At 37.8% G+C, this 50,928-nt stretch overlaps 2 protein-coding genes across 6 annotated transcripts; one reads left to right on the top strand and one right to left on the bottom strand.

Annotated features, from left to right (window-relative positions):
• Window positions 1–4,196: 4,196 nt before the first annotated feature.
• On the bottom strand, window positions 4,197–12,542 carry SSMEM1 (serine rich single-pass membrane protein 1). Its single transcript, XM_036909027.2, has 3 exons — window positions 10,563–12,542; window positions 6,807–6,855; window positions 4,197–5,214 (listed from the first exon to the last, which is right to left on the bottom strand). The coding sequence occupies exons 1-3, from the start codon at window positions 10,743–10,745 to the stop codon at window positions 4,721–4,723; spliced, it is 726 nt and encodes a 241-aa protein (XP_036764922.2). The 5' UTR covers window positions 10,746–12,542; the 3' UTR covers window positions 4,197–4,720.
• Window positions 12,543–12,778: 236 nt separating this feature from the next.
• Window positions 12,779–40,679, top strand: TMEM209 (transmembrane protein 209). 5 transcript variants are annotated; one of them, XM_036909028.2, is made up of 16 exons: window positions 12,804–12,821; window positions 13,266–13,406; window positions 13,775–13,911; window positions 14,041–14,099; window positions 14,911–15,042; window positions 15,503–15,741; window positions 19,039–19,240; window positions 25,490–25,665; window positions 26,299–26,370; window positions 28,487–28,583; window positions 30,830–30,955; window positions 32,953–33,050; window positions 33,879–33,993; window positions 34,091–34,188; window positions 35,797–35,870; window positions 38,971–40,679. In XM_036909028.2, exons 3-16 carry the CDS (start codon window positions 13,775–13,777, stop codon window positions 39,023–39,025), a joined length of 1,680 nt encoding a protein of 559 aa, XP_036764923.1. In that variant the 5' UTR covers window positions 12,804–12,821; window positions 13,266–13,406; the 3' UTR covers window positions 39,026–40,679. The 5 variants fall into 5 exon arrangements, with proteins under 5 accessions (XP_036764925.1, XP_036764923.1, XP_036764926.1 ...); XM_036909030.2 differs by lacking the exon at window positions 13,266–13,406 and having other exon boundaries at window positions 12,779–12,821; XM_036909031.2 differs by lacking the exons at window positions 12,804–12,821; window positions 13,266–13,406 and adding an exon at window positions 12,835–13,217.
• The last annotated feature ends 10,249 nt before the right edge of the window (window positions 40,680–50,928 follow it).

Below are 50,928 nucleotides of genomic sequence, written 5' to 3'. Positions count from 1 at the left end.
TGTAAAAACAGGAAGGATTCCATCTTGAAAATAAGATTGCATTTTAAAACCCAGTTAGTTAAAAAGTAAGTTTCTTAACATACTTTAACAAACAGAGGATAACTCAGCCCACCTTGGGAGCAAAGCAGGCAGTCAGTCTTAAGTGATATGCTCCCAGACTAGGAAGCTGCTATCCTGGGAGGAAATCAGAGCAGTAAATTTCTTATAAATAAGCAGGAAGACTAATAAGAAACTTAATGTCTCTTCCAAGATAACCATTTTGGGACCATTTACCAGGTGTACAGCTCTAGCCCTTTGTGTCTCAACCACCTATAAAACCCCTACACGATGTACCACCCCAGGACTCTCTTGTACCCTCCTGGCATGAGCCAGGAGCTCTGTCCTCTCACTTTATGCTTTCTCTCTAAATAAAAGCCTCTCACTTGCTCTCTTACCTTGAGTGTTTGCAAAGTTCATTCTTCCACTCCATGAACAAGAAGCCTGGCATCATAGCCACTGCAGCCTCTTGTACTCAACATTCAGAGCAAAGCTCATTCCTACCCTTATCAACCCTTCCTGCTAAGTTTCCATTTCCCCTTTTCTTCAAAAGACCAACCTGAATTTCTACCTGATATACAATAAGCTCACCAGGCTTAACAACTACAGATGAGACAAGCTGATGCTGTAAGGCCTCTCCACTCAGCCAAGTAAATCCTCCTCCTTTTTACTTAAATACTCCCATCTCTGCTGTTTGACTCTTGGCTCCATTTCCCTTAAAGTCCTCGGGTCTCTGGACTCAGTTTGATATTTGGTCTCCCAAGTTCTTACCTAACTGCTCTCCATTAAGAGAATGGATAATGTATTATCATCGTGGTAAAACAAAATCTTTGTGGTCAGACAAAATCCAAGACCCAGCTCCCCCACACTCAGCACCTATATGACCTTGGGCATGTCATTTAATTTCCTTCTGTTTTATCATCCATAAAATTGGGATACCTATTTTTGAAGAGTAAATAAATCATAAAATGCTTACTTTAGTGCCTGGCATATGGCAAGCTATGGGGTAAATGGAAGTTTGCACCCAGAATTTCCCACCCTATTTGCATATCAATGGGCCATGCAGAGCCACAGCCAAGGCAAGGGGTGGAGAGAAAACAGCCATGCTCTCCTCCCCTCTGTTCTCTGTTCCTGATACATAATTGGTCTGGTGCCCACCAGTCACCAGGAACCTGCCTGGGGCATTCCTCCTGGAAGGGGCAGGCAAGGGAAGTGAGTGTACACTGTGGCTGGAGGGATGGACGGAGCTAGCTTGCTAGTTGGGGGCCAGAGAGGAAAGACTTGGGAGTGTGCCAGGGAAAGCTGAACGAGAGACTGAGCTGTGAGCAATAAAACCCTTTAACCCAACCTTACCTTCCCCTTGTTCTCCTTTGGTTTCACTGGATTCATAGGGAACTTGCCCTAGGCAGGGAACTCCCTTACTCCCGGAGCTACGCAAGCACTCTCTAAAAGTGATCTATTTTCAGTATTATTGTTGTTGCTTATTAGATTTAGATTTAACCTACTGCCTCATCTCTCCTCTCACATAAACTATCCCATCCCGTCTTGGAAAGCAGACACTGGTTAAGAGTTTGAGACTGTCTACCCTATAGCCATAGTTCCCAGCTCCCCATCTAAACAGCTCCTATATGTATATTCTCATTCTTGAACATGTCCATCACAGTTAGACCCTTCCCTACACCTCATAGTTCCCTGCATCATAGCTCCTGACAAGAATTATGCTTCATGTAGTTGGACATTGCCACAGAGGTTGGTTCTGATCATTTAGCTGGGTGGTGCACCAAAGATAGAGACAAGCCAAGAATTCCATGCCTCCCCTCAAGCAAGCTACCCAAACATGTTACAGCTTTCTACCTTAAAAACACGCAGCCCAGTTTGTCCCATTCAGCAAAAAGGGACTGGTGTGCAGTACAGGCACCCGCACCCTGACAATTCACACCAGCCTCTGCATACAAACAACATCCAGCCACAGCTGGAGTCTGCAGCCTTGGTTTCATGATCTCCCACTTCATGGGTTCTGTTCCTGGCTCACTGATCCAGTCCCAGTGTGCCTGGTCATATTTTCGTTCCTCCCCCAACCATGTCCTTGCCTTATGCCTTTGCTTCAGTGTGTTTCTCTCCTTGGCTTCGGATGTCCTCCCAGCTGTGTTTAGCCTCTGTTTGTTGTTTAATGTACTCACAGATGTACCCTAGCTAATCTCCTCATATTTATAGCCCCTGGTTTAACTCAACACTGCTTCTTTCTTCCTGTAGGCAGCTATCTCCCACCCCCAATTCTGATCTGTTCTAGCCCCATGGGTGAGACCATGAAAAATAGCAGTCTTTGATATAAATGACTCTTCAGGTAATACCGTCATTGGCTTATTTTTTAGATCCACAAGCAAAACATTTGGAGCACGGGCCCTTCCTCTGTTATCTGGGAAAAAGTCATGATCTTCCTTTTCCTGGTGAGATCATATCTGCTTGGACATCACTTACAGCTGTGTGGGAGGTGGTGATCAGCTTACCTTGAAATCAGGATCTTACACCCTCAGAGAATAATGGATAAAATCATTGTAATTAAGAGCCCAAACTCTGAAGCCAGATAACTTGAGTCTAAATCTGCCTCTGCAACTTACTCCTATATTTTGAGCTTGATGTTTTGGTTTTTCACTTTTGTTTTGGTGCTATTTAGATAACAAACATCATATCAAGTTAGAGATACCAGAATCATTCACTAAGTTTTAGATCTTGGCCACTGCCCTGCTTTCTCTGCCTCTTCTTTCCCCAGCTCTTCTCATTTGCATTCATGAGTCTCTTTGTATATTGAGTCAACCACATTATCTGTCTGGCACTGTGCTGGGTCAGAGAGAAACAAAGATGACAAATCATGGATTCCACCTTTAAAGTCTGGGATATAGATATATAGATATAGATATAGATGGGACAGAGAGACTTACAAACGAACACATTAAGATGTTAAAGATGCTGAACAGAGGGCTTTTCAAGGTACACTGGAGCATGACAGAGGATGTAGTGAGTTCTGCCTGAGGGAACAAAGTGGAGGAGGGGTGTCAAGGAGGAAAGAAAGTCTTCATGGAAAAGGTTTAAGCTTGAATTGTGTATTAAAGTTGTCCTGCTTTTCATTCACAGCCTCAGACCTGTTCCAATCCTAAGGCAATCTCAGTAAGATAGTCTTCACAGATAAGCTCAGAAATGTCATCCCATGTCCTGGATTCTAGTAGCCTAGTTTCAATGGTTGCCCCCTCAGTTTCTTTATTGCCATAAGTTAAGGAAGCTGCTATTATCAGAAGTGACTCCTGAGCCCAAAGTCATAGCTTTGTGTTCTCTCTTCCAGGTCCCTGTGAAAAGCTCAGGCCTTAGTATCAGGTTGCAGTCTTTATCATATATAGACCTACATCCTTCTTTGAACTCTAGCCCAGTGCCCGGAGTCCCTGCTGCATATTTTATCCTTGCCAACACTCTTTTCTGGGATCTGGGCCTCGTTTTATATTCCAGCTGGGGTTCTGCCATCCATCTGGAGAGTGATCTCCAGAATGGCTGCCTATGCCTGCCTGAATTTCCCACTGCTGTGGACCCCAGTTAACTGAAAAAGTCAGCCCCAACTATAGCTGGACTATGGCTAACTTACAATACAGACTCTCTCTCTTTGACCAAACTTCAGTGGGTCTCCTCTGAGTGCTCTTCATAACCAGATCTCAATTTTGGTGCCCATGGTATCTTTGGCCTGCCCAGACCAGTTTTAGCAAGAACCTGATAAGTTTAGTGAGAGTCTCTCACCCTTGATATTTGATCACCCTTGATATATGACCAAGTTCCTCATCCTGCCTTCAGCAAGAATTCTATTAAGTCACATTAGCAGGAACTCCCCTACACTTGATGTCTCCTCTTAGTAATTTTCCATCCACTGACCCTTTTACCCTGCTCCTTGGCTCTAAGTTATCACTTGTCCTTGCTATATTTGGAGTTGAGATTGATTTATTTCCCCTATTGTAATAGAGTTAAACCTTACTACAATAGTCTTGAATAAAGTCTTCCTTATCATTTTAACAAATAGCAGAATAATTTTTTCTCTTAACATTTGCCATGCCCCTTGGACAATAACTGTGAAGGGCCCAGGTGCCCCCCTGGGTCATGCTGCCTTCCCTCCCTGGTCTGCTCTAGGAATCAGCTCTTAGTTCAGGCTCTTGAGCTTCTCCTTCTCACCAACCCCCAGCTGACACATGTACTGCAATACAGCTCAGGTAGAGTCACTGCAAGTATGGACATGAGGAATATGAGTTAATTCTCTTCCAACCATCTTTAACTAAATCATTAGGTCAGTGAGATAATCAAAATATATGAATAAATTTAAATGGTTTATGAAGATAAATATATTTTCTAAGAGCTTCCTTATTTGTATTACAGACATAAACAAAATACATGCACTCAAGGAATAAAATATCTGTCTTGTGTTTTTTAATAAACTCATAGAGGATGCAGATCTTTGATGTCCCACTGGTGCCATAAACAAATTCACTAACAAAGAATTATCTGAAATTTTACTTCTTGGGTTCTAAGTATGTTTTTGTTGTTAGTAGAGAGACTTTATTATAAAAGCCTCCTCACATAGGGCTCTGGTGATATTTTGTCTTTTATTAATCTCTTTCATTTGGCTTCAAGTAAGGTAAGGACTTGATGAAATTCAAAATTTGCTACATTCTATGTTAATTTCAGGTACAGAATTATCCTTTTGAGTATGTCCCTTCACTGGGGTTAGAGAAGTGTTTTGAAGGAAGTGGCGTGTCAGCCATTCATCGGTTCTCACAGCTTTGCAGTGAAGGCAGAGCCTTTCCCTCTTTTGGTAACTTGCTACATTCCTTGGCCTCTGAGTTTTTTTTTTCTTCTTAATACTGGCTGGTGATGGGTCGTGCTCACTTTCACTCTCCTTCCATGAGGAGGCTCCACAGTGAGATTCCTCACTGTCCCAGTCAGTAGTATCACTGTCGGGTTGGTTCTGATTCACTTGGCTGATTAGAGAATGGCACCTGGCTAGTCTTCGTTCAGGACTGGCATTGACCAAAGCCACTTCTGAATCAGTTACAGGGGTAAGTTCGCTCTGCTTTGGTTTTTTCATCATTTGTAAAGAGTCCCAGTTACCATCTTTGCTTTGCCTCTTGCAGGATGTATCTCTGCTTGCTAACAACCAATGAAACAAATCAACATGTTAAGCTTTTTATTGTTTACTATAACTACATATATTACCTAATGAAGCCTTTGGCATGTATGGGCTTGTTCTGAGTTGCCATTAACCAAGCCATGACTTTTCCCCACTCATTTGTAAGTGTTGGCAGCTGACTGCATTTTCTAGTACCATACCAAATCTCCTAAACTAAAGATCGTATAGGTCAAATAGATGCTTGACATATTACTTTTCAAGTCTTGTGGACTCCTGATATCAGAACAAGGGAAAAGGCGCCAAACTTTTCCAGAGAAAGACTTTTTTCTCTTTGCCTGGAAGTCTTAAACATTCAAGTGTGTATATGAATGTGATTTAGGTAGGAAGAAACTAAAAAGGATCTCTTCTTTATACAGCAGTGTGCTGATGTTGGCTCGTACCAGCCAGCTCACAAGAACTGATTGTTAAACTTTCAAGTATTTTTGTGAGATGGTTTTTAAAATAGCCATTAGTAAATTAAGTTATATAAACTTACCATTAAATCAATTTATAAATAAATGTAATCAATACTCAGAACTCATCATTTCCTAATTATTTTACTACATTTTATTATGATATATGGTTTTGAAGCTGTGTCTGTTGTATCTGGATATTGGAAATACTATGTAATGATGTACTACTGTGCATTTCTTCCCAATTCCAAGTTCAGTGACATCATGTTGGTAACTTGATATCAGTTTTTATGGAATAAAAATCAGGTATTGGTTTATGGTTTTACTGGTTGTCTAGGCTTAAAGACAACATGTTAACTAATACAAATTACATTTAAAAGTGTCATGCCTGTATCCACTACATTGTGGATAGCACCCAAAATACTTCCAGAGTATTCTAAAACTATTATCCAGTTCAGCCAAGAAGTAACGCACATCATTAACATCAAAGTTAATCTCCAAAACATGTCTTTCTGTTTCTTTCATCTTATTCCTTAACTTAAAGGATAGTAACATTCATATTGGAAATATACTTGTTCATTGATTGCAGCCAGACATTGGCTAAGGATGCAAGGGTCTGGCAAAATATCAAGGAAATTATTCTGTATTTGTGAGAATCAGCAGTCTATGTGGAATTTACCATAAAGAGTATTATATATTTTATTATTCATAAATTGTGTGATATATATCCTTTATATCAGGGACATTTTTTTAAAACATATATAAAGGCACACGCACACATTTTTGGAAAGCCAATTATTAAACATCTACCAGTTCAACAGTGCTTACAGGTTACCAAAAAAGATGTCATACACAGCTCTTAATCTTGTCATAACACTAACATAAAGGTGTGTGTGAAAGGCAAACTGTATGAAGGGAGAATGCTGAGGAATTAAAAGAAAGCCTGACCTCTACTTACCAGGAATTTATAGCCTTTGGAGCCTCTGCTAATTCAGATAAACTGTCCTTCTGCATTAAAGCAAGGAGCTTTTTCAAGGGGCTGCCACAGGTCTGGGAAGGCCCTATAACATTCTTAGCTGTTTACCTCTATTATTTGCTTTCCACACTTAGCACATATTTCTCTCATCATTGTCCAATACCAAATATGCACTGGCTCTCACCTTTACTTAATGAAGTGCTTGTCCCATTGTCTTTATCCTTGTCAGACATCTGTTTCAGAAATATAAATTAATAAATAGTGATCTTAGTTGTTTTTCACTCATATTTACTTGTTAAGAAACACTATGGCCCCAGGCCCTTTGACAATGTCTAATTTTAAACATTCAGTGCAAACATTCAACAAATACTTACTGTGTGCCTATTCCAGTGTTCCTACTTTGGCTGTCCATTAGAAAGACCGTGCTTTGACAGCAAAATCTATCTATCAAAATGTATTGAACCAAGCGAAATGGAACAAAGACTTGAGAGAAAATAAAACTGGTAAGGAGCTATAGATTACAAAGTTTCCCTGTAATCACTTACATCATAGAGAAATACCCTTAAGAAACAGATTTGATAGTATAGAGATTACTTTTAAGTTATGTTTTAAAGGACAGTTTATCAGGTCGAGTTACTGATAAGCCTTAAGCTCTTTACTGAATTTATAGACTTAATATCTCCTAGATCCTTCAGAAATTTTCCTCCACAATGCAGCCATAATATATTGTCTGTGAATATGGCAATCAGAAGAAATGGATTTCTTTGAACAGTTCCAATTTCAAATATCCTGCCCCAAAACTCCATAAATATATTATCCTATTTTTCAGATCATTGTTCCTCTTTCTGATGCTGAAAATGATTTTGTCAAAAGATGCAAATATAAAGCAACTCTTTCAGAATGTATCAAAGATTTTAGAAATACTCATAATTCTTTTTGACACATAATAATTCTTATTGGGAACCTGTCACCAGGAAATAACCCCCAAAAGAGAGAAAGCTTTGGGACCAGGAATATTCATCACAGTGTAATTAGAATAATATAGAACTCAAAATTCAAAAGTGAGCAATGGTTAAAAAAATTATGGTATGATCGTACAATCATATAACATATAGTTGTAAAAATTATAATAAAAGTATGTCATAACAAGAGGAAATAAATGTTATATTAGGTTAAAAATCAAAATGCAAATTTATATATCCAGTATGATAAAAATATGAAAAGAAAAAATTTAAGCATTAAGCAATGTACACAAGTGTTAGCAATGGTTGACTTTGAGTGGTGAAACAGTAATTTTTTTCCCTTCAGATTTTTCTACTTGTCTACAATTTTTTGTAGAAAGTCAGATTTCCTTTGGGTCAAAAAGTGCCATACTTGGGTATTCACAAATAAGATCCTTGGCCCATTCCTTTTTAAAAATATGATCTCAATATAATGGTATGCAAGTATCTCTAGTAAAGTATCTCTCTGCTTTTTTGGGTTAATTCAAGCATTTTCTGAAAATATTGAGTGGAATCCTCTTTTACCATACCTGTCTTTTAAAAATGCTTTTGTGGGGGTCTTAAATATTTTAAATGTAATAGGTATAGAGATGATTATTAAAAGATTAGAAGTTTGTAAACCTAAAAGTTAATAGTGATTTGTAATTTCTATTAAAGTGGTTTTTATTTCACTTTTCCTACTTTCCTATAATATCTACATTTTCTATAATACATACTTTTATAATGAGGGGGGATAGCATTCAAAAACACTTACTAGGTTTATGTCATTTTCATGGAAAGATCCGTATTTGACTTTTATGTCAAATAAAAATATAATCTCAAAATCAAAAGAAAGATTTTGTATCAAGCTAAGTGGAGTCATATGAACTGTGGTTACCAAAAACATTTTATTAGCTGTGTCTGTGTGTGACTCAGTGAGTGAACACAGAAGCAGTGCCAGCTGTGAGGAGTAGGATAGGTCAGTGGAGAGATCTGGGCTATGGTTCTGCCTTTCCGCCACTAATCAACTCCAATTTACTAAGCCACTTAACACCTCCCTAAACTCAGTTTCCACATATGCAAAATGAAAAGGTCGGACTGGTATTGCTTGGAAAAATACCAGCACTAGCAGTTTGAATAAACACTAAACAAATGTATAAACTAAATATAGTATTTAAAGTCTCTGAAAGCAAAAGGGTAAGTGCATTTTAAAAAGTGACAAATCCAGAGGAAATCAGTGTGCTTCATGTTTAAGCATAATTACCACCACATTTCCAGCACGCTTCTACCATTACTTCAAGGTTTGTAAATAAAAGCTCATAGTTCAGCAGAGGAAATGAAGTTCAAAGTAAAGGAAAAATTCCATCCTCCTTGACTAGCTCTCCTGTAGTTCTTGGATTTCAAATCTGGGACCCTTCTGAAGAAGCAGTTCAGCTGATTACAGCTGCCATAAGGGTACAAAGTGAAAGAAGAAACCTCTAAGATAATTAAGGATTTCATCAGCACTGAATAGACTGAATCCAACATTTCAACTATGCTTTCAAGCAAACAAATGATATGGCAGGAAACCTGGGTCTATTCCCACCTCTGTCACTAACCACTTGTGTGACATTAGACAAGTCACTTAATGTCTTTGGGCCCTATCAATTAAAATTTTAAAAAGGAGAGATACTGATACCTTACTTGCTTACAAGCAGGAGGCTGGACCATATGCATTCTTGAGGTCCTTGAAGCTCAGGGTTCCATGACTCCAAAGAGCTGATGCAAGCAAGGGAGCAGAACAGCTTTGATCTCTAAAGTGGTCTTTAGGATGAAATTGCCAAGATCAACTTCAATTTTTTGTTAATTTTCAAAAGTAGCTTTTCTTGCTAGACCAGACTAATCCAGTATTCTTAGCTAGGGAGTCTGAGATGCGTATAAGCTATCAGTATTCTAAATCTCCTTTTGGCACAAAGTATCTGCTTTTAAGAAGCATTTAGACTTTAGTTAAAACTTCTTCTCAGGGGGAAGAGGTGGTGAGGGGGATGAGTCTTTATTATAATGGAATCCAGCTGGCATAGACATACAAACCTCTTCCTCTCCATCTAGAGCTGATACAGCACTCAGTCTAGTCTGACCATTGCCAGCCCAGAGCTCTGGCTGTAATGCTAAATGATGGTCGTTTGATTCATCATCAACCTGGTATTAACGGCCAGCAAGGATTCCATATCAGCAATTTATAAGAGCTCAGTTATTCATAATGTGTTGGGGCTTCATGTCCTGATAAAGTGGGCTATGTTAATCCTAAAAGGATGGCATTTTCTTCTGCTAGTAGGTGGTCTAGAGTGGTGACCTAGTTCTGTTTAGTTTTAGTTCTGCATCTTATTCTATGGGGAAGAGTACATTAGCTCATTCTAAAAACTCCCGATTCCTACAACATGTATCTTATAAATATGACAACTTTTGTATATCTTTGATTAGAATTACATAGCTATAAAAGGAATTTGGAGGTCATTAACCAGTAGGGAAGTTAATCCCAGCATTATGTAGCATGTGGACAAACTGCAAACCAAAATGCCCCCAAATTGCAGATTTGTTATGGTGCAACCACAAGAGAAAATTATGCAGTCATTAGGAGTGCTGCTGGGTAAATAAAATTTTGGGAAATATCACAATATAATATTAAATTTTAAAAAAGTAGGATATGAAAATATATACAATATCATACCAACCATGAAAGAGAGATATATTGGGAGAGAGAAAAAGAAAAAAACTGGAATATGCTGCAAAATGTTAGCAGTTATTTAAATTTCCTTCTTCATCCTTTTCTATATCCAAAGATTCTCTAGGATGAGGTTGCACTGTGTTTAAAATTAGAAAAACAAACTTTTAAAAAGTGGTTTCATCAAAGTAATCTATTTTATGGAAAATTCCCTAGTATACAGTATGCATATTATTTAAAATGAGAAAGGATATCCTACCCAGAGAGATGCCCGAGAGAAGAACATCACGACCAATATAATGACAAAATACCAAAGCAGGAAGCTCCCTATTGCCCCACAAGGGTCATCCTTCTGGCATTCACAGTCCTGATTTGGAATGGTAAAACTTAAAGGTATGGGGGGAGGATCCGCCTCCCAAAATAAGGAAAAAAGGTCTCCCATGATGGCTTCTTGCTCTGAAAATAAAACATGCTTGAAGCGATGAAGCTGACTGGGAAGAACTTTATTCCGTGTGTATGACAACACCCTTGGCACCCTATTGTGACATACACTTCAGCAATTGTGACAGGAACTAACAAATACTTCTTGGATTTCTAAGTTTGGGTAAGATTTATCTAAATTACTTTTGAAGCATATGGTTATTTCCCCCATACCTCACTATGGTGCACTCTGCCTTAATCTTTTTCTTGAAATTTGTACATCCTGTACCCATGTACTTTTTTCAGCCACTCTATCACTACAAATTAATGTACACAGTTCAAATGTGTTACAGACTAAATTGTATTCCCCCCAAATTCATATGTTGAAGCCCTAACCCCCCAATTTGACTAAAATTGGAGATAGGGGCTTTAAAGAGGTAATTAAGGATAAATGAGGTCATAAGGATGGGGCCATAAGCCAATATGACTGGTGTCCTTATAAGAGGAAGAGACACCCTAGGGATGTGTGGGCACAGGAAAAAAAGACCATGTGAGGACATAAAAGACAGTCATTAAGCCAAGAAAACAGGCCTCAGGAGAAACCAGTCCTGCCAGCACCATGACCTTAGACTTCCAACCTCCAAAACCATGAAAAAATAAAATTTTTGTTGTTTAAGCTACCCAGTCTATGATATTTTGTTATGGCAACCCTAGTAAACTAACAGATGTCAACTATATATCAAATTTGAAAGCAGTAGTGTTCCTTTTTATGCCTCGAATAAATGCACAATTTATAGATTACATTAACAGGAAAAAAAATACATATGTTTGTTGTGAATTACATCAAATGTACACAATTTCTTAGTCAAGAGTCTGATACGGGGTAGGGAGGAACATTTTGACAGTACATTTGAACGCTTTCACTTTGAAAAGTTTTCAAGTTAGTTCATCTCTAAATCTAAAACTATAGCCAAAACGTCATTGCTACTAAGGCAATCAAAACATTATTAAACTCCTACCTTGAAAACACTTGTTAGATCTTTAACAGCATCGCATGCCTGCAGATTTTCATTAACATGCAATACCACAAGAAAACTTCATTTTATTCTATTTGACCGTAGGAGCATTTTATGATATATTTTGGTCTTTGAGACATAATATGACAATCCAATAGCTTATTAGGAGCACACTTTCCACATCCCCAAGGGCGGCTCCCCAGGCAGTGCGCATCCTGGCCCTCTGCCTTACGCCTGAGTGGCCTCCTCTAGGATGCTCTTCTGGGAGCCCGGGCCTCCTCCGGCCTCGCGCAGCCCCACCTTGCCTGCGCCTTGGTGCACCTACCAGCCTCCTCCCAGCTGTGCTCCTCCAGCAGTACCTAGGCAGCTTTACTTTTACATCCCTGTGCATGGCTCAGTGGCACATTGTAGGCGTTTGTATTTGTTAAATAAAACCAAATTGAACTCCCTAATGAAACGTTTCCTCAGGATTAGAAGTTCTTCCAAAGGTGATTCAGAAAAGATTGTTGGTTGTTTAAAACCTCAAAACCACTAACAACTTTAACAACAAAACACCTCTTTTGGTTTTTCGTATTACTATTACACCCTTATTTAAAGGACTTTTAAGAATTTACATCGAAATCAACGCTTGTTTTTAACACAAGTGTGAGAAATGCTTTGTTCTTGCTGACGGTGTCTGGACACATAATCACGCAATCTGTGTCTTACAATTAGACACCCTGTTTGATAAAATCTTTAAAGTGTGAGTAAATAAATGTCCTAAGAAATCTAAAATCATATTAATATATAGAAAGTCAACTTGTTTCAGTTATTACTTTTTACTGCAGGTTCAGAACCTGGTCTGAATTTTTGACGCTCAGCTTTCCCCTACCTCGTCTGCAGCCGACAGGGAGACAAATATCTGAAAGCCGTTTCCCTAGTAACACTGCTAGCTCTTGTCGCTCCCGCACCCTTTTCTCGCGAGAAGTCCCGTTCTTCCGGTAACTGTAGCCCTGCAAGCCTACCACTTTCGCCTTCGCGCGGGTTTCGCGCATGCGCAGTAGGGAGGGACGCGAGCCAGCGGCTTCCGGTCGAAGAGCACGGTGCGTTTTCGGGGTCATCTTTTTGCTTCCTGGACACGGAGTCCACGCGGGCCTAGACGTGGAAGTTCCACGCCCGCTGATCTGCCGAGGGTTCAGCCAAAGGGCGGTTGTAGCCAGGAGTCATACCACCCGGAGTGGAAGGGAGGAAACAAGCCATAGGGCCTGCTAATGTTTGTGCTGGAGGAGCCATGGAGGGAAGCTCTGGGGACTGGGGAGTTTTGACTGGCTGGGTGGCGGGAAGGATACAGCTCTGGACTCTATGGGATCCAACTCCATGAAGCTGGAACAAGGCTTAACATTTGAAAGAGATGAGGCCTAGCAAAACAAAGGCAATGTACATTCCATTGTGGACCAAAACAATGCACACTTACCCACTCGTCGTCATCCCTTTACACCGTGAGTTCTCGCCCGTATTAAATTGAAATCCTTGTACTTCATCATCAGCAACACAAAACGGAGATCTCTGGCGTGCTGTGGTCCGAGTACAGTTAAGATCGCAGGCGGTTAGTGGCTTCTGCGTGGGGATGCAGGAGCAGAGTCTTCAATGGCTTACAGCTTACATGGAATATTTTTTTCTAAAACTTGGTATTTTGAGTATTTTAAATAAGCCCGTGGTTTGGTATTTGTGGCATTCCAAAAACACAATACAGAGTAATTGCACACGTAATTGCCAATCATTAAATTACTGAAGAAAGCATTTTTCTTTACTGGAAGTATTAAATTGTTCTATGAAGCGACCAGCGAGTTCTCTGTTGATTACTATGGTGCCAATGAAATTGTTATTTATGGTTCTCTTTTCATACACTAATATTGAAGTGTAGAAGATTTTGGAAACCACTTTAAAGATAAAAGTACATGCAATTTTTAGTTAACCATTGTAAAGGACGCAAGTTTGATTCCTTAAATGGAGTTGTTTCTTTTGATTAATTCTTGTGCTTTTTGTCTTTTAATAGATGCAAGGGGAGCCAAGCCCTAGTGCTTCCCTTATTGACAGAACCATCAAGATGAGAAAGGAAACAGAAGCTAGGAAAGTGGTTTTAGCTTGGGGACTCCTAAATGTATCCATAGCTGGAATGATATATACTGAAATGTAAGTTAATTAGCTTTAAAAAAGTAAGACTTTTGTAGCCAGTGGTTGATTCCACAGGTTTTTGTGTTTATGTTGATTTTTGTTGTTGTGTTTTTAAGTTATTGAAAAGTCTTAATGATTTTTTTTCAGGACTGGAAAATTGATTAGTTCATATTATAATGTGACATACTGGCCCCTCTGGTATATAGGTAAGTATTTTTTGCTGTGATGTAGATTTACTACCAGTGAAAAACTGCATTCATATTTAATTCAACTTAGTAGCCATTCCTTCATTCAACAAATATTAGAGTGACTACTGTGTTCCAAAAACTGGGAATGTAGCAGGAAGGGAACAAGGTCCCTGCCCTTCTGGAAAGAATATTCTAGTAGAGAAGACAATTAAGTGAATAAACAATACAATTAGAGTTTTGTAAGAAAAATAAAGTTTGGGAGTGGTGAGATTTGTATGTTCTCCTTTATCTACTTGCCTTCCCTACTTCTCTACCTTTTTACCTTTGAAGACCAACTAGATTTTTACTCCATTGATACCTTCCATAGTTTCCTCATTCCTTCCTCTCTTCTGTCTGCTCTTCAGTAGTTCTTGCGTATGAAGAGTCCATATGGTCATTAAAGTAAATTCCTTAGTCAAATATGCCCATTAATCTAAAGTCTGTGTGTCAGGGAGGAGATGTGGCAAGTGGAAGAACAAGAGTTTTGGAGTCTGCATACCTAAGATAGAATCATGGCTTCGATAGCGAGTTGTGTGCTCTTATAAATCACTTGACTTCTCTACAACTGTTGATTGATCTTTAAAGCAAGGGTGAAAGTTGATTGTACAAGGCTGTAAAGATTAGTAATTATTTTTGTATCACGAGTAAATGCCCTATATGTAATAGACATTCATTAAATGTTGACTATTATGAGGAATAAGAAGAGAGTTTTCAATTTTGTTGTTTTGATTTGCTAAGAGTATGAAGAGTTCTGCTCCCCGCTTTAAAAAATTTTTTTGTTCTCTTCCAGAGCTTGCCCTTGCTTCTCTCTTCAGCCTAAATGCCTTATTTGATTTTTGGAGATATTTCAAATATACTGTGGCACCAACAAGTCTAGTTGTTAGCCCTGGACAGCAAACACTTTTAGGGTTGAAAACAGCTGGTAAGTATGTTGCATCTTTTGCAAAGGTAGAGGAAAAGTTGACATTAAATCTTTATTTAATATTCCCCATTTCATAGACTCAGTTGGAAGGGACTTCTAAGGCCATGTGGTTCAACTGTATTAATAAACTTTACAATTAAGTGTCTTAAGACCAATGATTATCATTCCTATTTTATTTAAATTGAGTGGAGCTAACATTTAACACCTCATGTAAGTTTGTTCCATTGTTAATTAAAATTAAAATTAAATGACCAACTCTTGCTGCATTGAAGCCAATGTCATATTTTCAACTTTATGGAAACAGCTAATTTGTGAACTTTGGTAATAATAGCTTATGTATTTTAATAACCAGATCACTCTATTACTTTCACTTTCCTGAAGAAAAAGATTCAGTTCATTAATAAATTTTATTTGTACACATACACATGCTATTTACTTACTATTTATTTATTCCTTCTAGTTGTACAGACTCCTGCACATGATCTGGCAGCAACCCAAATCCCTCCTTCTCCACCTTCTCCTTCAATTCAGGGTCAGAGTGTATTGAGTTACAGCCCATCTCGTTCACCCAGTACCAGCCCCAAGTTCACCACCAGCTGTATAACGGGATACAGCCCTCAGCTGCAAGGTCTGTCGTCAGGTGGCAGTGGTTCATATAGCCCTGGAGTGACCTACTCACCCGTCAGTGGTTATAATAAGGTAATGACTCTTTTCTCTTGGCCAGTCACATTATTTTAGAATTAGGAGGTACGTTGAAAATCATCTAGTGAGTTGAAACTCCTCATTTTATCAATGAGGAAACCATGAAACAGTATATAATTGATTTGCCCAAATCACCATTTAAGAACCAATAGAATCCAGATTTCCTGACACCTAGTGAGAAGTTCTTTATACCACATCTTAAGATGAAAGAAAAAAATTGAGTTTTTACAGATGATGAACTGAGGTCCACCATCAAGGATCTTTCTGCTTGTTCTTAAAAACGAACTTGAAAGTACAATGCTTTTTAGTTTCCTTTACTTATGTTTTCACTCCTTCTTTGCTTCTTGATGTGAAACTTTTGTATATCCTTCTAGAATTGTAGTGCTTTTCATAGTGTTGGAGTATCTTCTAAGCTAAAAACTGGGATTGTCATGTGGTTTGACTCGAGTTTGGACACTGTCCATGAGATGATTAGAAACCTTCATTCCAGTTCGCATAGTAGAGTGGAATTTTGTTCTAATTTTTAGGTTTGGTAGAAGTAAAATTGAGAAATTTGAAATTGTGACTCCTGCCTGAAGCATAAGAGGGGCTTAAAAGAGGGATGGTCATATTTTCCGATGCTCTCACTAACATCTCTGTAGCTGCTCATTAAATGCTGTCTGGAAATGAAATCAACACACTGTCTGCCCTGACGCTTTTACATAATATTTATTTGTAATGAAATTTCCATACTCCTGGTTCACCAGTAGTAGTTTTGGCAAGTAATAGAATTGAGAAAATTTTATACATGTTAACTATTACACAGTATATATAGTGATAATTTATAACCAATCAACAAATATGACTTTTAAAAATAGTTCTGGCTTGTTTTTATGAGAAAAGTACTATATGATCATTATAGAAAGTTAGAAAAGTATAAGAAAAATGACTCATTCTTATTACCCAAACATAATTTCTGTTTAATGGCTACTTAATACTCATCTAGTGGATATCATAGTGTACTCTTGAATCTTTAAGCTACTTTCATTTCTTAAAAACTACTATTAATCTATACTAAATAGCTCTGTACATAAAGTTCATAACATTGCTTAATTATCTTTTTTCTAGTAGATTGTCACCTCCTTGAGCACAAGATTGCACATTTTTATTTATCTTTGTTTCCTTAGCAACAGTGTATGAAACAGAGATTCTATGCTATATATGTGTGTGGTGAGCCAAACTAGTACTTTGGAAAAGTTATTGAAATGAATGATTATTTTTCTGGGGGAAAAAAGTGCCAAAATTGACTAAGAAATAGAAAACCTAAATAAATCAAAGAAGAAAATTTTAAAACTGCTAATCAAATACATACATCCTCAGACTACATTAGGGTCCTGAAGTTTTACCATTGAGTCTTTTTAATTATCAACAGTGAACTTTTTACTCAAAGAAAACAAAACCACTAATCCAAAAAGATACATGCACTCCTGTGTTATTCCCATTATTTACAGTAGCTGAAATATGGGAACAACCTAACTGTCCATTGATAGATGAGTAGATAAAAAAGAGGTGGTACATATATACAATGGAATATTACTCAGCTATAAAAAAGAATGAAATCTTACCATTTACTACAACACAGGTAGACCTAGAAGGTATTATGTTAAGTGAAAAAAGTCAGGTAAAGATGAATATCATATAATTGAACTTATATGTGGAATCTAAAAAAAAAAAATTAACAGACAAAACTGAAATTGACTCATATAAACACAGAATGCAGACTGGCAGTTGCCATGGGGAGGGGAGTGGGGGAATGGGTGAAATACAGGAAACCCCAGTAGAAAAAAATTGTGAACATACCAGAAGAAAAAGTTAATAAACTAGGTAATACCAATAACCAGAAATTCTATTTTTAAAGTGTATAATTTCCTAGGTATAAGTACAAATTCACATTTAAAAAAAATTTCTTATATATCAAATAAACAGTTTTAAATAGTAATGCTGATAGACATATACCAAAATAGGTATTTCTGTGTATTCTGACAAGACTATAACTTAGTATATTTTTGTTTAATAGAATGGAAATATGTATTAAAAATGTTCATATGCTTTGGTCAAATCATTTTAGTCCTAGAAATCTAAAGGAAGGCATCAGAAATTAAGCAAAGATTTATGTACAAAGATGTTATCCTAATACTTACATTAGCCAAAAATTAGGCAATCCAAATCTTAGAATAATAGAATATAAAAATAAATTATGGTATATTGACACAATGAAATATTATATAGACAATAAGATATTTATAAAGGATTTTTATAGAAGAATACCTGATTAACTTTTTAAAGAATGAAGATAAAAGCTAAACAGTATTTTCTCAATTATGTAAAAACAAAAATATATTGACATAGCTATGTACATATTTGAAGATTTGAAAAAACATGAAATGTGAAAAAGGATTATATTATCTCTGTGTGGTAGAGTTATGTGTGACATATTCTTCATACTTTCTAATTTTTAAAACATTCATACATTACTTTTTTAAAAATTGAATTTATTTTTTAGAACAGTTTTAGGTTCAAAGCAAAGTTGAAAGGAAGGTACAGAAAATTCCTGTATACCCAATGCCCACACATGCATAGCCTTCCCCACTATCAATATCAGGCACCAGAGTGGTGCATTTGTTACAAATTGATGAATCTGCAGTGACACACCTTATCTCCCAGAGTCCATAATTTATTTACATTAGGTTCACTCTTAGTGGTGTAAGTCTATGGATTTGGTCAAATGTATAATGACATTTATCCATCATTCTAATAACATACAGAGTACTTTGCCCTAAAAATCCTTTGTACTCCAACTATTCATCCTTCCCCCACCCCAGTTCCTAGCAACCACTGATCTTTTTACTGTCTCCATAGTTTTGCCTTTTCCAGGATATTATATAATTGGAATCGCACAGTATTAGTCTTTTAGATTGGCTTCTTTAGCTCAGTAATAGGTATGTAAGGTTCTTCCATGTGTTTTCATGGCTTGATAGCTCATTTCTTTTTACTGCTGAATAGTATCCCATTGTGTGCATGTGCACAGTTTATCCATCTCCTGAAGGACATCTTGGTTGCTTCCAACTTCTGGCAATTGTGATAGAGCTGCTATAAACATTGGTATGCAGGTTTTTGTGTGGTCATAAGTTTCCAGCTCCTTTGGGTAAAGATAAAGGAGCACATTTGTAGGACATATGATAAGCATATGTTTAAAGTCAAAAATAAAAATAAATTTCAATTAAAAATAAAATAAAGTTCTTTTATTTTCTGTAGTTGGCAAGCTATAGTCCCTCTCCTTCTCCTCCATACCCTACCACTGTTGGACCAGTGGAGAGCAGTGGATTGAGATCTCGCTACCGTTCTTCACCCACCGTCTATAACTCCCCTACTGACAAAGAAGACTACATGACAGACCTACGAACTCTGGATACTTTTCTTAGAAGTGAAGAAGAGAAACAGCATAGAGTTAAGCTGGGTACATATACTTTTTATTTAGATCTAATGTACTTATTTTTGGTGTCACTTTACATTATCCTTAACCTAATTATTTGCATTACCTTGGTACCTGTACATAAAGGTTTTAAGTCTCTTGTACTGTATACCATGTGTAGCTCAGGAGAGAAATACATTTTATTTTTACGTTTTATGCAGTTAGAATTAAGCTCAACAAATTTAAGAAGTAAAATACAGCTGAACTGAGAAATCTTGAACTTTTCATCTACATTAAGATTAAAAGCTTTTTCATATAATGTAAGTTATAATTTCTCTTAAAAGTTGAGGCTGTAAAATGTTTTTGAAGTGTTTAGTAAAGCTTGTTGAAGTGGTAGCTGTCTGCCTTCAGGTAGTCCTTGGGAGGGTTGGTGTGGCAGGCAAGTAAGCAGGAGAGAGAGTGGATTCACTCTAGAAGTGCTGTGTTTTTCAGAACGTCGTTGAAACTTTAGTTTACCTTAGGAAACAATGTTAGCAAATCTTAATCTATTCGGGGTGGATCTGAGTATTACAAAGTCAATTATTTGAAACCAACTTAGGTTATTGAGCCGAGTAATGATTTTTTCCCCCTCAGGAACTTTCACAGAAAGCACATTAGGTGCTAAAACATGGCCATAGTGAGGAAGCCAGTTACTGGACCATGGCTCTTTGTGTCACTTGAAATCTCTCTGTCGATTTTTAATTTAATTTTACTTGCAAGTGCCACAGATGTCAGAGAAACAAATAAATATTATCTCGTTATTTGTTAATACATGCTTTTCTTCTCTTTAAATTTTGAAATATTTCAAGTATACTGAAAATTACAGAATATAATATAAAGGACCTATGTGCTCTCTGCATATTATTGTCATATTCAGGGATTTTCTGACTCTATTTTTATTTCTTCTTTTACCTATAGTTGTTATTTAGAAGTGTTACTGTTGTTTGGAAGTATTTTTGGTGATTGCATTTCTTTTAACTTCCAAGCATGAAATGAAAGGCTTGGTTATCTTTTATCTTTTCTCTAAGTTAATCATACTGTGGCTGGAGATTCTGATCTGTAACACTATTAATTTTTTGGTATTTTTTGAGACATGCATTTAGATCTGTTGTATGGTCACTTTTATAAATGGTTTTTCAGCATATTAAAAAGAATGCATAGTCTCTAAATATTGGGTTTCATTTGTTCATTGAGTCAAGCTTCTTGAATAATGTTCTTAAATTCTTTGTCATTAATTTTTATCTGCTTAATCTGTTAATTACTAGTGCTCAAAACTCCCATCGTCTCCCATTAAATATCTCTGTGTAATTTTTTTTTGAAATATCATTGATATACAATTTCATACTGGTTTCAAATATACAACACAGTTGTTCAACAGTTATCCATATTATTAAATCCTCACCCCCAGTAGTGCAGTTACTATGTGTTAACATAGGGAGATGTTACAGAATCATTGACTATATTCTCCATGCTGTTCTACCATTCCTGTGATTGACTTAGATTATGACTGAGATTTTTGTGCCCTTTTCTCCCCCTCACCTTTCCCATCCACCCACCACCCCAACCCCTCCACCAAGGTAGCTGCCTGTCCCTTCCTAGTGTCTGTGAGTCTACTGTTGTTTTGTTCATTCTGTTTTTCATTGTTTTTATATTCCAAAAACAAGTGAAATCCTATGGTATTTGTCTTTCTCCACCTAGCTTATTTCACTTAGCGTAATACCCTTCAGGTCTATCCATTTTGTTGCAAATGGCAGGATTTCTCTTTTTTTATGCCTGAATAATACTTCATTGTGTATATGTACCACGTCTTCTTTATCCATTCATCTGTTGATGGACACTTAGGTTGCTTCCATATCTTGGCTATTGTAAATAATGCAGCAGTAAACATAGGGGTGCATATATACTTTTCAAATCAGGGATTTTGTTTTCTTTGGGTAAATTCCAAGAAGTGAATAATTCTGTCAAAACTTGCTAAACATATATGAGATTGTGTTAAGTGCACATAAATTCTAAATTGTTTATATCATTCTGCTCAGTTTTTCCTTTTATCTTTATCTCTTGGGCATTTTGCCTGATATTAACACAGCTATACTAATTTTCTTTTGGTTAGTATTTGCCTATTTTATCTATGTGCATCCCTGTACTTTTAACCCTTCTGTACCTGTAGGTTTTTAGGTAATTAAATGTTTTGTACAAACTTGTAAATAGTAAGTATTTTGTGGGCAGCTACTTTGAGGCTATATAAATATGTTCTCATCAAATTTTGACTTACTAATTTTAACATCCTTTTAATACTGTTTTCAAACTTGATTATTAATATGTTGCTTCTCATAGTGGCTTTCTAATTCTATCATTCTTTCTATATGTATCCTTTTAATTTTTTAAACACTTTGGAGTGGTAAAAAGATTTACCATTTTAATCATTCTTAAATATGTAACTCAGTGGTATTAAGTACATTAATTGTGTGACCACCTTTTCACATTTACCTGGTGGCATCCTATTAGAAGATAGAGCTTTTTCTTCTCCCCAGTTATGTCATTTATTTTGATAGTTAGATTGTCTCGAGTCTGGCTGGTGGGACCCTCTGGCTTCTGTTTGTTTTTTTTGTTGGTGATGCTGTTTTACTTTCTAGCACCTCAAGATTCTAGACTCCTCTTCTTCCTTCCCCAGCTAACTAGCTCTGTGGTCAGCCTATTCCTCCAAGGGGCCGTGATTGCTTTTAGTGGAGAATGATACTTAAAAATTAATGTCTGGGCACTGAATGTACCATGTTAATAGGGTATCATTACTCCAGGTCCTCTCAGCAGACAGCTAGGAAATACATGTATATACATGTGTATACACATGTGCATCAGTATGTGCTTCTAAATCCATTCAGTTGTATATATTAAAAACCTGAGTTCATACTGATACTTACAATTCCAATCCAGTTATATAAGGTTTAATTCTAGCCTCCACCCTTTCCATATTTGTAACCCCTTTCTCCAGTAGAAACCAGGCACTATTTTTCACAGACACTTTTTTGTGAAAGGCCATTTCATCCCTATATGAGATTTCATATACCTCTCCTAAGAACAAGAACATTTTTTATAACATGATGATATAATAATAAGATATTACTATTATTGTACATTTCCTCCAGTTGACCCAGTAATGACCTTCGCAGCTTTTTTTCTTTTACTGATCTAGATCCGGTTAAAGATCACATATTATATTTAGTTGTCATGCTTCCTTTGTCCTCTTTAATCCAGAACATTCGTGCATTTTTTGTTTTTTATGACATTTACATTTGGAAGAGGTCAGGCTAGTTCTGCAAATTTGGATTTGTGTGATCATTTTCTCATTATTAGACTTCAGTTTAAATATTATTTTTTGGCAAGAATACAACTTAGGTGGTGGTGTGTTTCCTTTCAGTGTATCACATCAGGAGACACGTGGTATCATTTTGTCTTTTTATTGGTAACATTAGAGTGGGCCACTTGGTCAAGATGATGGCAGCCTGGTTTCTTCATAATAGCTTTTCCCTTTTGTAACTAATACTTTATGTATAGGGTGATACTTTGAGGGTTGTGAATATCCTATTCCCCCACAGCCTTTCACCCAGTTGTTTTAGAATCCATTGGTGATCTTTTACTGAATAAGTTAATACAGTGATGATTGCAAAATGAAGACTTATAATACTTTTATTTCTTGCACATTTTACTTAGACATTCTTGTCTGTAAAGGAGTTTTCTGTTTTACCCCATACCCCAGTTTGTTTTAGCCAGTTTGGACTGTGTTCTGTTCTTTCTTTAACAGTGTCTAAACTTAACTCCCTGAGTTTTTGTTTCTTATGGGTTTTTTTTTTTTCAGTTTTCAAGTTTTATTGGGTTCTGTTTCAAACATGCCTGATTAATTTTAGAGTATCTGGTTTTATTCTTATGTTTTCAATTATTTTTTCCTGTCTCAGTCACTTTAAACATACTTTTTAAAAATCTCTGTCCAATAGTTCAATTACCTAAAGTTCTTAGAGATTAAATACTAACATTCTTGACTTGTTGACTCTTGCTTAGAGGTTTGTTTCCTTGTGATTTATGTATTTTTTGTTTGTATTTGGCAAATTCATCTCCAGTAGAGTTTTATCTGTGCTTTTTCTAGCAGTTTTGAATTTGCCTCTGCCAGGTGCCTAAGTAGTATCATTGACCTTCAACTAACTTTTGTAATCTCTGGGCTTTGAGGTTCTGGATCTCACAGGTAGCGGTATAAATGGACAGTCTAAACCCATATGAAGGTGGACCTATAATTTTTAAGTCTTGGGGGATTTAAAAAAAATTTCTCAACAACCTAAGACACACAAGCCTCCTTGTTATCACCTGGTACCAATGGACAGATTTTTTTTTCTTATCCACTAAGAATGTGGCCTTTTGAAGTTCGTGGCCCTGTGCCAGGTACATCAGAATGTAGGAGAGAGAAAAGTCTCAATCCAATTCTCTACGTCTTCTGGGCCTGGGCCTACTTCCTCATTTCCAGTTCCCAGTTGGGTGTTTTCCCAATGCCTCCAAAATGCTCCAAAACAGCCACAGCCTCACTTCACACACAGACCATTCTGATTTCTTCACTTTTAGCCACCGGCTATTCCTTTTACTTTTTGCATAAGCGCCATTGTTCATTTAATGTTTTATTGAACAGATATTTATATATATATATATATAGGGGGAGATGTTTCAGGTTACCTGGTTTGTTGAGTTGCCAGAATTCCAAGTAGCTCTGTGTGCTTTGATCGTTAGGCTAAACTTCGGCATTCCTCCAGCTGCAGAGTCTGTGCTGTCCTGTTGTGGTGGTGGTCATTGTGCAGGGGCCCCATTTTGTCACTGCTTGCTCTGTATGTTTTGCTTGTACTTTGGCTAAAGCACAGCAGCTATTAAAACATGCTGCCATCAACATAAAGCATCTTCTGTGATCTAAAGCCAATCTTCATTGTAATTCTCAAGTTCAGGTTTTCTCTCAGAAAGCTTGATTATCATTTTAAAAGCTAATAGTCAAAATGATAAATCAAAGTAAGACAACTTTGTGCTCTATCATGACCATGTCTTTTACCTTCCTTTTTTATTCCCTGCTTATTACTAAATCACTTTTGTTGGTTTAAAACGTGTTTTCTTGACATTAATTCATTCCTGTAAATAATTTTGTCGGTCTTACTTGAAAATTTAACTTCATGCATGTGATTTTTCCTTACTGGACTGTGTGTGTGATCTTTCTTTACTGCCAGCACAAAACATGCTATTCACCAAGGCTACTAGCCTAACACTGGCTAAGCTTCAAGGTTTTGATGATGTGAATTGAAATATTGCCACATACCCTTTTGATGATTTCTCATCTTTTGTGCCTATATACATAAGAAAACCAGTTTTATTATTTTATAGTCACTCCTTGTAGAAATTCTGCTAAGATTTTTTAAAACCCTAATTTCTATTTGTGATTTTTGTGTGTGTATATGAAGTATCATTTGATATTCTTGATATCAGTTAAACTCTGAAAAAGTAAGCCCTTCATAAGTAGCATAATTATCATGGAAAATTTGCTATTTATCCAGATAGTGTGTTAGGTGCTAGGGAAAAATTACTCCCTGCCCTCAAAGAGCCCAAATTCTATTTGGGAAAAGAGAGAAACTATAACCTTAAAGTGTGGTAAGTACTCTGGTAGGGGCCTTTCTACAGGATTAAATCCAAAATAAATTTATAAACTTAGAAGTGTCATCAGCAGATAGTCTCTTCTGAGTACAACATAGGAACTCCTGTAAGCTGTAAATAGAACGAGCAGAGTTCAGGGAAGAGTGAGTGTAGCTTCTAATTCAAAGAGTAATTTATTAATAGGAGGCTGTAGTTATCCCATTCAGAAGGAGCTAAAAATCCAATCATGGAACTTCCTAGTCTATTTATTTCCCAAGGCTATTTGTCATTTGTTTCTCGCTGAATCATTTGAGAGTCTTAGAGAATGAAACAAGCTAAATTTTACAGCAGAAAATACTTTCAACCACTTAGAGGTCTTACAACTCTGAAACTGATACTGCTCAGAAAATAGTATTTAATTTTTAGTGCGAACAGTCCACATTACTTTAAAAAAAGGTAATATTGGGGCAGAGGGAGGAGAGAAGCCCCTTGAGACTGTGTCTTTCTTGATTGTCATTGTCTAGATGCCTGGATACCCATTGTTTACATCCTAACTCGTCAAAATGACTACAGCTTACTGGTAACTCTTTAAATGAATCACTGTAGGGAGCCCAGACTTGACCTCGCCTTCCACCAGTCCTACTTTCTGGAACTACAATCGTTCTGTGGGGGATTATGCACAGACTTTAAAGAAGTTTCAGTATCAGCTTGCCTGTAGGTCTCAGGCCCCATGTGCTAACAAAGATGAAGCCGATCTCAGTTCTAAACAAGCTGCAGAGGAGGTAAATGGAAAATAAAAATGACCTATTTGTGATTTACAGATTGTTAAAAATGTCTTCTCTTCTACTTCTAGAACATTTTTATTCTGTAACCTCCACTTTTACTGGCTAGAAACATAAATCTGGCACATAGTAAACATTGGAAAGGCTCCTATCTAACTTTGTATGCCTAAAGCTATATACCTAAAACTGAATTATATTATACGTTTTACTAATTATAATACATGGTTGACATTAATGTCCTGTCTGAAATATTTTTCTTCAGTCATTTATAAAAAGATACCTCAAATACCTATTTGTACTTAACATATACAGGAGTCTTGCTTTTAAAATACATTTGGATTAGAATATTTGTCAGTCCATTAACTTTGTGAGTTTAATACCAAATACAGGATTTTAATTTTGTTCTTAAAAGCAAGAATGCCCTTTAAACATATCAACATAAGAAATTTTAAAGATGTATCTGTACATGGATAGCAACCAAGTGCGTAATAAAACTACTGCATATTAATTAGATCAATATTGACATTTATGAAGTTTTTAAAAATTATTCCAAATGTTTTTGAAGGTGGGGGAAAGAATTACTGATTTTTGGCAAGACTTTTTATCTGATTATTTCACACATATTTCTAATAGGTTTGGGCAAGAGTGACTATGAATAGACAACTTCTTGATCATATGGATTCATGGACAGCCAAGTTCAGAAATGTAAGTTTTGGCATTCTGTGGACAGTATTAGTACCTCTTGATATGCAAAGTATGTCATTAGCATATTGATTAACTGTGTTAATTATTAATTAGAATATCAGTTATTATTAAAAGTATGATATGGCCCATACATAAGGACAAACATGGCATTTACCTTATGGTGTCTGTTTTCATGGGATTCTTTTCTCCTCTGTGTTTAGGGTATCAGTGTATTTTGAGTGAATAAAGGAATATGTTTAGTTAAGATCTTCTTCCCTTTCCTAACATCTTAGTTTTATTTTTCAAAAAGGTTTTCTGTCAGTAACTATTGTTTCTAGAAATGTGAGGGGAAACAAAAATGAGGTCCTTGCCCTCAAAATTTCAGACTTAGAAGGTAATATAAGCTTGAAGCTATTTCAGAATACATCAAATTTCTTAAGTCCTTCTGGAGAAGAACCCTCTAGTCTTTGGCCTGGAGGCTGGGAAGGCCAACTCTCCCACATACAGAGTGAGTGAGTTCCCTTGTAACCCTGCCTCTGTCCCTCGCTCTTGCTACCACCTGTACCTCCTAAGTTCTGCTGGGTGAATGGGCCGCTCCGCCGCTGCAGAGAGCTGCACTCAGATTCTGTGCAGGCAGCCGCTTCTCCTGCTGTTTGATGGTTCAGCACTCATACGTCCACTCAACATCTACATCTTCTAGAAATATGTCGTAGTCACATGTACTCCTTTTTTATCCTGCTCCTATAATTTAAATGGAGTATAGGATAGAGTGGTGAAAAATAACGGCCTACTTTCTTGAGCCAAAGCCTGGATGGATGGCTTTTTAAAAATGAAAATCCCTGGCACACATTAAACATTGTGGAACCACTCAATCAGACTTTCTGAGAATGAGACCTAGATCTCTCTCGAACCCCTTGGATACTTTTGTTGCAGTCAAAGTGTAGCTGACAAGTAGGATCTAATTTAATAAATGTTGGAAGAATGAATAATTGAAATGATGTCCTAGAACTGTACTCTCTTATTTCAACTTACAGGCTTATCAAAAAATGCTAATATATTTAAAATATAAAGTCTCAGTCAGCAGTATTAACTTGAAGAAATACAAACAAAATCCCTTATCTGAATTTCCTAGGTTACAACAGTGTTCTGAAATACAGGTTCTCGGATTTTTTGAAAAGCAGTATGCATTGACCATACATTTTACAATACCTCTAGTAGAGTCTGGTTAGCACGCAGTAGTCAACCACATTAATATTTCTGCAGCAAAGCATATGAATAGTCATACTAAGTAGGATAAAACCCATAATAGATACATGGGAATTCAGTTCAGTACTTGCCAATACATAAATTTGCTTGTTAAATGGATTACAAAGAATCTTTCCGTTTTCAGTTTTTTTTTTTAATTCAAAATTTTTGTAAGAAATTGTAGACTTGTATTTCATCTGAAACTTTTTCTCATCCTCTCATTTTATGGTTAAACAGAGGCATGGAAACAGAAGTGGAGTTGAAGTTGCTATGAACACAACACATAACACAGAAACAAACCAGTGGGGTATTTCCTTGGACAGCCTTTTAACATCACAGAATTGGTTTGATATTAGCCATGCAAAGTGGTATTTGAAATTGCTAGCCCTAACGTAATATAATATTCACAAACCAGTTTCAAATATAATAGATCTGTTTTCCACATGGTGAGGGAATTAGGTAAGTCTGCTGAGAATTAATCAGTTATGTTAGTTTGAAAAACTATCTTGCTAATCATAAACCAGTGTAAACACTACATGAATAAATGTGTGAATAATTATCTTAGAAATGTAAATTGAAGAGTGTCCTTTTAGCTAAGTAATAATCATAGAAAGAAAAATTTAAGAAAAACTTAACATATAACTACAAGTTTTATATTTCCTTGAGAGAAAAACAAGCATATATGATTTAAGAATATCACTTAGTTGACTTAACACACCAATTTATTTACTTAACTCTCTAGATTTAAGGTAGCTGTTACTTCCATTCTCTTTCACTATACTCTGTTAGTATTCAAGTAGAAGACAGTAAAAAAATAACATTTCATTAAAATAATTATTTGAGAATTGCTTTAGAATTATGTGTGTAAAATGTTTACCTCATTTCTTCCTAGTGGATCAATGAGACAGTATTAGTGCCACTTGTACAAGAGATTGAGTCTGTCAGCACACAGATGAGAAGAATGGGCTGTCCAGAGCTACAAATAGGAGGTATGTGAGTATAGAGCCCAGCTTTTAATTTACCTTCAGTGAATCTGCAAGGTGAAAAATCTCTGCTTTTAATGAGCTATTTAACAACTTCCTTTGTTATCTTGAGGTGAATTAAAAAACTAAATGTCTATAATATATAAGATAGCCCTTGAACAGTGTGGGGGTTAAGGGCACCAATTCCCCACACATTTGAAAGTCTGCATATAACTTTTGACTCCCCCAAAACTTAACTAATAGCTTACCATTGATTGACCAGAAGCCTTACTGATAACTTAAACACATATTTTGGTATTAACACCTATTTTGTATGTTATATTACTATATTCTCACAATAAAGTAAGCTAGAGAAAAGAAAATGTTTGTTCAAAGTGTCACAAATCTCCAAAAAGCTTTCCCATATATTTATTGAAAAAAATGCATGTATAATGCATTCTCTTCCAACCCATGTTGTTAAAGGGCCAACTGTGCTTTTTAAAATATAACAGTTTTATTGAGGTATAATTTACCTATGATTTAGTTCACCCATTTAAAGTCCTACAATTCAAAGGTTTGAGTTGTGCAACCATCACAATCAATTTTAGAATATCTCGTCACCCACATACCCTTTAGCAGTCACCCCTGTTTCCTACCACCACTCCCCATTGTCCAGCCCTGGGCAACTACCACTGTACTTTGTCTCTATAGATAGGCTTGCTCTGGGTATTTCATATAAATGGAGTCATATGTTGTCCTTTGTGACTAGCTTCATTCACTTAACATAATGTTTTCAAGGTTCATGCATTTTGTAGAATTTATCAGTACCTTGTTTCTTTTCATTACCATACAATATCCTGTTGTATGGATTTACCCCATTTTGTTTACCCATTTATTGGCTGACTTTTGCGTTTTCACTTTTTAGCTATTATAAAATGAATAAACCTGCTATGAACATTTGTGTACAAGTGTGTGGACATGTTTTAATTTCTCTTGGGTATTACCTAGGAGTGGAATTGCTAAGCCGTATGGTAACTCCATATTTACTCTTCTGAGAAATTGCCAGACTGTTTTCTAAAGCAGCTGCACTATTTTACATTCCCACCAGCAGTGTATAAGGGTTCCAGTTTCTCACATCTTCACCAATACTTGTTGTCTGTCTTAGTTATCCTAATGGGTGTGAAACAGTATATCATGGTAGGTTTGATTTGCATTTTCCTGATGGCTAATGATGTTGTGCATCTTCTCATGTGCTTATTGGCCATTCATATATCTTCTTAGGAGAAATATCTTTTCAGATCCTTTATTCATTCCTAGATTGGGTTTTTCATCTTTTTATTATTCCTTATTATTTTAGATACAAGTCCCTAGCAGATAGTAAATACAAAGTTGCATGAACAATATGTAACAATGGTAATTTAAAATCACCTATTTTCAGTTCTCTTATCTGCAAAAAATAAAACTGTTAAGCGTCTGTATAATATAATCTGCCTAAAATATTTATACCATAACTTATTTTGTGTTAAGTAATTAGGTTTCAAAATAAATAGGGAGTATTTTAGTCAACCGCCTCTTTGTAGAGAATAAATTTCTCCTTAAAATATGTAAGTGCTTTGGACTGTACATGAACACTTTCTACTTTTTTGGGTATTGTTTAATCTTTATTCTCTGGACTAAGATCAGAATTATACATCCCTAAACGTCTATTTGTTGAGTATCCAAATATTTCATATGTAATTTATACAACCTTCACATTAACCTTTAAAAGCTGTTAGTGCCCCATTTTATGGATGAGGCTACTAAGAGAAGTTAAGTAACTTGCCCAGGATCACAGGGTAGAATTTTGAGGCCAGAGCTCTCTTGACTCCAAAGCCAGAATGGTTACTTTCTAGGTCTTGTTAATGTTATTTGAACCTGTGCCTATCCTTTTTGAGCTTTCTTTATACATAACCCATAAAAATCTGTGTATTAATTGTTTATAGATCTGCCAAAATGGATTTGGCTCTTGCTTTTGGAGTGTGTGTGTGTGTGTGTGTGTGTGCGCGCGCGCGCGCGCGCATGCGCGCGCACGCAAGTGTGCATGTGAGTCAGTCTGGCCATCTTGCCAGAAATGATAAAATAAATTGTAGGTGAAATAGATAATGCAAATTGTTAAGATGAATTATTATTGCTTCTATTTATTCATTCAGTATCTATTGAGAGAACAGCATTTAAAGTCCTTTAGAGACCTACATGAAATGTAATCTGTGTTCTGTGTGTTTTATTTTTAACAGAGGCTAGCATTACTAGCTTGAAACAAGCTGCTCTGGTCAAAGCTCCTCTCATTCCAACTCTGAATACAATCGTGCAGTATCTAGACCTTACCCCAAATCAGGAATACTTGTTTGAAAGGATCAAAGGTAACTATTGATTTGAAGAGGAAAAAATGGACAGCTTTTTCACTACTTTGAGATTTTATAAATAAAGGTAACAAGGAAAAAAAAATTGTTTTGAAAAAATTAAAAATATAGCCAAGTACATTTTATATTTTGTAAGTATATATTTGATTATGGATTAAGGCTTATACAGCTTTTGAGTTTCATATTTTATATGCTTAAGAGTTGTCAAAATAATGTAGTTAGCCTTGAATATGTTAATCATTAATTCTGTAAAGGGAAACAAAAATAATGAGCTGAATGGGCTCAAGTGAGTATTTCACTCATTTTCTGCTCTTTACTAAGAATAGGTGCCACTGTGACATTCTTTATAATTTCAGCATGCTGATCTTTATCTCTTTTAGTTTTTTAAATTGATATTTAATATGCTGCTGCTCTGTATTTCTATTCTGATCATTTGGGGGGAAATGTAATCTGAGGAGATGGATTTGACAGTCAGGAAATTTAGCCTGCGTGATAGTCCCACACACTCTATGCCTCCCTACCTTTATTTGGATAAACTCTAAAATGTTCTGCTCACTAAAACAAGTTTTAGAAATAGTATTTTGCTCTTCAGATTTATCATAAATCTTGATTTGAAAATGTTACGGTGCCCCTCTCTCTTCTAGGTTTGGACTGGGGTTCAGGAATAGCATTTATTATGACTTTTTAAAAACTTCTTATATAAGGATTCAAACATACATAAAACTAGGCACAGCAGTGTGCTCAGCCCTTTTGTACATACCATCCCGTCCCAACAACTATCTTTCCCTGGGCAGCCCCTGCACTATCCATATTCCCTTCCTGTATTATTTGAAGCAAATCCTGTGTTTCATTATGACTTCATCTATATATCTCCATATGTGTCTCAGAGATAAGGACTTGTAAAAACATAACCACAATACGGTTACAACACCTAGTATTTTTTAACAATGTCTTTATATCATGAAATATAGAGTCTATTACAAATTTCCAACCATCTCATAAAACATCTAATTATTTTTTGGTGTTGTTTGAATTGGGATTCAAATATTATTATATCTTGTGATTGATTGATTATATTAAGTTTCTTTTAAGCTGTAGATTTCCTGTCCATTCCTTCTTTTTTTTCTTTGCAACTTACCTGTTGAAAGAACTGGATTGATTGTCCTGTAGACTTTTCCATGGTGTGGATTATGCTGAATGCATCTCCATGGTGTAGTTTTGTATGATCCTCTGCCACTGTATATCCTATAAATTCAGGTTGCAGTTTTTTTGGCAATATTGTCTCATTACTAGGGTATTTGTACATCCAAAAGAAAGCACGTGTGCGGGTGTACATGTGTGTGTTCATATATACAAAGTATATATAAAGTATTTTTATATACTAAGTAAGTTTAAACAAAGTTTAAAAAAATACACTGAACACTGCAGTACAGGCCTAGATTGAACAGTTACCAACATTTGGCCATTTTGATTCTCTTTCCTTACACACATATTTTTTTGCTTTACCATTTGAAAGCATGTTGTGGACATCATTACTTTTCTGCATGCAAATTCCTAAAATTAACATTTCCTACATAACCACAATACAATTATCAGACCTTACAAATCAACAATATTTCTATGATATCATCTAATACACAATTCATATTCAAATTTCCCATGTCCATACCCTTTCTCTTCCTAACCAGGAGAGAATCTACGTTTATATAGTGCATTGTGTTGTTTCATCTTTTTTGGTCTCTGTTTAAAACAATCCTGCCACCTTTTTTTCCCCACATGACATTGACTTTTTTAAGAATCCAAAATAGTAGTCTTGTCCCATATTTTGGATATATCTGATTCTTCATGGTATTGTTTAAGTTTATAGCTTGTATTTCTTTATGTTTTGATGTTTTGATCAGGTGTTTAAGATGATATGTGTCCCTTATTGTAACCCCTTAGCCTTTTGTTTCCTTTGCATACTACTAGCTTTTTCAATTTCACCTTTGTTGCTCCAGAACTTTCTCAAGGAGGCTGTATGAGCTCGTTTCGATGGAATAGAGGTGGAGACTTCAAAGGACGCAAGTGGGATACAGACCTGCCCACAGATTCTGCTGTAAGTTTCTAGTTTTGTTTTGTTTTTTTAGTTTAACATTTTTGTTACTGGATTTATGTGTTTTTATATTTGCATTATAAAAATAAATACAAAAAAGTATTTAGAAAATAAGGTAGAAATAAAAATTTTTAATTGTACTGTTATCTTAACCCAACTGCTGTTAGTATTTTGGAGTTGTTTTTTTTTTTCCTTTACTTACCTTATGCCATTTTTTAGATATTTCTGTCATGGTTGTAATCATCCCACATGTAAAATTTTATATCCTGTTTTATTAGTTTTGCAACATTTAGTATTTTCTCATTATTAATTACACACTATCATTTAAGCATTCTTCTATATGGGATCTAAAAGTTTGAGAAACGTGGCTAGAGAGAAGTTACTGTTTTTCTTTTAAATAGCATTCCAAGTAATATCATGATGCATATTTCTTTCTTATTTGGGATTATGACTTTAAGAAAGATTCCTAGAATTAGATATGAGATCGAAGAGCATAAAGTTTTTGAGCATGTAAGAGTTTTTAAAAATCATGCTATTTTTTAAAAAATATGTGTGAAATGAAGTTTCAAATTGAGAACTGAGTATGTGTCTGTTGTATCTTGGTTTTGTTGTTAACTATATGGGTATGAATGATCCACTTAACAGAAAACTAGGAATGTTTTGTTTTTATCTTTCATTTTATAGATTTCATCTTATAACACTTGAAAGCATTTTTGCCAATTTTCTCTTTAGGGAACAATTTAAAAGTTGGAGTTATTATAAACACAGATGTTTTTAAAGGACTTGATAGATTTTCATGCTGACTTTAAACAATTATTTCCTCTTCTTCAGATCATCATGCATGTATTTTGCACCTACCTGGATTCCAGATTACCTCCACATCCCAAATACCCTGACGGAAAGACATTCACTTCTCAGCACTTTGTTCAGACTCCAAATAAGCCAGGTATAAACCTTTCCTAAAACACTAAGTTGAGCTTTTCACGTGAAATCTATCTAGTGGTTTTGGTTTTTTTTTTTAATGTAATATATTTCCTTTACAGATGTGACAAATGAGAATGTGTTTTGCATTTATCAGAGTGCTGTTAACCCTCCCCATTATGAGCTAATCTACCAGCGTCATGTCTACAGTCTTCCAAAGGTATAGTTCTAAATGTAGAAGTTGTTATTACAGAATGTCATGGATGACTTGCTTTGATAATATTTTTAAAATTAGATTCTCTTGTTAGTGGAGTACGTAAACTTTTGAAATTAGGGAAAATATGTTTCTTGTATAAAAGTAATATATACTTAATTTAGAAAAATATAAAGAAAAAGAAGGAAAACCATGTCACTGTGCCATTCCTCAGAGGCAGCTATTGTTAACATTTTGATGTGCTCTTTTGGTAAATTTCATTTCAGTCTTTCTCTGTACATTTTTATGGGTTGAAATAATTATTTATGCAGTTTTATTTCCTTTTAAAAATTAACTTTATAACAATTTTCCATCCCATTAAAAATCTTCATAAAAATACTTTTTAATGACTACAAAAACTTGATCAGAAGATCATAACATAACTTTTCAGCCCTTCCCCATTGCTGGACGTTTTGGGAGTTTCTAAATCTTCACCAGCGTAGATAACTGCTGAGTACTCATCTTTATGCATATAGCAGTCTGCTTTTCAGGTAATTTCTTTAGCTCAAAGTCTAAACATGGAACTCTAGGGTACAGAATAGTTTCAAGACTTTTAAAATCAAGTTCTTTATAAAAATGGTTATTGTTCCAGTTTATACTTGTATCCAGGTGTTCTGTTACCAGCATCTTTACTAAGAAACTTTACATTGTCTATAATCATAAATTGTATTCACCATCAGATTCCTACTAGAGGATGTTAGTTTCTCTTTTTTCAAGTTTAATATTTCAACTTTGTAAATATGATTATTTTGGGCCATTAAAGTTCCTATGAGAAACCCTTTTAAAAATCATATGTCCTCATTCTCAAACAAAAACACTAAATTAGAGTAAGCAGATACAAGTTAATCAGTAATTTGAAAACCTAAAGTAGAAACTATTTTATAGACTTGATATTACATGTAATAGTTTGACTTTAGGGCTTGCAAAATACTGCCTCACAGTCCCATGTAGGTAAAATAAATTTGTATTTAACATGTTATTAACATACACTGTAATATACTTTGATGTATGATTTAAAATTTTTGAATCCCAGCACTTTGCTTACACTGTTAATTTTGGGGATAGAGCTTTTTTTGTATATAATGTACAGGAGCAGCAGCAGCAGTCTCAGAATAGCCCTCTTCCAAGCTTTCGTAAATGCTGCTCCCTGTGTGTGGAAACTTGCCGGTCTGTTTACTTTCTGCTCATTTTTCGGGTCCTGACTTAAAAATCTTTCCCTCAAGGCACCATCCCCTGCCTCTCCAGTCTAGGCCAGGTGCTGCGTGTGTTCCCACCATGCCCGATAACTTCTCTCATGACATTCATCACACTTCATTGTGATACTGAGTTCACTGCCTGCCTTTCCTACAGACTTTAAGCTCCTTGATTACATGGGTTGCCTCTGTCTTACTTATCACAATGTCCCTACTCCCTAGGACAAAGCAGGCACTTTGTTGAGTGAATAAATGAAAGTCTGAATTACAGGGAATTCTGAGTTAATAGAATGTGAATTCATAGGATCTGCATTCACCTTTCAGTCTGAATCTTTGGTTTAGTTTGAAGTAAATCTTGCTGTCTTTTTTGTCTTTGTTCCAGGGCCGAAATAATATGTTTCATACATTGTTAATGTTCCTCTACATAATAAAGACCAAAGAGTCAGGAATGCTTGGGTAGGTATTTGTGCTTTAAAGACACAGGCCCTTAATTTATTTATTTTCCTTCCTTAAGATGCTGCAGAAGGCATCATCATACACTGAAAAGAGATGTGGACTGAACAAGAGTTAGTGCTTCTAGTACTAGCTTAGCTTTGTCACTAGCCAGCATGTCCATTAGTATTAGGCAAGTCCATTAATTCTTCAGAACCTCCATTTCCCTATTGGGAAAAAGGCATTGGCTTTACAGTTGTGTCCCCCAGAAGAATCACTCTGACATCTAGGTCAGGCACTTGCCACTTTAAAACTAAAAAAACAAAAAACAAAAAACTTGGTCTATTTTTATTCAAGCCATCCCATTTCAGACACAAAGCCTTCTGTAAAATGTTTATACTTCCAGAGACTGAATCAGCAGCCATTCTATAGAGGTGTTAACTGGAGTGGAAAAATGGTCACTTGAAATTGTTTATTTTTTTAGTAATGAAATTCACATACTGTCACAATAAATTCAGAATTGTTGTATTGTCATTTTGGTGATTCAAAATTACAGTGTACCAAATAATACTTGAAGTAAGTAGACCCTAGTAAAGTTGGGAAATCTGGTAATGCAAGGTCTGGGTATTTGAAAACCTGGCTTCTGGGTCCAGCTCTGCCTGTACTAAGTAAGCCAAGGCTAAGAAAATGTACATGCTTGTAGTAGAAAACATAGGGGGTTTTCATTCCAGTTCTGATGTGTATGCCTGTCTTCAGTTTTGTTTAGGAGGTCTGTTTCATACATGTTCTAGAACTGCACTTTCTAATACAGCAGCCACTAGCCACATGTGACATTGAGCATTTGAAACAAGACTAGTTCAAATTGAGATGTGGCTGATCAATGCATCAACTAAAATTTGAAGATATTCTATCCAAAAAAAGTAAAATATCTTATTAATAATTAATAATATCTATTAATATATTGATTACAGGTTGAAATAATATGTTGGATATAAGGTTAAATGAAGAATACTGTTAAAATTAATTTCACCTGTTTATAGTTTTTCTTAAACTTTTAGAAAATTTGAAATTACATATGTGGCTTGCATTCGTGGCTTACATCACATTATATTTCCATTGGACAGCACTGCTCTAGAGAAAGCCAAGCTCCTGTCCTTAAATTAGATGCAAAGATTTTTAAAAGACATAGCAGCAATTTATAAACAGATAAAAACATTTTCCAGCTTCCTTTATCATATACTTTTTAATGTAAGAAAGATTAAATAGGAAAGTCACTTTTATGAGACATCTAAACTAACATGGTTCTTTTTTCTTTATTTTTAATTGCAGAAATAACACATCTCAATGTAGAAATATTTAAACAATAGAGCAGTGTATAAATTAGAAATAGAAAATTCTCCTCTGTCCAGCCTCTCTCAGCCCCGCTCCTAGGTACCCAATGTTAACAATTTAAGGTGTATAACAGTTTAAAGTGTATGTTTCCAGACTACTGTCTGGGAACAAGTTGATTTTGTTTTTGTTTAAAAATGTATTGTGCCCAAGCATTATTACTCTGTGACCTTGCCTTTTAATCTGACACAGTTTATCTTGGACATTCTTCCATGTCAGTAAATAAAATTCTTTACCTAAAATTTCTAGCAGTATTTAGTTATAAATATGTGCATGCATATATATTAAAAAGATGGAATATGCTGTAAATATATTGTTTTTTAATTATTCACTTAGTATTGTTTCTGAAAGGTTATTTTGAAGTGAAGAATTTGGAAATATATTAAATAGACAGTGTTTGGTTTTAATTGAAAATGTATCTTTTCCTCTATAGATCCAAATTGATATTTGATGTGTAAATAAATGATTTTTCAGGTAGCACAGAGCTTCTGTTGAGTGTCATATACAATTTTCATATGCAAAAAAATGGAAAAAAATTTTAAGTAGTTAATGGGGCAGTAATTTACTTAGAGGCCAAAAATAATTGGTACAGTTTTTGAAGTGCCTGTCTCCTCTTGATAAACAACTTATATGTGGAGAAGAAACATTTTAGACTAAAACTAGTATGTCCTTACTTACATGGGGTTTTTTTCTTAACCAAGGGGGAAAAACTTGGAAATTATTTACTTTTAAATGTGATTAATTCTTTAATACATTCTAAAACAATCAAATAGTTTAAAAACTACTATTCTGTAACTTGAAGTAAATGAGTGGTTCAGATTTAGTCCATTTGGAATCATGCCTGTAAAGCAGCAGGTTGATCTAAATGCATTATGAATTCAGTGCTAGGTATTTGTGCAGTTACTGGAATGAGATGAATGTTTTACCTCTAGAAGAGGAAAGAAAATCTAGATAGAATTGCCTACACAGTAATTTAAGTGTTCTCTTCAGCAAAAGACATGATAAAGTTTAACACAAAATGACAAACTCAAACTAAATAGTAAATCCAACTTAAGCCATCATATTAATTAGAAAAATATAGAAAATGGTCAAAGACATGAAAGAGTTTTTCACAGAAAAGTGTTCTATAAATGGTTTGTAAACACAAAAAGATGCTTAGGCTTGAAATGAGCCAAAATTATAACATTTCTCATTTTAGATAAGTAATTTATGTCTCTTACAGCCCTCTTCTCCCTTCATACATTGAATACAGTTATATTCTTTTTTGTTATATGCGGTGTGGTTTAGCTTAAGCTAAATTCATAATCCCCATATACAAATTCACTAAAGCATTCCTAATAATTGTAAATTCCTAATTCAAGTCAAATAGGTGAAATTCTCTAAGAGACCTAGCATCTCAATATTCTCCATTTCATTAAATTTAATTGACATTTCTACTGTAATCTTACTTGCTAAAATTATCATGTTAATCTCTCTAGTATAATAGTTAAAAGCCACTGAAAAATTAATTTTCAGCACCCCATAAATCTATTTATTCTAGATTTGGGCTTTAAGCAGTTAAAGTAATTACTATTACTGGCATTCACCTGATAAACCACATGTAACAACTGCACAATAGCATTAAGTGTCATCAGTTAAACATGTATTCCTTGTAAATGCTCATTATAGTTATTTGAGAAAAGACCTTAAATGCCTGGTAATCAATTCCACTAAAATTTTTTTTTTCTCTTTATAGGAGAGTTAATTTTGGTCTATCCGGTGTGAATATTCTGTGGATTTTTGGCGAGTAGTGGGTCATTTAATTCCAAACATTCAGACTTTCATTTGACTGAACCAGAAGTTGAATCTAAGCATCTCTGAGTTATTGTCTTTTTTTGAAGTAAGATACATACATATATGTTACAGATTCTTCAACTTTAACTGAAAAAATTGCTATTATGAAACTTATGAGTGTCCTGTATGTTCTACACCAAGACACTTACCTTTAATTTTTTCATTGATTTCAGATTTTCAGTTGCCTACAAAACTGCAGCACTTCAGAGTCTTGTTGACCCAGAACAGTGCAATTCCCCCTTAGCTAAATAAATTTAAGAGTAACCCACAAATGAGAATCACCCACCTGATTTTTCCACACAAGGATTGTTGTTTTCAGTAACATTATTTAGCATAAATACTTAAAAAGAAACAAGCAAATTTAGTTTTTTTATCAGTATATTTCCCCCAGTGTTCTGCAGATCAGCCTAAGGCACATATTTAAAGAAATGAGATAAACATCTAAGTAATAAATAATTAGTCCATGTGTATTTTTAAATATTATTGAAAGAGGTTTGACAGTACTGGCATTTAAAAATAATCAACTGTTGGATTAAGTTTAGCTGATAGAATCAAATTATTTGGGTCTTAGTTAAAAGGCTGAGGAGGTCAAGAGAACTACTTTGGTTTCAGTAACTTGATTTCACTATTCCCAAAATGTTGTATTATTTTAAGAGTTCCCTTTAAGGTCATATGATCTTATGTGTTTAAATTTTTTAGATGTGGTCAAAATATCTGGAGAGTAAGAAGTTACTAAATTTCTAAGTTTTGCTTGACTGTCCTCTTTATTTTCTTAAGTGTATATGTAGTATCTCTAAAGCTAGCTAGTAATTGGATATATTTTCTGGAGTGACATAATAGAGACTGCCTCCGTCATCTTATGTAAACCTTGAAACAGCTGAAACCAGTATCTTCTGAATCACTGCATGTCAGTATTCTGTATATACAGCTGATTTTATATTTTTAAATTTTGTTTTTCAAAAAGTTGTCTCTGTGTTTTTTTATAAGGCAGATAACCAAAGGAAAGGAAGTTTCTTTTAACTGCTTTTGATGTATATTAAACATGTTTGCTATGATATTTTAGAAGAAAATATCAATTAAACATGTTAAATATAAGAACATGGTGAAATCTAAGTCCATTTCAAAAGTTATTGAAGGTGTTGTGAAACAATTGCTATGCTGTTAAAGTATTCAGTTGAATATTTCTTAAAAGCAATAAGAAACTTTTGCAACCACATAGTTGGAGCTAGAGGGTATTATGCTCGGTGAAATAAGTCAGGCAGAGAAAGACAAGTATCAAATGATTTCACTCATCTGTGGAGCATGAGAACAAAGCAAAAACTGAAGGAACAAAACAGCAGCAGACTCATAGAATGCAAGAATGGACTAACAGTTGCCAAAGGGAAAGGGACTGGGGAGGTTGGGTGGGAAAGGAGGGAGAAGGGGAATAAGGGGCATTATGATTAGCACACATAATGGGGGGGGGGGTGCATGGGGAAGGCAGGATAACACAGAGAAGACAAGTAGTGACTCTATAGCATCTTACTACATTGAAAGACAGTGACTGTAATGGCATATGTGGTGGACTTGATAATGGGGGAAATCTAGTAACCACAGTGTTGCTCATATGATTGTGTATTAATGATACCAAAATAAAAACAAACAAACAAACAAATCCTACCATATGCAACAACATGGATGGAGCTAGAGGGTATTTCATTCAGTGACGTAAGTCAGGCAGAGAAAGACAAATACCAAATGATTTCCCTCATTTGTGGAGTATAACAATGAAGTAAAACTGAAGGAACAAGATAGCAGCAGACTCGCAGACTCCAAGAAGGGACTAGTTGTTACCAAAGGGGAGGAGTAGGGGAGGGTAGGTGGGGAGGGAGGGAGAAAGGGATTGTGGGGTATCATGATTGGTGCACATGGTGTTTGTGGGGAAGACAGTGTAGCTCAGAGAAGACAAATAGGGACTCTGTGACATCTTACTGTACTGATGGACAGTGACTGCAATGGGGTATGGGGGGGCACTTGATAATAGCGGTGAATATAATAACCACATTGTTTTTCTTGTGAAACCTTCATAAGAGTGTATATCAATGATACCTTAATAAAAAGAAAATGCAAAAGAAAAGCAATAAGAATAATTTTATCAATACATAACGCATTTTTTTTCTTTAGAGGACTTAAGGCAACTTTTAGTCCAAAAATTCAAAACTGTAATGTTTTATTTTTTAAGTGACTGTCAAAAAAAGACAGTATACTGTAAATATACATGTTAAAAGACTAGAGCTACACACTAAAAATTTTTCTCTTTTTTTGCTTATCTAAGTCTAGTGTGGGTTACAATACTCGGGGGAGCTTTTCTATATGAACTTGTCTCACAAATGTTTGAGCAGCTTATACTTTAATATAGCCTTTATTAAAAAATATTTTGTTGAATCAGTTTGAATTCATACTTCAGCAAGACAGTGTACTGCAAATATAAATTTTTTTTTGGTCCTTGTGTTAAAATGTATAAATATCTACTTTTCTCTGGTTAAATATTATTTATAGGATTTTTTCACAAGATTTTCTTTCATTGCTTGACTCACCTTTGTGGGAGAAATCCACTAATCTAGATTATAGTCACTATATCATTTATTCTTTTTTTTTCTTCAGTGAATTTAGCCAGATTTGTTTTAGGGGCATACTTAGGTGTTTATGATTTAGTTCCTAATGAGACATAAAAATGCTATGTTGCTTGGCTTTCTCCATCCAATGTACACTTTAAACTGCTATTTTAATGGTGAAGACATGCAGCTGGATGGTACTTCTGAACTCAACTTGGTAATATAAATCCTTTAAATGTAGGAAATCCTCAAAGACCAGCCAGTCTTTGGTGCTGTTTCACTGTCCTTGCTCTTCCTTAGAGATCTCATTCATTCCTCGACTTTTATCACATTTTCACATTTGATTCCTAAGTTCTTCACCAACCCTAACATCTCTCCTGAGCTCTAGTGTTCACATTTCCTGTGACCTGTCAGACATTTCCACTTGGATATACTGCAGACTCTATCTGGAACTGAGTTCGCATCTGCTGAAATCAGCTCCCTCTTCTAGCATCCCTTTTTCTGCTCATTTTACTACCAGTTGCTCATACTCAAAACTCTGGTGTCATCTTTGATTTGGTGAGCTCCCTGGATCCCCAGTCCAATCAGGCAGCAAACCTCGTCCATTCTTCCTTAACATGTCTCTTGCAGCTGTCCCTTTCCATTTCTGCTGCCACTGTTCTCATTTACACCGTTATCAACCCACAAAGGACTACTACAACAGCCTAATTAATCTCACAGCCTCCTAATTGTTGCCATGCTTCCAGATTTTCCAATTCATCCTGCACATTCTCTTCAAACTCATCTTCCTAAAACACCTGTTTGCTCAGTTCACTCCCCTGATAGATTCCTCAGCCTGGCATTTAAAGCCCTGCACAATCCGGCTGCAAGCTAGCCTGGTCCACCCAGATCCTTGGCTCTAGCCAGTTCCGGCTGCCCCTGCTGGGCTCTCTGCATGCCACCTCCTGCTCATCCTGATCTCTCTGGGGATGCCACCTCCCCCTCTGCAGTCTACCCCTGCCTACTCTAATTAAACCTGCTATTTTTTGGAGCTGGTCCTGACCACTCCAGCTGGCAGTCATTTCTTTCCCAGGGTAAACAGATCTGTGCCCCTTTTTTGGCACTCAGCAGCCCTATGAATGGATTCAGAAGTAACTTTTAGTCTCTAACAGTGTGTCCTCATATCTTATCCTCATTAAAGAACTGAATTTTTTACTATTCTGAGCTGTGCTGCTGTCAGGAATATCTGGTGATGGCTAAAGCTACCTTTTGGGAAAGGCTTGCTTCCTCTTCTTTGAAAGACACCTTTTGAGCAGCTAAAGCTCACCGGCTTTCCTGCTGTGCCTAGGCCTGCAGTGGAGGAGGGAGCACTCCCACACCGGACAGCTGCCTTAGGGGGACTGTCTGAGTAAGGGGTTGGAAAAATGACACAACCAATTCCATGTTCTCTTGGTTCATGGGAGAACCAAGTGAGCAAGTGGGGGAGGCCGCTACGGGGATCAGCAGCATGTTGTCCCACATGCTGCAGGGTCCAGTGTGAGGGGTTGGGAGAGGCTGCTGGCCCACTCATCACCCTGGGTGGCTTCAGTCACAGCTGCTGCACCACGGGTGGAGCAGAAGTGCAGGAAGATAAGCAGCAGAGGGCTGGGCTCCTGGCAAGGAGGCTTTGGGGAAGGGTCTGTGTTGGGGCTCCTCTGCCCACCTAGAATGAGAGAAATTGCATATCAGCACGTGTGCTGCTTGGCCCAGTTACATTGCCACATCTCGCTGGATATGCCAGTGGCTTTCTGCTGAGTCTGCTGGGCTAGCTCAGAGCCACATTGCTAACTTGATTCCTGGACAGTCATCAGCGATTCCATTTCCACGCTGAATGAATGGCACCAACCTGAAAGACGGGTTATGGATTCTAGAGAGGGTGGCACCCCAGCCAGAGTTAGGAAGCTGAGTCCAATACAGCAGAATGGGTATGGAGAACAGCCTCATGCACCCAGGACCCTGTCTGTCTATGACAGCAGGGACTCCAAAGACATTTCATAGCAAAGTCACACGTAAACAATCCCAGGCACTGCTGTGGTTGAAATTTAAAGCTAGAAGGAAATCCTTTTCATGTACCCAAAACAAAATGAATATTCCAGTCAATCTGGCTCAAAGAGCCACTGGCCTGATGGGCTGAGACATAGGACGACTGAGGACTGTCACTGATGGGGGCAGGTGAAATCTTTCACTTACTGATTTCTGATTGTAAGATAAAGATACTCTTCCTACCTTAGAGATCATTGAGAAGCTAAATGTGAAAGTAATAGATGGCAGTGCTTTTAGGTAAGGAAAAAAAGGCCTTAAAAAGTCTTTCAAAATCATGTTAGTGTAAAACTAGGAAATGGCCCCTGTGGCCTTGTAAAGCAACACTTAGTCCTTGGATCCTGCTGAGAGACCAGTCTTCGTGGCCTTGACTTACACTCCACCCTGACTCTCCTCGTCCAGCTCTGCCTCCTGCTCGCTCTCCTTCCACTCCAGCCCTGGCTGTTCCCCAGTCAAAGACAGTACCACCCTTGTATCCAAAGTGTGGGCTTTCTGGTCTACCAAGAAAGCCCTGTCTCCTTCCTTTCCCATTTCTAAACTAGAAGGAAAAAATAACAACCCTGAATCAGACTCTGCTTTCATGAATGGCATCCCATAGAGGAGGAAAATCAGAAGGTGGTGATCTGCTCTGTTGGGGGCAAAACTTGTTCTCTCAGGAGCAGCAGCCAGGCATGATTCTTCCCCAAACACATGGTGCGGAGACTGGAATCAGGCAGCTCTGTGATAGTTTTGGCCCAAGATACGGGCAGCTTACTGAACTCTAACTCCAAAGAAAGGCCCCTTGTGTTCGTAGGGGGGAGGGGTGTCATCCACTGCACAGTCTGAGGACCAGAGAGTAGTCCCGCTAACTTGTGAAAGCGAAACTGGGCAGAAGGAAGTCTGCACTAAAGCCCTCAGCCCCAAAACCTGAAGGTTGGAAAAGGCGTTACATGGCTCCCATGTCAAGTTATTTAACTACCCATAAAAGTAAATTCAGTACAATGCTCTGCTTCCAGTTAAATGTTCTGCAAGAGTTCTTTAAGATTTCTTTAATGGCATTTTGAACATTGCCGGAGTTAACCACCTTAAAGGGGTGGTTAGACTCCACTTAGACCAAGTGCTTTGGATAGAACTTGGAGGCAAAGTCCACATCATGGTATCTCTTAAATAAGACACCAGATATTTTCTATGTAGCCACAGAAATTTAAACCGTGTTTCTCTGAGTAAGTTGCTACTTTTTCACCTCACAGCTCTATACCCCCTTCCCATCTACTGTCTACCCCCTCCCCACCTCTAGTGGTTTCTGTTGGTGAGGGATCTGCTGCTGTTGCTAGCTTGCCCTCCTGACCCTATCTGGCAGATGCAACAGTGGTGCATTGCTAGAACAAATACCCAGGGAAATGCAGGTCTCAGATAGACGGAATTCCTGAAAATGATGGTGCTTTGAAGACTGGCTTCCTTGAGGTTCTTGAGAGCAAGTGCTCTAGGTCCTTAGTTAATATCTGTTGAATTAATGATTGGGTTAAGTAAGCCATTCATTTGAGGAGCAATCCTTTTCTTTTTTGGACTGGAATTTTCTGTGAGTATGCTTTCCATGCTGAAGACCATGGAGAGCTCTCTGGCTGGTGAGCAGAAGTGTGACAGAGAAGCAAGGCGCTGACAATTGGCAGTTGGATATCAACTTGTGGAAGTGCAGGCCAGAGAGCCCACTGTGCATTTCCATGCATTCCTTTGTTAGGCTCTATGAAAATGGATTCAATAATAAAGAGTATGTACGTTGTTCCAGGAAAAAGCCATCGAAATATGTATCTGCTAGTAGTTTCTCAGTAGGATGCAATATTGGCGGCATCTTTTAAGCACTCACAGCTGGAGTTGTACTGGGATATGAAGGCTGGGAACACCCTGATCCAGTCACAGGACATCATTATCGTCTTCCCTGAAACACTGTAGTTTTCTCCAAGTATACGTCAAATCAGACTAGAAGGTGTGTCTTCTGAGCTTCGTCTCTGGAATCTGCTTTCTTTGATGAGGAAACCGCAAGAGGCTATTCCACGGTGATAGTCTGTCTCCTTGCCAGGTCAGTGTCATAATGCACACCCTAATTGTGTATACTTTCAACAAATGTACAAACATACAAGCATGTGCCAAGGGTCTGCTAAGAACTGTGAATAAAAATGCAGTGATGTACCCCTCAAGGAACTTAGTTTAGAAGTAGAGATGAGATTTAGAGAGTTTGGGATAAGTATCCACAAAGAGGCCAAGCTCCAGGGCTCCTGAGGTTGTGAATCTGCTACACCCCTGCACTGCTGGTGTCACTGCAGATGGAACTCAACATGGGAATACATGTGTTTCAGTCACTCCTGCTGTATATATAATAAGTTACCCCAAAAGAATAAAATCAGCATCTCTTTCCAGGGATCAGGAATTCAGATAGGGCAAAATGGAAAAGGCTCCTCTCTGCTCCACAGTGTCTGGGGCTGGAACACTGAATCTCCTTACAGTTTGTTTATTTATATGACTATGGACTGGAGCCTAACTGGGAATGTGGGTAGAAATGGCCTCCGTATGTGGCCTGAGCTTCCTCATAACATGGTGGCTAAATTCCAAGGACAAGTATCTTGCAAAAGAGGAGGAAGTAGGACAGAAGCACAGTACCTTTTATAAACTAGGCTTCAAAGGTCTATGTTTCTTCCACTGCATTCTGTTGATTAAGGCAGCTACAAAACTGACCAATTTCAAGGGTAGGGAACATACACCCCTCCTCTCAATGGGGTGATGTCCCACATCACAGAATGTAGGATAGGACATACATTGATTTGGCCATTTTTGAATAAAATGATCTGCCACAATATTCAATGCTCCCCTCACCTGGCAAAAAAATATTAATACTCTGGCTCATTGATCCTAGAAAAATATTCAACATAAAAAGATAATTATGGCCTAAAGATGTTCATTGTGTGCATTTATTCATTTATCTCATCAATCTAATAATTATTGATGTAAGTAGTTTCTAGGTGCTAGGAATACAGAGAAGACTTAAGACATCCTCTTTTTCCCTCAGTAGGTTCTAGTCGGTAATAGCTAAAAACAGACAACAACAAATGTTGGCAAGGTTGTGGAGAAAGGGGAACCCTCCTACACTGCTGGTGGGAATGTAAATTAGTTCAACCATTGTGGAAAGCAGTATGGAGGTTCCTCAAAAAGTTCGAAATAGAAATACCATTTGACCCAGGAATTCCACTCCTAGGAATTTACCCTAAGAATCTAATAGCTAAAAACAAAACCCATCCAAATGTACTGTGATAGAATGGTTTAGTAAGTTATAGTATACCAACTCTGTAAGCTAGATCCTTGAATGAGACACTTGTAGACATACTTTAACCTCTTTTTAAAACTCCTGTAATTTTGAAAAGACTGTAAAAAGATGGGGCAATGTTGAGTAAAAGTGAAAACAAATCAAATTTGAATGTCTACTGTGATTACAGTTATGTAAAGACATGCATGCATATTGCCAAGTACTAGAAAAGAATATCCAAATATGAACTCACTTGTTGAAATGGGAATATGGATGATTGTTTTTCCATTTTCAATTTTTTTCTCAGTGTTATATTGCTTTTACAATTGAAAAGGTCTAGAGGGAAAAAGTGCAAACAGAATTTTATAGGTCAAAAGAAAAAGTTCTGCTGAATGAGAAGCTGAGGAGAGACTTCATGGGAGAGGTGGCAATTGAATTTCAGTAGTAGAAGGAAGCAGTGAGAATCGACATGAAGATAGGAGAGGAAGAGCAGTCTTTGGAAAACTGCAAAGAATCCAAACTGAGATGTATTTAGAGGAGCAAGGGAAGATGGGACTGGAAGGAAAGACGGACCTTAAGTACTAGGCTTAAGTATTGCAGACTTTATAGAAACTCTGGAGATTTGTGAGCAGAGAATTGAGTCATAGCATAGCAAAGCATGCTATGTTATTTAAAAAAAAAAGCTCAGAAGAAAGAGCACATACCAACTGTTTCTTAAGAAAGGAAGGCCCCTGGACGATGGTAGACACTTCCAGGTCCATCCCACTGCCCAACACTAAATCACAGGCACACATCTTGCTGCAAAGGAATCTGGGAAAAGGAGTTTTTGTTTGTCATGGCTTGCTAAAAAATCCTAGCACTACGGAAAATGGAGAGGATACTAGACAACAGTAGCAGTCTGTCGCTGCAGGAGACGTCTGAATAAACCCGTGGAGCCTTGGCTGCGCCTGACTCCAAGGACAGTAATTGCTGTGAATACAGGACTCATCATCCCCATGGACAATTTCACTCCCACCAAGCACAGCCTTAATTGGCTCACTCTCTCCCTCTTCCCCAGGCACTGAAAATGAAGGATTCAACATTTCTGTATTCCAGACACCAAAATCCCATACAGCAAAAGTAGACACGTCCACACTGCTTTCCCGTGGCCAACATTGGATAGCACCAGCTACATAACTCGCAGGACCAAGCACAAAATGAAAACATGGGGCCCCTTGTTCAAAATGATCAAGGATTGCAAGACAACCACAGCAGAGCGTTAAAGCAAGTGCAGGGCCCTGTGTGACTTGCCAGTCCAGTGGTGTCAGGCCTCCGAAGCCAGTCCAGTATTTAAGCCTAACAGACAGGAGCTGGTTGTGCTGTGAAACACCGCGTGGGGGTACTGCTGGCTTTTCAGGCTGCTTCAGCTGTCAGGTGAGATTTTTTTTTTCCTTGTGATAGCTCAGAAAACTTAGAAGTGCTCTTGGGATCAAACAGCTAGATGGCTTATTTTACAGAAGACCCAGAAGCCCAGAGAGGGCCTGAGAGTGCCCAGCATCCTGCTTGGGGCTGGTGTCAGAGTCTGCTCTGAAGTGTGGCTCCAGACTGCCACGCGGGTGGTTGTCGCCATTGGGCTGGCTCTGTGGAGTCAGGTTCTGAGCATTCTTGACAGCGCCTCCCGTTGCCTACTTAGTCTAGACTCTTCTTCCAGCCTCTGGTCAAAGCAGAGGCAAAGCCAAGAGTCACCTGTTCTTGGCTCCCTTTAGGGGAAGCGTCAGTGGTCATGGAATGGCTGAATGGTGGCCTGAGACTGGAGAGCTTGGCCACTGGTCTGACACTCCCTCTCCAGAGACCCATCCCCTCAGGATCTCTGCCCCTCGGCGTGGAGGGAGCAAGGGGTTGGACACACAGCCTGCCTGCCAGGCACCCAGGGCTCACCCTGAGGCCTCGTGGGTGGGGACAGGCGTGCGAGACAGCTATCCTGGTGGAAGTTGGAGCTGGGGTGGGCCGTGCAGGAGTTGCACTGAGCAGGGGCAGCAGCAAGGGCAGATGAATGTGTCCTGGGGAGCAGGCGGGCGAGATGTCAGAAGGGCACGCTTTTCTCCAGGGGAAGAAAGGCTGTGCCAGACGTGAGGCGGAGGACAGTAGAGCGAACGGCAAGCGGGGAGTGTCACGCATCCAGTCCCCCGGCAGCTGCATGCACCACAGCCTCTCCTGGGTGCCGACTTAGTGCCAGGCGGTGCAGCTGGCGCCCGGAAAGGTGACAGATTCCCTGCGGGGCATCTCAGGGTGGGGACCAGGAGCCGCCTGCCCCTGGCTTGAATCCAGTCTGCTGGAATCTGCCCCTGGGCCTTACTTGCCTCAGGTACCTTCGGAACCACCCAGACGCCCCCCACGGCCCCCTTGCCCTCTGGCCCTCCGATCCCTCAGGCCCTAGTCCCTCCCCTGCCCCACAGCACACTGGAGAATTCGGGTGTCTAAGGCACCCCCAGCACTGCCCTGGGGTCGGGGCACAGAACCTGCTGGCCCGGCAGAAACCCAGGCAGCAGCGCTGGGCGGGGCGGCGCCACCGCCCCAGGAGGAAAGGGCGCCCTCTCAGCACCATGGCTGCTGCCCCAGCCTCTGTGTGGCTCCTAGGCCGGTGACCTGTTGTCTGGTGACACGGAGAGTTGTGGGCAAAAGAACCCCAACTGTTTTCATCCTCTACCACAGGCTGGAGGCTGCAGCGGCTCATCAAGCCCCCCGCCTCATCCTAGGTTCCCCGCAGCCACCGAACAGGTTCGCTTTGTGGCCCATATTTCTAGAAGACCCTTTTCAGTCAGTGCCCCTCCGTCCACCTCCCCGAGACAGAACCTCCGTGGGCCTGGCACTGAGCCCTGTTCTGGGAGAAGCGTCTGAGGCCCTGAGAGGGCTGGGCCCACGCACAGGGCAGCGGGCAGGGCCTGGGCTGCGGATGAGATGGAGCCAGGGGCGCGGAGGGTCTGCATAGAACCCTGCAGGGTAGCGGCACTTCCCAGGAGCTGTAGGGGACCCAGCACAGCTGAGAGGAACTTTTGTTCCTAAATTCTGCCCTCCACATTGGTTGCTGACACATGCCTGGTGCGGGGCAGGGAGAAGGAGGAAGATAAACAAAGGCCTCTCCTCCTCCTGGTCCCTGCAGAAAACCTCCCTCCCCTGGCTTTTCCCAGTTTCTCTCTGGATCCAGGAGGTTACTGGGATGTCACAGTCTAGATGTTAGCCTTTCCACAGCTGGGCCAATCCACACCCAGGATGAGGGAGTTTTTCACACCCCTGTGGTGGTCACTTACGTTTGCCCTCTCCTGCCAGAATCTTCTCTGGCCTGGCTGGGAAGGGGATCAGGAAGCACAAGCACGTTTCCAGGAAGCTGGAGGCCACCCCTCTGCTTGACCAGCTCTAGGAGAGAGAAGGGCCCATCCAGTCTGCGCCAACCTCAGAGCCTCAGAAGAAGACATCTGGCTAAACACTTCACTGTAGTTTCCCTGCCTTTCTGTCGGTGGATTTATTGAACACTTAATATGTTCAAGGCCTAGCTGCTTTCACCTTTTCTGATCACTCTCCTTCCCTGTGTGCATTCTCTCTCTCATCACAATGAGATCAATAAATCTCAATGCCAAGGTAAGAGGTTGTTTCACAGCAAAGCTGGTAAAGGAACAATAGCCTGGGGCCTTCCCATTTCTGCCCAGTGTGAGGCAATGACGCAGTTTGTCCCTAACAACAAAAATGTGAAACCACGTGGAGTGAGCCAGTGCTAACCCCAGCCTGCTCACTGCCTCGTGTGGGTGGCAAACACGCCTTGCCTCACGTGACAGATTATAAGCCCTGCACAGACCCGGGCCCAGGACGGAGCAGGCACACCCTGGTGTGTACCGTATGTGTTGATGTGGTGTACCGCGTGTGTGGGGAGGCGCGGGCAGTGGATGGTGCTGCTCTGTAG

The sequence above is a fragment of the Manis pentadactyla genome, chromosome 7 (genome assembly GCF_030020395.1).
Source record: "Manis pentadactyla isolate mManPen7 chromosome 7, mManPen7.hap1, whole genome shotgun sequence".
Lineage (NCBI taxonomy): Eukaryota > Metazoa > Chordata > Mammalia > Pholidota > Manidae > Manis > Manis pentadactyla.
This window is presented reverse-complemented; position numbering and strand designations above follow the sequence as displayed.

What these genes read in the sequence shown, in the direction of transcription:
- TMEM209 (XM_036909030.2), top strand. Translation starts at nt 13,775, where the DNA reads ATGCAAGGGGAGCCAAGCCCTAGTGCTTCCCTTATTGACAGAACCATC. An exon ending in ACAGCATAGAGTTAAGCTGG is followed by an intron (nt 19,241 to 25,489) that starts GTACATATACTT and finishes GAATCACTGTAG; the next exon opens with GGAGCCCAGACTTGACCTCG. An exon ending in TCCAGAGCTACAAATAGGAG is followed by an intron (nt 28,584 to 30,829) that starts GTATGTGAGTAT and finishes TATTTTTAACAG; the next exon opens with AGGCTAGCATTACTAGCTTG.
- SSMEM1 (XM_036909027.2), bottom strand. Translation starts at nt 10,745, where the DNA reads ATGGGAGACCTTTTTTCCTTATTTTGGGAGGCGGATCCTCCCCCCATA. An exon ending in TCTCTCGGGCATCTCTCTGG is followed by an intron (nt 6,856 to 10,562) that starts GTAGGATATCCT and finishes TTTCTGAAACAG; the next exon opens with ATGTCTGACAAGGATAAAGA. An exon ending in AAGCACTTCATTAAGTAAAG is followed by an intron (nt 5,215 to 6,806) that starts GTGAGAGCCAGT and finishes ATTGGTTGTTAG; the next exon opens with CAAGCAGAGATACATCCTGC.